General features: G+C 36.2%; 6 protein-coding genes across 9 annotated transcripts; 2 read left to right on the forward strand and 4 right to left on the reverse strand.

The window, feature by feature from the left end:
* Positions 1–6,538: 6,538 nt before the first annotated feature.
* LOC133812923 (isovalerate--CoA ligase CCL2-like) lies at positions 6,539–9,889 on the reverse strand. Of its 2 annotated transcripts, XM_062246763.1 has the most exons (3): positions 9,532–9,889; positions 8,195–8,404; positions 6,539–8,083 (listed from the first exon to the last, which is right to left on the reverse strand). In XM_062246763.1, the coding sequence occupies exons 1-3, from the start codon at positions 9,700–9,702 to the stop codon at positions 6,650–6,652; spliced, it is 1,815 nt and encodes a 604-aa protein (XP_062102747.1). In that variant the 5' UTR covers positions 9,703–9,889; the 3' UTR covers positions 6,539–6,649. The 2 variants fall into 2 exon arrangements, with proteins under 2 accessions (XP_062102747.1, XP_062102748.1); XM_062246764.1 differs by lacking the exon at positions 8,195–8,404 and having other exon boundaries at positions 9,532–9,888.
* Positions 9,890–31,680: 21,791 nt separating this feature from the next.
* LOC133812924 (serine acetyltransferase 4-like) lies at positions 31,681–36,036 on the forward strand. The gene is made up of 10 exons (XM_062246765.1): positions 31,681–32,284; positions 32,594–32,791; positions 32,867–32,926; positions 33,750–33,845; positions 33,933–33,957; positions 34,201–34,295; positions 34,686–34,852; positions 34,949–35,022; positions 35,115–35,179; positions 35,650–36,036. The coding sequence occupies exons 1-9, from the start codon at positions 32,036–32,038 to the stop codon at positions 35,135–35,137; spliced, it is 987 nt and encodes a 328-aa protein (XP_062102749.1). The 5' UTR covers positions 31,681–32,035; the 3' UTR covers positions 35,138–35,179; positions 35,650–36,036.
* Positions 36,037–37,766: 1,730 nt separating this feature from the next.
* On the forward strand, positions 37,767–44,890 carry LOC133812925 (protein GRIP). Of its 2 annotated transcripts, XM_062246766.1 has the most exons (21): positions 37,768–38,283; positions 38,386–38,501; positions 38,720–38,889; positions 39,187–39,280; positions 39,813–39,899; positions 40,017–40,097; positions 40,273–40,398; positions 40,674–40,782; positions 40,865–40,944; positions 41,415–41,543; positions 41,637–41,737; positions 42,034–42,167; positions 42,280–42,377; positions 42,459–42,578; positions 42,676–42,703; positions 42,831–42,886; positions 43,183–43,254; positions 43,322–43,369; positions 43,514–43,619; positions 43,764–43,822; positions 44,147–44,890. In XM_062246766.1, the coding sequence occupies exons 1-21, from the start codon at positions 37,863–37,865 to the stop codon at positions 44,258–44,260; spliced, it is 2,349 nt and encodes a 782-aa protein (XP_062102750.1). In that variant the 5' UTR covers positions 37,768–37,862; the 3' UTR covers positions 44,261–44,890. The 2 variants fall into 2 exon arrangements, 1 of the variants encoding a protein (XP_062102750.1); XR_009884049.1 differs by lacking the exons at positions 42,676–42,703; positions 43,764–43,822; positions 44,147–44,890 and having other exon boundaries at positions 37,767–38,283; positions 43,514–43,559.
* Positions 44,891–45,338: 448 nt separating this feature from the next.
* LOC133812928 (phosphoserine aminotransferase 2, chloroplastic-like) lies at positions 45,339–47,061 on the reverse strand. Its single transcript, XM_062246769.1, has one exon. It carries the CDS (start codon positions 46,936–46,938, stop codon positions 45,652–45,654), a length of 1,287 nt encoding a protein of 428 aa, XP_062102753.1. The 5' UTR covers positions 46,939–47,061; the 3' UTR covers positions 45,339–45,651.
* Positions 47,062–47,469: 408 nt separating this feature from the next.
* Positions 47,470–50,599, reverse strand: LOC133812927 (G2/mitotic-specific cyclin-2). 2 transcript variants are annotated; one of them, XM_062246768.1, is made up of 11 exons: positions 50,345–50,596; positions 50,131–50,248; positions 49,951–50,007; positions 49,753–49,798; positions 49,533–49,664; positions 49,323–49,451; positions 49,136–49,225; positions 48,802–49,023; positions 48,592–48,690; positions 48,335–48,513; positions 47,470–48,031 (listed from the first exon to the last, which is right to left on the reverse strand). In XM_062246768.1, exons 1-11 carry the CDS (start codon positions 50,403–50,405, stop codon positions 47,884–47,886), a joined length of 1,281 nt encoding a protein of 426 aa, XP_062102752.1. In that variant the 5' UTR covers positions 50,406–50,596; the 3' UTR covers positions 47,470–47,883. The 2 variants fall into 2 exon arrangements, with proteins under 2 accessions (XP_062102752.1, XP_062102751.1); XM_062246767.1 differs by having other exon boundaries at positions 48,592–49,023; positions 50,345–50,599.
* Positions 50,600–52,179: 1,580 nt separating this feature from the next.
* LOC133812929 (uncharacterized) lies at positions 52,180–58,292 on the reverse strand. The gene is made up of 15 exons (XM_062246770.1): positions 58,077–58,292; positions 57,900–57,957; positions 57,655–57,768; positions 57,364–57,461; positions 57,161–57,244; positions 56,910–57,046; positions 56,708–56,780; positions 56,566–56,611; positions 56,340–56,449; positions 56,064–56,171; positions 55,906–55,965; positions 55,416–55,477; positions 54,660–54,972; positions 52,479–53,666; positions 52,180–52,397 (listed from the first exon to the last, which is right to left on the reverse strand). Exons 1-14 carry the CDS (start codon positions 58,146–58,148, stop codon positions 52,557–52,559), a joined length of 2,445 nt encoding a protein of 814 aa, XP_062102754.1. The 5' UTR covers positions 58,149–58,292; the 3' UTR covers positions 52,180–52,397; positions 52,479–52,556.
* Between the last annotated feature and the right edge of the window lie 8,238 nt (positions 58,293–66,530).

The raw sequence follows: 66,530 nt of genomic DNA on the forward strand, positions 1-66,530 counted from the left end.
AAAAGTTAATTGTCGGGCTCTTTGTTTTGTTAAATAACAATTCGGACCATGTGTTTTACAAAATGGAACAAAATAGTACCTTATACCCAACTTTGGTAAAAAAAAATTTAAATATAATCTTTCATTCTCAGCTCCTCCACCACTTTTATTGTTTTTCTGAACTCATCGCATTACTAATGACCCGATAATTTATCTTATAATTTAAATTCTTTTGACCAAAATTAGGTATAAGGTACTCTTTTAGTTACTTTTGTAAAATATAGGGTCTGAATTGTAATTTAACAAAACACAGGGGCTGGTCGGTAACTTTTGTAAAATACAGGGTCCAAAATAATATTTATCCTAATTTTAATTATATGAATATGATTTTTATATATTTTTTGAAAAATAAAAGAAGTGAAATTTTTGAAAAATGAAATGATAAATTTTGACTTCTTGAAAGAGTGTCAAATTGAAGAAAAAATTATATTTTTAAGAGAGAAAGTGAATGAATAATTCACTCAAAGTAAATAAAATTAATTATTGTTGTAGAATTTTTGAAGTCTAATTATATATATTATTAATTACTTTTTACATCTAAACAAGCAAAACTAATCCATTGGATAACCATCCAATAATTAAAAAAACATTTTCACCACATATAATCATCTAAAGATTAGAGATGTTTTCATTACATGAGAGATAAAAGACACCATAATATATATAGGACAATTCTTTTATAAGGACTTTACTTTAAGTCTTATCGGTGGAGCTTTCAGTGTTCTCGACCCATCAACATTTTTCGGCACGATTTTTTTTTATGACCGTGTATATTGTAGCTATTTAGAGCATCCTGCAAATTTTCAGAAAATTCCGAATAGTTTATAGTACCGAAAACTAAGTCCAAACATGTTATTGCACGCGTGAATAATTTTTTTATACGAGTGGAAAACAACATTGTTGAACCTAATTTTCGGTATTATAAACTATTCATAATTTTCTGAAAATTTACAGGATGCTCTAAATAGCTACAATATACACGGTCAAAAAATAAAATCATGCCAAAAATTGTTCACAGGTCAAAAAACACTGAAAACCTTACCAATATAGCTTAAAGTGAAGCCCCTATAAAATAATTTTCCTATATTTTAGATATAAAAAAAAATTGGTAAACATCTTACAAAATTACAATATCACAATCAATTAATAAAATGGTGTAAAAATCAACTAAAAAAAGTAGTCACTTGCCATATGCACAAAATTGTACAACTATTCTACTCTACTCTACTATTCACACTAAAACTAAATTAAAATTTATTTAATTTATTAAAACTTCTATTCTTGTTAGTAATTCTAAAACTAATTTAAACTTTTATTTATTCTTAAGAGGGTTGATTAGTCTTTATTTAAGTGTGCACTCTTTGAGTATTGACTAACCATGTAAAACTGTGGTCCATTTGAACCTTTGAATGAAAATTCTTTAACAAAAACCAAAATTTAAACACAAAATACAAATAAAATGAATAATAACATAAACCTAAACACAAACTCAAACAAAAACTAACCTAACACCTAAACTTAAAAAAAAAAAAAAACTAAAACTAAAACCTAATCTACAAATCAAGTAATAGTAGAGGTAGTTGGGAGAGATAGCACTGATGGGTTAGATATATTTCATTCTCTCTTTTTCATATAGATATATTGGAGAAGAACATATCTAGAATCTAAAAGTAATGGGCTGGTTTATGTTGAACAATTGCTTTGGGATTGTGGTTTTGTTTGTGAGATTTGTAGAAATAGGTATTGAAATTTGTTCTAGTTAATGATTTTGAATAGAGATTTGTGGATTGTATTTTTTTTTTATTAATGAAATTTAGGTTGAAATTTTTGTATATTTGGATACAATTTTATACCTAATTCGGTTAATAGTAAATTTAGGTTTACTATTTATTTATTTGATCTATTTTGGATTTATTTATTAGTTTATGTAAAATTTGATTTTTTTTTTTTGTTTTTCTTAATTTTAATATATTTACTTTTTAAATTAGATTTAAATTAATTTTTTATTTTGCTAAAGTTAGAACTCAATTTAGATACGTTGACAGTAGGGGTGAACATTTGACCCGCAAAACTCGCAAACCCGCCTGACCCGCAACCCGAAAACCCGTTTTTTGGGAAAACCCGCCGGATTCGGGTTAAATCCGACCCGAACCCAAAAAAAGTTGGGTCGGGTTCGGGTTCAAACTCGAAATCTGAAATTAAAAAAAATGGTGATTTTTGAAAGAAAAAAAAAGTGTAAAAAATGGTATTTTTGCAAAATTTGGCTTTTCAGCCCAAAACTCAATTGGCCCAGTCCAACCCAAAATCAAAAAAAAAAGTTGGTATTCTTGAAAAAAAAAGTGTAAAAAAAATGGTATTTTTGTAAAATTTGGCTTTTCAGCCCAAAACACAAATGGCCCAGCCCAACCCGAATCAAACCCGAAACCGAATCCAAATGAAACCCGAAAATTTCGAATCGGTTTCGGTACCATTTTTCTCAACCCGAAACCCGAAAATCTGACCCGTGTGCACCCCTAATTGTTAGCACTTAGGTGAGAGTAGTACCTAAAGTTTTTTTTTTTTTTGACAAATAGAGTAGTACCTATGGTTGCAACTATAGATATAGTCAATTAAAATTTGGTAAACATCATATAAACTTAATGTCAATTAAAAAACTAATGTAAAAGTCATCTAATAACAAGATAGTCATCAATGAGTTAGAAATAAATTATCATAATTGTAAATTTGGGCTTAAGTATTTTTTTTTACATCTCTCTCCCTCTCTCTCTAGAGTCTTAATTGTTTATTATGACAAAATAATTTTTCACATTTTAATTCTACGGGGTTAATGGAATATTACTTTAATTTCTAGTCCTCCAATAAATACAACCAAGAGAATTAAAAATGAAAATGACAAAGCCTAACTTCTATCAAATTTTAATAACAACACTCCCTCTCTGCCACCACTTGGCCACGAAGTCACGACCCACACCTTTGCGCCGCCGCCGCCACCACAAAACCTCATTCGCATGGTCACAGTAACACACCACACCACCATGGTCCGCAAACCACATACCACAAATCAGTCTCGGACCCAGGTTTTTGTTTGGTATGAGCTTGGAATAAAAAATAGAGTATTGTTATTTGACACCTTAAGGTGCCCAACACCACATGAGGTGACACCTTATACTTAGTTAGTGATACCTCATAATACTTATTAAATTCAAATGTGTGGGACTCTGTAACGCCCTAGGTAGCCAAGACCGTTACACTGTGTGTTTATAAGGGTGCAAGACTCGCTAATCAAGTCATTTAGTTAGAAACGTGTTGCAGAAACTATGATTGAACTAGGATTAAAAGATTTTGGTCACAAAAGATACATTTCATTTAAATAAACATTTCGTACATGGGATCCCAAAAGAAATAGAGTTTAAAAGACAGGTTACAAAAATTACAGGTTATATATAGCTACTGGCCTCTCTAAGGGCAAAATAGAAATTTAAGGTTCTCTTGTCTTGTACCACTCATCGGTCGTGGCGGCCAATCAGCTGACTATGTACATTCAACCTCAAAGCTCTCCAACTCAAGACTGGTCCACCTTGCCCTTGCCTTTACCTGCACCACGTAGGACTCGTGAGCCGAGGCCCAGCAAGAAAACCATAATACAAAGTATAAACGATAAACAACAGTCAGATATTTCATAAATCATCAATCAGATATACAACAGGTCATATTGCTCACATAAACAGCAATATCAATCTACAAGCCAATAATCAGTTATTCAGATAGCAAACTCGCCACAATCATCAGTTTAAACAACAATAAACATATCACACCAAAATCCAGGGTCGCGCCCTTAGGTCGCCCCCTCTGATTATCCCACCGACTCTGGATCGCTTAGGTCGAGCTCAATGATTATGTACTTAACCTCAGCTACTAGTGGCCGAGCCGCGCCCTGTGCGCAAATATTGATTCTGGCACTCTTAGGTCGTTTATCACATGTCCTCATGGCATAATACCATCTCATGACATCACATACAATATAGGGAACTCTTAGTCCCAACAGAATCACATAACCAGGTGCAGTTTTTTACCTTTGATTCCCAGCGCTTTAGTTAATTGAAACGATCCTCGAGCACGGTCCCGACCGAGCCCTAGTGTACACCTAGTCACAAATGTAACATAGAACCTTCATTAACATTCAATTTTGTAACCTAACCTCGGCACCAATCCCAAGCCCTCGGGAAGTCCTAATTCCACCAAACAGGGTGGTGGAATCAAACCCCAAGCCCCCGGGCAAAAATCCTAAGAAAATACCCAAAAATTCATTTCTGAAGGCAGGGTAGCGTTACAGCGCCACAAGGTGGGTGCTACAGTGTTACAAACAGAAACAAAATCCCCCAGAAAACCCAGGCCTAGCGTTGTAGCACCCTAAAGCTAGCGCTACAACGCTACTAACAGCACCAAAAACTCCCCTGAGTTTTCCTTCGAATTTCCCCAAGCCAAAACTCCCTAAAACCCCTCAAAGCCTCAACCACACCTCAAATTAAGCCTACCATCCCCTACATCTCATCCCACACGGCCCAACAACCATCAAACTTGGCCACATGCATCATTAAACACAGAAAAACAAGAATTAAGTTTGAAACTCAAGAACTCATCAGAAAAACCAGAAACAACCCAGAAACTCAAATTATCAAGCTCATAAATCCTTACATTTAATGGAGAATTTGACCCTAGGTTGCCCTTAGTGCCCTTCCAGCCTTTAGCTCCTCAATTCCCTTAATTTCCATCCAAAGCTCAAGTTCAAAAATAAACTCCAACAAAACTCATCAAAACTTTTAAACTTTACCTTAATTGGGTAGCTAATTCCTGCTAAATCCTCTAGCTTCACCAAGGACCCTAGCCCCAAGCTCCAGCCTAAACTTCCTCTGAGTTACAACTTCAAAAATCCTCAAGGAGAGTGAGAGAGGAAGTGGTCGATAGGGAGAGAAAGATGAGTCTCTGTTTTTCTTCTTTCTTTCTTTTCTTTTCCTTCACCTTCTAACATATTCTACAAATCCCACTAAGTGTAAAAAGCAGAAAACACCCTTATCTCCTTTTAACCAACAAATGACCATTTGGCCCTCCTAAATAAACCTAAGCGTTTAACATTCCAAGGGCGTTTTGGTCATTTGTTCCCAATTCCCGCTAATTCCTCAAGTGTCCCTAATAATTACCGCTTAAATTATGTCACCTAACTAATCACCAATTATTTTTCCCAATGTCAAATAGTCTCCAATATATTTCCCAAATTCCCATAAATACCCCTAGGCTCCCTCGAGCCAGGTACAAATCTCCACCGTGACTTTTCCGCTAAACCGCTCACTAGGATCGCATCGAATCACAAGCTGCAAATATATCCACATAATAATGTGGTCTCAACAATTGATCACAAATAATCATGTTTATACCCTCAACAGACCAAAATTACAAATATGCCCTTATAATCTAAACAGGGCCTACATGCATACTAACACCCATAATCGTGCACGTCGCATATCAATATAATCATATAAGCATGCTTGTCACATAATCATGCATTTAATCATTTAAATCACACATAAACCAATTATGCCCTCCTGACACACTAATCAAGACCCTTAAGCCTTATTAGTAATTTTGGATCATTACGGATTCGATATTGGATTGCACCAATAACAATATGTCACCTCCATATGATGTTGTGCAACAATAGTACCACTCAGCATTTCTCAAAAAAAAATATATATATATATACCAACGGTCATTAATAACTATAAAAATTATAATTATCTATTTCAAACAACACTTATAATTAGTTTTAGTAATTTTGTTTTATTATGTGGGGACTTAATTTTTATAATAAGATACAATATATATTTAACTAAAATAATAATATATATTTTTTCTAAATGTCATTTTTTTCAACGTGTGCTTCAGCCCTTATTGGACCTTGACTGAACTCGTCTCTGCCACACATGTAGCCCATGCCATATGTGGAGTAACTTGTAACAATTTTGGCACAAAATACACCTAAGATAAAATGTTTGTCTTAAGCGTTACTATACTTAACAGTTTGGATTAGTAGTTCAATTTGAAACAAAATATAAATTGTCCTAATAATCTTGATTAAAAAAAAGCACCTATTTTATTTAGCCAGCCTTATTGTTTTGAATTAAATTATTTTGTGTATATATCAATATATATTAATTTAATTCAATATTACATTAATAATATTTCATCCTAACTAAGTATGTATGTATATAAATGATATACAAGTAAGGTGAAAAAAATATTATCTTTCTTAAATAGCAGTAATAATTTTATAAATAATATTTTTCAAGGGCACATAAATTAACACACTATTCCAAATGTACTATATAGAATGAGTATTGCTATTTGACACCTTAAGATGCTCAATACCACATGAGGTGTCACCTCATGATTGGTTAGCGATACTCTATAATATTTATTAAATTCAAATAAGTAGGACCCGATATTAGATTGCACCAATAACAATATGTCACCTACTTGTATTGTTGGGCATGCCCTTTAGTAATTCTCGTATAGAATGCATATCGAATGAGATACAAGTAAACAAGAGTGTATTTTAAGATAGGCTGCCCATGGCCTTTGCTTTTTCCCTCAAAATAAACTTTTGTATCTTACCAGTTGAAGTTTTTGGTAAATCTTCAAACACTACCGTCTTAGGAGCCATGTAATGAGGCAAATGATCCCTACAAAATTTGATTATTTGGTCAGTGCTGACATTATCAAATCCTTCCTTAAGTGTCACAAAAGCACAAGGTGTCTCCCCCCAATGCTTATCAGGGCGCGCCACCACAGCAGCCTCGAGCACTGCTTCGTGGCTATACAACACAGTCTCAACCTCAATTGTACTCACATTCTCCCCTCCTGATATCACCACATCCTTCTTTCGATCCTTAAGTTGAATATAACCATCCTCATGTTTCACACCAAGATTCCCACTACGAAACCAACCTCCCTCGAAAGCCTCCTCGGTCGCCTTCAAGTCTTTAAAGTAGCCACTCATCACAGTGTTTCCTCTGAACATAACCTCACCAATCGTTGCACCATCGGCCCTAACACTTTCCATGGTCACCGGGTCTCTCACGTCCATCTCCTCCATCGCCAGATGGTTTAATCCTTGACGAGCTTTCAAGGCATACCGTTCCTCTGGCTGCAGTGCATCCCATTCAGGTTTGCATACACAATTAGTAGCAGGACCATAAGTTTCCGTGAGGCCATAAATGTGATTCACTCGAAACCCCATCTCTTCCATCCTCGCCATAATTGGTGGCGGTGGCGGTGAACCACCTGTCGTGATCTCCACCTTGTGGGGAAGCGGGAGGAGAAGGTTGCCTTCTGATGAGCTTACAAGCATGTTCAAGACAGTTGGCGCAGCTCCAAGGTGTGTGACCTTATGCAAATGTATGTTATCAAAAATGGCTTTGGGAGAGACTTTTCGTATGCATATGTTGGTGGCGCCCTGAGCTGCAGCCCCCCATGGTAAACACCAGCCGTTGCAATGAAACATGGGCACTGACCAAAGATAAACAGACCTTGTCCCCATCCCGTGAAGCAAAACTGTGGCTATGGAGTTCAGATATGCCCCACGGTGGCTGTAAACGACAGCTTTGGGGCGTGCAGTGGTGCCTGAGGTGTAGTTCATGCTGATGGGATCCCATTCACTGTTAGGCCGCCTTATTTCAAAGTCATCACTTCCGGTGGCTAGCAGATGATCATAATGATAGTGTGAGTTTGAAGTGAAGCTTTCACAATCAGTGAGTAAAACCAAAGTGGGAGGCTTTACATCTTTTTGGGATAGAAGATCAAGTGCACTTCGAGCCGTTTCTTGTAACTGGTGGTCCACAAAGATGACCTTGGCTTCCGAGTGTGCCAGTAGGGTTGACACCATAGTCGAGTCTTGCCGAGCATTGAGCGTGCAGAGAATCCCACCGGCCATTGGGACTGCAAAGTGAAGCTCGTATATTTCTGGTAAGTTGTAAGAGAAGGTAGCCACCTGTTTGGTCAAGAATTAAAGACTTGTAAGTAATTAAAAATATACAAAAAGACCACTATTACTACTCATTTAACAATCTAAGTAAAATTAAGAAAATATATATATATATACCACATCTCCATGGGAAATTCCCAAGTGGGTGAGAGCAGAAGCTAGCTTGAGACAACGTTGATAAGTTTGGACCCAAGTGTATTGGAGAGAGCCATAGATAAGAGAGGTTTGGTCTTTATAAGCCTTAGAAGAACGCTCTAAGAAGCTAATGGGAGACAGAGGAACATGATTTGCAGAGCACTGAACTAAGCCCTCCATTGGTTTCCATGGCTGAGGTTCAAAATTGTTGGCAGAGTGAGAATGATGACGAAATGAAGTAATAAAAATGGAGTAAGAATGATTAAAAGCATAAATTAACTGATAAAAAATGTTTTTTTGTGGGGAATTAGATAATAAATTCGGTGACAGAAAAAACATAGTGGGATTCGATATCACATGAGGTGTGATCCTATGATTGGTTAGAGATACATCATAGTTATTAAATCCAAATAAGTAGAACCCGATATTAGATTGTACCAATAGTTGTATGCCACTTCTTTATCGTGTTGGGCTCTAGTAATGCCCCTTAGCAATTCTCTATCCATGATCATAAATGATCTTCTTTACATAATTTCAATTTAATTTTACTTCACATGGATCATGTGTGCAAAATGTGTTTGATATCACATCTTGAAATCATTTTTATATTTCTTAGTAAGTTTAACTAAACCCTTCTTTGTTTGTCTTGATTTGCTAACAAAATATAAGAAATAGAGCCATCATAACAATAAAATTTAAAACATTGACACAAGAAAAAAATCATATGAATTGTTTAGTACAAACAATATTTAAAAATAATTATGTTATACTTTGTTAGTTAGAAAGTGGTGTGAGGATGTAAGCATCTAGTGTTAATTTCTATGTTTAGTGGATATTTTTTAAATTTTTTTATTATTATTTTTACAAATTCAAAAGTTTTTCTATATTTTTATAACTTCTAAGAGTATTTTTGGTTGAGCAAAGTATTGCATATAATTTAGTTTATATTATTTATATGTTATATATATATGTAATAGTATAATAATATCTATCCCCTCTAATAATAATGCATATATCTAAATTTTACCAAATAAATATCATGGCCTAGTCTTATACTACAAATCATATTAGTGATCATATGCATATATATCAAATAGCTTCAAAACACTATAATAAAGTAATATAATTTTCTCTAAAACCATATTGTTACATATTGTTTTGTTTGATTATATAAATATTAATTTTTAATTATATAACTATTTAGCAGTAAATATATATACACTAAAATATATAATAACACATGTTTATATACAATTCAACATATATATATATATGCAGGGACATGTATAAGTATATAGATAGATAGATTCAAAACTAACTTTGGGTGGCGCAGATGGAAGGGATATATTGCAGAGAAAGAGGAGTCGATGGCTATGGACTTCTCTACTGGTGCCAACTGGAACTCGCCGCCGCCGCCGTGGCCGGGAGAGAAGAAGATTGTGACTGTGAAATAGTGATGAACTAAATGCGCAGAGAGTCATTGCTACCATGGCCAAGGGAGAGAGGAGAGGAAAGGAACGAAGGAATGTTAAAGTCACGACCGACTAATAGTCTAATTCTCAAGACTTGTTCACAATAAAAAATCTAGATATATGTAGTTGTATGAATCATTTTCTAGAAATTGGGCTTAGGCCCAAAATCATACATAAACTAGATTTCTACTGTCATTAAGTAGTATAATTAGGGACCTTGGGTCTTTGGTGGTGTGTGTAAGTTTGTAGCAAAGTGTATTTAAAAGAGTCTTTCTAAGTGAGTATTATATAATAAGTGTGTCTAAAAGGAATGCGAGAGAAGTTATTAAATGAGTGCTCCAAAATAAAATGTGTAAGTGTTTAGAGTGTGTTGTGATAAAATATTGTATTCATATCTTGGTGAAATTACTTTTGTAATAATAAAGTAATTACGTTTTCACGTGTTGTGGTGTTTAACAATTGGTATCAAGAGCTAAGGTTATGAGATCTTTTGAAATTCTGAGTATGCTCTGTGGTTGCAGCTTTGACTGAACTTCCACATCAGAAAAGATTTTTTGAGATTGTTATTGAGAGAGCTTTCTTAGAGTCGTTTGTTAAGTTTATTTGAGAGATCGTGTGTAGTTTAGTACTGCAAAGTTTGTTGTCAAAATCAAGCTAGCTTGGAAAATATAGAATTTTTGCCAAGCCACAATGGGTGACTTTCAAGTGGTCAGTGGAATTAAGAAACTTAACTGTCAAAATTACAACACATGGTCGTTGCATATGGAGGCATATCTCCAAAGTCAAGACTTGTGGGAGATCGTTAAAGGCAACGAGGTCACACAACCAGAGCATGCAACTGCTCTAAAGAAATGGAAGATTAAAGCTGGAAAAGTATTGTTTGCTATTCGGACCACAGTCAAAGATGAAATGTTGGAGCACATCAGGGAATCAAAGACACCGAAGGAAGCATGACATACTTTCGCATCATTATTCACAAAGAAGAATGATGTGATAATCGTCATTGCTACCATGGCCAAGGGAGATCAGAGCAGAGGAGAGGAAACGAAGGAAGGAAGTCATGCAAAATGTGGTTAAGAAGTATATATATCAAGAGAGAGAGAAGTACATTTTTTTGCACTCGTGCACTAAAAAACAAACCGGCACGCGTGTAAAATTTGACTGTTTCAACTTTGTTTTCGGTATCATAAAATATTTTGAATTTCTTAAAACTTTGTGGGAGATTCTAAATAAATGCAATATTCACTGTCATAATGAAAATTTTGATTTATAATTATCTACATGTTGAAGTTAATTTTTGTCAACAACACCAGTGTTGACAACAAAACACTGCGGTTTTTTCCTACATTTATATATACTAGATACAAATAACGTGCAATATGCACGTTTACTTAGTTTTATTCATAGAATTTATAAATTATTTTTATTAAATTTATATTAATGTCATATAAATTTCAAATAAATATTTTATTTTAATTAAATAATTTATTTATTTTTGTTTAAGTTTATGTTTGTTCTAATTTTTAAATTTGAGAGTGATAATAAGAGATTTTATATTATATGTTTTAAAAAAGTAATTTGTTGCTAATTGACATTAGATTATATCATATGTTTAATGTGATATTATTCTAATAAGTGAGTTTCAATTTAATTAAATTTTATTTAAGTTATAAAACATATAATTTTATTATTTTTATATAATTATTATTATAAAATATCTTATTTTAATTTGTTTAATTATTTATTATTTTTAAATAATTATTATTGTAAAATATCTCAAAAATATCATATTTTAATTTGTTTAATTATTTATTTTATTTTATTTAAATTTAAGTATTTACAAATTACAGTTAAATATAAGAATATTCCGTTAAAGTTAACATAAAAAAAAAAAAAAAACCGTTAAAACTAAGAATTTTCGTTACCTACACACTTATTATATAGAAGAAATATATAGAATTACAAAGAGTGTGGTGGATAGAGAGGTTAAGAATAATGAAGAATATAAACAATAGAGAGTATAGTAGTTTTTATCTATGTTGTTTGGTATTATAATTGAAAATATAATGAGGTAGAAGAAATTATTAATTGTTAAAATTATTATATTATCATTTTTTATTATAAATATGTATTATTTATTTAAAGGATAAAAATATAATATTTTATATATCTTTTTGTTGAATTCCTCCAATTGAAATTTATGAGTTCGAACCCTTCAAAACAAGAGATTCAACCAATTCCTCCGCCACTCCATCCACCAACATAATGTAAAAGTCAACTAAAAAGTTAATAATATAAATAATAAGCTAGAATGAATGAAGTTTTAAAGTTGTATTAAAATTGAGGCTGGCCTAACTATAGGCCTAGGTTATCCCAACCCGAAAAAGTAAAGATATATAGCACAATTTAGACTTAGTTTAAGAAATTACCATTTTTGTATAACTAGCCTTGGCCTATAGTTAGGCCAACCTCAATTTTAATACCAATTAATTTAAGAATATATCATTTTTGTATGTACTAAGTGTTATCCCAAAATTTGAAAATGATGATGTGGCAATAAAATTGACATGTGGTATGGATTAGTTGGGTGATCTGGCTTAGCAGTAGCCCAATGCATCAGTAAAGAGTTTGGACTGCTTGAGAGATGTCATAACCAAGCCAAATGCACCCGAGGGGAATACTTGGACTAAGGTGTTCCCGGTCGGACCTTGGTCCAAGGATGGCATTCCAAGTGATTGGCTCGGACCCTAGTCCGAGGAGTGTCCAAGTGATTGGTTCGGACCCTAGTCCGAGGAATGCCCCAAGTGATTGGCTCGGACCCTAGTCCGAGGAGTGTCCAAGTGATTGGCTCGGACCCTAGTCCGAGGAGAGGCCACAAGTGATTGGCTCGGACCTTGATCCGAGGAGGGGCACAAGTGATGTGTTCGGACCCTAGTCCGAGGAGAAGGCACACCAAGAGGTTCGGTCGGACCATGATCCGAGGAGAAGCCCCATGAAGTGTGGCTCGGACCTTGGTCCGAGGAGAGCCAAGGTATGGCTCGGACCTTGGTTCGAGGAGTACCCAAAAGATGTGGCTTGGACCTTAGTCCGAGGAGGGCCAAAAGATGTGGCTCAGACCTTAGTCTGAGGAGAGCCAAGGAAGGTGTGGCTCGGACCTTGATCCGAGGAGAACCAAGGAGGGTGTGGTCGGATCTTGGTCCGAGGAGAGTAAGGGGTATGGTCCATATGCATGTGTCCAGCATGCATATGTCCGATCAGAAGAAGATGTTCATCAAACAAATGGACCAGACTACGTCAAATTCCCAGAAACGGCTTCAGCAAGAATCGGTCTGGGCATCGCGGGAATCTCTCATTCCTCACTCAAATTGAGGAATCTGTTGTATTTTGAATATTTTGTGTAATTTTAATATAATATAAATAATAGAATATCTCGATCCTAGGGGGATATCAGTTTAGGATCCCAAGCCTATAAATAGAGGGTTAATGGGATCAGAAAAGGACTTTTTGGCAATTTGAGATTTGGTCTGAGTTCTAGAGAGAGAAAGTGCGCTTTCCTTGAGAGAGAACCCTTTTTGTATTCCTGAAAATTTACACTGAAGAAACTCAGTTGACACTGGTTCATCTGATCTTGAGTGTAGATAAAGTAATAAAATCTCTAAGTGGATTAGGCTATTACCGACTGAACGGGGCTGAACCACTATAAAATCTTGTGTGTTATTTACGTTTCTTGATTAAACTGTCTGTGTCGTTTAAATTCTCTTGAAAGTTTGTCGTTATTGACGTTCTCACGTCGTTGGCTAAAAACACAGTCAACATTTTGGTGCTTTCATTGAGAGCCTGAAGAGAAGAACAGACGGTCCCTGAAGCAATATGGCGCCTAAGAACACTAATGCAGCCTCCAAGAAGACGAGCACCTTTAAGGAGCATGCTAGATCAGAGGGTCCTAGCGTTCAAGATCGTGAAACTGAGCCTAGAGTTGTGCTCGAGGACGTAGCTCCAGAAGTTGAAGAGCTCCAGGAAGCCATGAGCGCATTCCAGGAGGAGATGGCTCAGTTCAACGCCAGGCAGGAGGCATTCACTGAGGAAATGGCTAGGCAGAATGCCGTTTTCGAGCAGCAGAAACGGGAGATGGACGCTAGGAGTGAGGAGATCCGTCGACAGCAGGAGGAGGCCGACAGGCGACATCGCGAAGCTGCACTCGCTCTGGAGGCAGCTACGCAACTGACCCGAGCCAATGCCCAAGCGGCACCTGGAGTGGCAGCCACCCCAGAGGCAAGGACCACAAAAGCTGGTCGTAAGAAAACTGATAGACCAGGCAGGGGTGGTAATAACCCACCTGGTCATGATGGTCATGAGGAGGATGGAGTCTGGTCGCGTACTGCCTCAACTCAAAGGGGGAACTCCAAAACCCCCTCAAGGAGCCACCGATCAGAGACTTCCAGGTCAGGGAGTCACAAGTCAGGCAGTAAGAAAACACCTTCTGAGCAGGAGCACAATAGAGCTCCTCGTGGCAATGAGACTTCCCACTTCAAAGATGGGCATGGGCGTGATGAAGCTGACAGTCATCACACCAACCGTTCGAAGGAGAAGAATAATAACCAACGAGGAGGAGAGGATCAACCAGCTCAAACAGGAAAGCCACCACGGCATCCCAACCAGCGCAATGGCAAGGAGCACGCTCCACCCAGCAGACCTTCCGAGAAGACTCGGAGTACGGTGTTCGACCGGTTGGGAAAGAACACTGCTCAGAAGGACCTGAGGGACGTCATTGATGGTAGAAGGAGGACCGACCCGGTCGAAGGGCAAGAGCCAATCCGTCCTACCAGTCGAGTAGAAATACTCGATGATGGTTTGCCGGATAGGGGTGCCCGACCAGGCGGTCCCGAAAGTGAGTCCCCAACAGTGGCCCCAGGCATCCAAGCCCAGCTTGATGCTTTGACGGCGGCAGTCCAGAGTTTGTCAAAACAACCAGCTGCGATTGATCCGGTAGACCACAGAAGTGGCAGCCCTTTTTGTGCTCGAATTAGAGCAGCTCAACCACCAAAGAAATACAAAGCACCGGTACTGCCAGTTTATACAGAAAAGGCAGATGATAACTCTACAAAATAGAGTTATTTTACCATATTTTATATGCTAATTGTTGCTTAGTTCTTGAGTTTTTAATTAACTTATTAAATTTTTATGTAATTTTTAATTTATTAGTCTTATTGTAGTTTTCTAGATTTTTATATGTTTTTATAGTTATTTTATTGTGTTATGTTGTAATTGAATTAGTTAAAATTAGTATTGTTAGTTTGAATGTTAAAAATTTGATTTTATTGAAAAGTGAATGTTATGTAAATTAAATTTTAATTAATGTTTTCATGGGAGTTATATGGTATATTTTATTAATGAAAATATTTAATTTTAATTTAGTTTGTAATTTATTTTGTAGGAGAATTATTTCATTTGTGGCATTTTTGTGGAAGAAACAAAGAGATTCTGGCATTGTTGAAATATGTTCAGCCAGCCCAAGCCTGGCCCAAGGCCCAAGCCCACGCTGAAAGCTCCCCTTTCCCACGCCTGGCACCCCCTGAAACTCCATTCAGCCACCTGCCACCACAAATCAACTCCTCCAGCTGAAGACTCTCCACGCCAGCTGTCACCAAACTTGCCCAGCCTCCACACCGAAGCCTTCATCACCCAGCACATCTCCTCATATGCACCAATGCCTCCAGCAAGCACATCCCCAGCCGAGACAACTTGGGCCTGTCCTTTTGCCCAGCCAAACCGGCCCAAGTCCCCAAAGCTCCCAGCCGCCTGTTACTGCTATACATGCCACATTTTGAGCCTAAATTTGCCTAAGTGTACCATTTGTCCCCTATGCTCAAAATGCCACTTTTTACCCATTTTCTATACACTTTTTACCCCAAAATCATCATCACTCCTACAATTTACTCCTATTTACCATATTATTATTAATTTAATCAATTTACTTAATTTAAATTGATTATTTTAATAATCTCATTTTGGCTATAAATAAGGGTTTTGAAAACCATTTTGGGGTGCTTAATGTTTTTGGTTACCATCTTTTTCTCCCAGTTTCTCTCTACCATTCTCTCTTCCATTTGGGTTTTTCAAGAGCATTTTGCAAGTATGTATGTCATTTATTTTGTAATTTCTACTCTAGTTATGTGCTTCTAATCTTTTTCATAAGATTATTAAGATCATGATGAAGCAACTTGTAACTAGGTAATATTTATGTTGTATGTTGATTTCCCTTGTAATGCAACAAAGTCTATGGATTTTTCTTCTTCATATATTTCTTTCATCTTAAATATCTTGTATTTTAGATTGTTAGAACATATTTACACTTTGTTCTTCATTAGTGCATAAACATAATATTCTTTGTGTAAGATGTGTCATTAAATTGTACACATCCATGCTTAGAACAAAAATATTATGTTTTGCCTTATAAATAATGTTCATTGATTTATTTGTTATTTCATTAGATTGATTTACACTAAATGCTTTGAAATTATAATTTTGAAAAGTGAAGAAAAATCCTATCTTTTTATAAGAAATTTGTGTTTAAAATTATAAATCTTTTTGGAAAAGGATAGTTTAAATTATTTTAACTATCACTAAAACTTGGGAATCAATATACTAATAAATATTATTAAACTTACATTTTGTGGATTTTAGTATCTTAATAATCTTTTCTTTTAACACTTATTGTCAAATCATTATTGGTTTATTTTCATTCTCTTAAATAGCTTTATTTTTCAATCTTTTATTTTATGTTCATAATATTAAAACTCATCAATCTTTGGAACTAGGTTAGAATTTATTACTTTTGATTTAAAATAGTTTTCTTTTTTATTTTAGACAACTCCTTTGGGTTCGACCTCGTGCTTACACGAAAACTATTCTATAAATACGATTCATGCGCTTGCGAGTATAAATATTTAAACATACCCGTTTTGGGTCCATCAGCAGACCCGGTAAGACACGTTGGAAAGTTTGAAGATCAGATGGAGCTGCTAGGGGTGAGTGATGACTACCGCTGCAGAGTCTTCCCCACCACATTGTCAGACACTGCCCAGGAATGGTACTGGAAATTCAAACCAGACTCCATCACCTCTTGGGAGAGTTTTAGGAAGGATTTTTGTAGGCAGCTTAGTACTGCCCGAACCCCTCCTATTTATGCCAATCACTTGGTGGACATTAGGCAAGGGAAAGATGAGTCTCTCAAGAACTACATTCAAAGGTTCATGAGAGAATCTAACCGAGCTACTGCGGTTGGAGATGAGGGGAAGATGGTGGCAATCTCTTCCGGTATTATCTATCGAAGTCCTTTGTGGGACAGCATCCATCGACATCCAATTTCAACTTTACAACAGTTTTTAGACCAGGCGGACAAGTACATGAAGTTGGATGATGCTATTGAGAAGGGAGAGAATGGGTTGAACAAACCGAGTGAATCGGGTGATACCCCCAAAGATGGCAGAAATGATCAAGGTGGTGGTAAAAAACGTAGAAATAACGGGTCTGACCACCGCAATGAGAAAAAGGCTAAGTCAGGATCAAACGACAAGCCAACGAAGTATGAACCCCGATTCACCAACTACACCACCCTTTCGGCGAGTCGGGCGGAGATCTATTTGGCTAGTCATCAAGAGGTCCCTTACCGGAAACCCCCACCAATCAAGAAGGAGATGAGTAAAAGAGATATGAACAAATTCTGTCGCTTCCATGGAGACTATGGTCATGACACGAATGAGTGTAATCATCTCAAAGATGAGATAGAGTTCTTCCTCCGGTCGGGGAAGCTAAAAAAGTACCGAGCAGAGAGGACCCAAGGAGAGGGGAGCAACAATAATCCTGGGTTCAAGCGGCAACGGTCCCCACCTTTGCAACCCGAACCTGTGGACTTCACACTAGATACTATATGTGGAGGACCACATCTTGCTGGAGACAGCAACAAGGCGAGGGAGAGGTATGCTCGCACCCTTCGTCATGAGTTGGGCGCGGCATCCACCTCCGAAGTTATGACGGTGGAGGAGCGACCACCAAAGAACCCAAGATATGAAAGTGAGTCCCTCACTTTCACTGAAGAAGATGCTAAACACGTGAGGTATCCTCACAATGACCCTCTTGTTGTGACAGTCCAAATTGCTAATATGAAGGTGAGAGATGTCTGGTCGATACAGGGAGCTCTGTAAACATTATTTATAAGTCCTCCTTCGAGAAAATGAAGCTATTTGTCAATGACTTGAAGCCGTGCTCTCAAGTCATTTATAGTTTTACTGGAGAAGGATTGTCACCAGCTGGGACAATCAAGTTACCAGTTACGACGGGGGAAGCTCCCAAGCATGAAACCTTAATGACTGAGTTTTTGATTGTTGACTGCCCGTCCGCCTACAATGTGGTTATTGGTCGACCACTACTCACCAACTTGCATGCGGTAGTTTCAATCTGGCACCTTTCCATGAAATTCCCAACCAGTGCCGGCATAGGCTGTGTCCAAGGAGACCAAAGGGAGGCTAGGGAGTGCTATAATGCCTCGGTAGCTAAGGCGAAGAAAGGGGCCAAGGAGAACAACATGATTGTTTGCGTTGAGAGAGAGGAGGTGGACGAGATGGATGTCGACCAGAGTCTTGCAGTTGTAACCGATGAAGAGATGTTAGAGGAGTTTGGCCAGGAGAGCACTCTTGGTTTGGAAGAGCAGAAGACCCCATCCGGTGATGAAGTCACCAAATAGGGCGTTGCCCAAAGCGAGGGAAGGGACTTTGATCCTCGCTTTGAGGATTATGAAAGTGATGTAGGACCGTCCGAGGAGTTAGAGGAGGTCCTTATAGATGAGAATGACCCGACGAGAGGGGTCAAAATTGGGAAAAAGTTGAAAGCAGAGGTGAGAGCACAGCTGATAGAATTTTTGCGAAGAAATCAAGATGTCTTCGCCGGGTCTCACAAGGATATGGTGGGTATCTCACCAACTGTGATCAGCCACGTGCTCAACGTGGATGAAAGCTATCCAGCAGTGCAGCAGAAGAGGAGATTGCTTGACAAGGATCGAGCAAAGGCTCTTAAGGAGGAGGTAGAGCGGTTGAAGGAGAATGGGTTTATCAGAGAGGCATACTACCCTGCTTGGGTTTCAAACCCAGTGTTGGTGCCCAAACCCAATGGAAAGTGGAGGACTTGTGTAGATTTTACTGATCTAAACAAAGCATGCCCGAAGGATTGCTTTCCTTTACCGAGAATAGACCAGTTGGTAGATGCAACCTCTGGTCATGAAACATTGTCCTTCATGGATGCATATTCGGGGTACAACCAGATCAGCATGCATCCTCCTGATGAAGAGCATACCAGCTTCTGAACAGATATAGGGCTATATTGCTATAGGGTCATGCCCTTCGGATTGAAGAATGCAGGAGCTACCTATCAGCACTTGGTGAATGGTATGTTTCGTGACTTAATCGACAAGAGCATGGAGGTGTACGTAGACGATATGCTGGTGAAGTCAAAGGAAGCTGAAGGGCACGTGCGAGACTTAGAGGAGTGCTTTGCAATACTGAGGAAGTATAACATGAAGTTAAACCCCCTCAAGTGTTCATTTGGAGTGGGTTCTGGAAAATTTCTTGGGTTTATTGTGAACTCCCGAGGAATAGAGGCAAACCTAGAGAAGATCAAGGCCCTCGTTGACATGAAGTCTCCAGCTAGAATAAAGGATGTGCAAAGCTTGACTGGGCGGATTGCAGCTCTAAGCAGGTTCGTTTCGAAATCAACGGACAAATGCATCCCGTTTTTTAACCTGCTTAAAGGAGGCAAGAAGTTTGAGTGGACTGCAGAATGTGAACAAGCTTTCCAGGCCATTAAGGAACATTTGGCCCAACCTCCTGTTCTTTCTAAGCCAGTTGATGGAGAAGACCTATTTCTGTACCTAGCAGTCACGGAGCATGCTGTTAGTGTTGCCTTAGTACGAGAGGAAGATAGAGTGCAGCACCCGGTGTATTATGTTAGCAAGCGATTGATAGGAGCGGAGTCCCGGTATCCCGTGATCGAGAAATTGGCTTACTGCTTGGTACTTGCATCACGAAAATTACGGCCATACTTCCAAGCACACCCCATCAAGGTCCTTACTGACCAGCCTCTACGCCAAGTCTTACAAAAGCCAGAGTCGTCGGGTCAGCTACTTAAATGGGCAGTTGAGTTAGGCCAATTTGAAATCAAGTACCAGCCGAGGACTGCTATTAAAGGTCAAGCATTGGCAGATTTCATCGCTGAATGTACCGGAATCGCTGATGTTCCCGACCTGCAAGAGAGTGTAACTGGACAGAAAGAAGAGATTCCTACTTGGCAACTTTTTGTTGATGGGTCGTTGAATGAGCATCATTCAGGAGCTGGAATTATATTAGTCACACCAGAGAAGCACTGAATTCATTGTGCACTGAGATTCAGATTTAATGCTTCTAACAATGAGGCGGAATATGAGGCCCTCCTAGCAGGCTTGCGAATGGCTAGAGATGTACGTGCCCGGTCGGTGGAAGTAAATAGCGATTCCCAATTGGTGGTCTACCAAGTATTGGGGGAATACCAGGCAAGGGGCCTACGCATGGTGGCATACTTAAACAAGACCAAAGATCTGCTAGCACAGTTCGAGGAGTATACCATCAAGCTAGTACCACTAGAGCAGAACTCTAATGCAGATGCTCTAGCAAAGCTTGCTAGTGCAAAAGATGTCGAAACTCTGAATATAGTACCGGTAGAATACTTGGCGGAGCCAAGCATTGATAAACAAGAGGCCATGCCAATCACGATAGCCGACACCTGGATGACTCCCATCATTGCTTATCTTGAGCAAGGGACCCTCCCAGTGGAACGTAATGAAGCAAGGAAGATTATGAGGCAAGCTGCTAGGTACACCATGATGGATGGGGTGTTGTATAGGAGAGGTTATTCCTTACCTCTACTCAGGTGTATAACACCTGACCAGTCAAAGAATTTATTAGCTGAGGTGCATGAAGGGTTTTGTGGAGATCATGCTGGGGGGCAGAGTCTATCTAAAAAGATCTTGAGGCAAGGTTTTTTCTGGCCTACCATGAACAAGGACTCTATGGAATATGTGAAGAGGTGTGATAAATGCCAAAGATTTTCTAAAGTGCCCAGAGTGCCCCCAAATGTCTTGAAGCAAATGCAAAGTCCATGGCCTTTTGCAGTGTGGGGGATTGATCTGATCGGGAAGTTGCCCAAAGGAAAAGGAGGAGTACAATTTGCTGTAGTTGCAGTAGATTATTTCACTAAGTGGACTGAGGCCGAACCATTAGCCACGATCACTTCGAAGAAAGTATTGGACTTTGTGGTTAAGAACATAATATGTCGCTATGGTCTGCCTAAGAAGATAGTGTCTGATAACGGCACCCAATTTGATAGTGACATATTTACCGATTTTTGCACTCGGCATGGCATCACAAAAATTTTCTCCTCGGTAGCCCATCCACAAGCAAATGGGCAAGTTGAAGCAGTAAACAAGACATTGAAGGACACTCTGAAAAAGCGCCTGGAGCGAGCTAAGGGTGCTTGGGCGGAAGAATTACCAGAAGTCCTTTGGTCGTACAGGACTACTGCTCGGATAGCAACTGGGCATACCCTATTTTCTTTGGCATATGGGTATGAGACCATGATACCTGTGGAGATAGACCCCCCATCGCATAGAAGGACCATGTACAACCAAGAGGAGAATCATCAGTTGCTAGCAGAATCCTTGGACTTCCTCGAGGAGAGAAGAGAGGAGGCAAACCTGAGAGTTGCTGCTCATCAGCAAAAAGTGGCGCGCTACTTCAATTCCAAAGTGCGAGATCGAAAGTTCCAGGTCGGAGATTTGGTCCTCAGAAAAGTGTTTGTCAGAGACCCAGCAGCTGGTGTGCTAGGACCAAACTGGGAAGGACCGTATCAAATTGAGCAAGTCTTGCCACCCGGCACCTACAAGCTTGCTCGGTTAAATGGAGAGCTGATCAGGAACTACTGGAATGGCGAGCACTTGAGGAAATATTATCAATAAATACTGCTTGCAGAGTAGTAGCTTTGTATCAAGTGCTTAACTTGTTATTTAAGTTTTTTGTTTGTGAACTGGTTATTTGCTACCCAGTCACATTATTTTGAACAATGTTATTTTGTTTGGAACTCGTTGTTAGACACGTTTTTTCATTTATTATTACGAGTAATAAAAGAGATCACGCACAGCGTGGTCGAATCTTGCTACAAATTTTGCATATGTGTTGATTATTATTGCTTGGCAGTGTTCAACTGTCATTATGATTTAAACTAAACAGGTCTTCTAAAAACTAAGTGTAAATATATACCGAACAGTGTTCAACTGGTCGGTATCATGAGATGAATGACCAACGTTTAAATAATGGTTTTGTAGTGGTCAACTACTGAAATATGTTTGTATATTTTATGTGTTTCACGAGTAGTAACTGCTCGGACAAATTCGGTCAAGTAGCAAGTGATCAAGGATTTTTCAACCCTCAATCACTTGGGGGGCACATAAGGTATACTGGTTTGTACTTCAACACAGGCAATAAGAGCACGAGCAAAGATATCTATTTTTGGGCTGACTTGTAAATTTGGAAGTCTAAAAAGGTCATTAAGCTAACTTGTTTGACAAAGCTTAAATAACTTAGAATTTTAAAAAAATTTAAGTTAGAAATAGATATTCGTGTAATAATATAAGTTATGCTCATAAAAAGTTAGAGCAATAAGAGCATGAGGAAGTATATTTGGTATGGACTTATGAAATGTTTAGAATTTCTAAGTTAGAAAACTAAATACTCATGTGAAATTTAAGGCATATAGGAATTTTACTATTCACAATAAAGACTTAAAAGTTTATAGCTAGTCAGAAAAAAAAGAAAAGTAAAATGCAAGTGTCAAATTGCTCATTCTCACGAGCAAAAGTATACAAAATAAAACAAACTATGATAAAAACTAGTAAGACTACAACTAGTCATGCAGGTGTGCTCTAGCGGGATGAGAAGTCACTGGCGTGCTTCTCTGGTGGGTTGATCAACCCCCTCCTCGGCCTCAGCTGCTCCTCTTGCTCGGAATGATAATGTAGAGGAGGCTGGTGTAGGGCCAGGAGGATTGGCAGCTTCCTCAACAGCCCTTGCTTCACATCTAGCAAGCTCCTCTGCCTGAACCTCCTCGGTGAAAAAATCGAGCTTGAGAGGTTTATTCAGTTTCTAGACCTGATAAAAGCAGTCGAAGCTAGCTTCCTCGTAGCGAGTTAAATCAGACTCCTTCTCTTGTTTCAACTCTTCATTCTCGCTGATTAGTCCCTCATTCTCACGAGCTAACTCCTTATTCTCAAGGGTCAGTTTCTCCAGTTGAGCGGTCAAGGACTGGTTGGTTTGAACTTGCTGCTGATTCTCATCAGATAATCTCCTAAGAGACTCATCCCGTTCAGCCACGGTCTTCTCTGCCTGCTCCAACTTGGATTTGGAGTCTTTTTCCGAGGCAGTTAGAGTCTCTACTTTAGCTTGGGCCTCCACCAGTTGATCATTTAGTACCTTGATCAACTCCTTGTAATCAACTGACCGCTGCTGGGCGTGACAAAAGGTCATAAGCGTCTGCATGAAAAACAAAAAGTCACTACAAAGCATTAACGTAAGTAACAATCTATCTTATGGTGGAGTACTTACGTGTGTCAGCTGAGCAATCCCTCTATCTAGGACAGCATCGACACTAAGCCGAGGAAGAGATTCAAAGCTTTGAATCGTTGATGCATCGCGGAGGGTCTGATCAGCTGACCCCCTGAGCTTGGTATCAACAGCTTGAAGGGCCTCGCTCGGGCTTGACGAGCCTGGGGGAGTTAGGCTCGCTGATGGAGGAAGTGACGAAGGAGTTAATGGTGGGAGTGTAGTCGACCCCTCGGGTTGTCTCCCTCGGCTGGGCAGCACTGCCTTCGGAATCTTCCTCGGGGGCGTGGAGCCACTTCCATCGCCAGCTTTCCTCTTTGGAGCAGAAGCAATGCACTGCCTGAACATATCTGGATCTGCAATAGAGGAAAACACAAAGTTGTTAGAGATATAAACATAATAAAATGTAGATGAGTATATTACTACTACAATTTTTTTAGTCTCGAATCACAAGTTATTAAATGTATTCCTATGGTTACTAGACCTGAGTTAAGAATCTGGTCAATGAACTCGTCCTCGTCGTCCGAAGATGAGCTGAGTTCTCTCTCAATCTGGATGGCCTTTCCTTTCCCAGACTAAGAGGGAATAGCAGATCTACGCTGAGGCTGAGGCTGAGGCTCCCTAATGACAAGGTCACCGGGCCTATGAGAAAGCGGAGAGGGTCCAGGAGAAAACTGGTCAGTCACTATCTCCGTGCCCGCATTGGACTGATCAGTTATATTGCTCTCCCCGGTGGTACTTTCCACCGCCATATCTTGGTCACACGGAATCAGGCCCACCATCTGTAGGTAGTCTATAGTGACCAATTTTTTCACATCTTTCTCCTCAGGACTCATGCTAGCCAACTTCTCTGCTCGATCAAACATCCCTTCAGTAGGCAAAGGTCGCTGGAATGGACCCGCATGTGTAAAGGCCAAGTTGTTGGCCTTAATGTCCGATGTAAGGAAATATTCTTTGTAATACTTCCCGGGGTTCGATTTGTGAGAGATACCACTAAGGTATGTAGTCCCCCTTTGCCTGTGGTAGAGGTGGAAGAAGCCCGTGTTGTTGTGGGTGGGATTGGTCCTGAAGTCAAATAAGTAATGCACCTCGTGAGGGGTAGGCTCGTCCTAACCATGCAGGAAGTAGAGAATGTATAATGCAGACAATGCCTGGATCCCATTCGGTGCAATCTGGAATGGGGAGACATTGAAATAGTCCGCTATAGATCGGAAGTAGGGATGTAATGGAAGTGTCGCTCCGGCGTGGACATGATGCCTAGACCAGGCGCAGTATGCTCCACCAGGCCTATTGGCTCTCTGGTGAGAGCCCGGGCATATCACGTTCGCCCCGCTCAAACCCAAAGCCTCGATGTGTTTATGGAACGACGTGGGATTAAGCTTTGAAGCTTCGGCAATGAACCAGGAAGGTTCTTCTCCTCCCCCCTTCCGTGGCTTTTGAACGGCCAAGTTCTGAATCACGGTGGCAAACTTCTGAGAGGGTTCTCCTGAAGGAGTTGCAGTGCGGGCGTGACTGCGCTCCACCACCTTCTGCACCGCTCTGCGGGCAACTTGTGGATCTTGGTCCTGGGGAAGTCTGTTACATTTCTTCACCCTCATCATCGAATGGGAAGCTTGTTGAAGAAACTGTTCCTCGTGGAGAAGGTACAAGGCTGAGCGGGGAAGGATCCGCTTGAAGCAACGAAGGCGATCCTCAGGATTGCAACTGGTGGAAGAGTGTGATGAGGAACCGCTGTTTAGAGGAGTCTCGATTGACTGCGGGATAGAAGTGTCGGAGTCTGTATGGTTGTCACCTCCCCTATAATCAGAGCGATTCATCTACAAAAATAAATAAAAAATGAGGAGGTGAGTAACCATACAGAAAAAATTCAACAAGAACAAAATTTATTTTTACACTTAGAAAAATTTATCTAAGTGGTAAAAATATAGCACACATGGAAAAAATAATCTTAGTGCCTAAAGGTGCCTAAAAAGTACTTGAAGTATCTAAGGTCACTAAAATCAGCATGAATGGAAAATTTTGGGGTTATCCGAAGAGGCTAGCACCCATGTGTGCATGTGTGCATGCCGAGGAGCTGTGTGTGTCCAAGTGGACACTTAGGTCCGAGGAGCAAGGTTCGTCTGAGGAGATGAAGAAGGCCGAGGGGTTTAAATGTGGTCCGATCGGACCACATGCTTGATCCGAGGAGGGGTTGTGCCTGGTGCATCCACTCGGATGCCTAAACACCCAAGAAGACGCGTCCGAGGGAATGTCCATCTGAGCAGCTGCCACTTGGGTCCGAAGAGCCTAGCCCCGTGCGAGTCCGAGCCGTGCACCTCCGAGGAGCCCAGCACCAAGCAGCCCATGATGTTCGATCGGACATGGGCGTCCGAGGAGTATAAATGTGGTCCGATTGGACCACATGTTTGCTCAGAATTTTTCAACTGAGTTGCCCAGATGAACACATGCTTGATCCGAGGAGGGGCTGTGCCTGGTGCATCCGCTCGGATGCATAAACACCCAAGAAGACGCGTCCGAGGGAATGTCCATCTGAGCAGTTGCCTCTTGGGTGCGAAGAGCCTAGCCCCATGCGAGTCCGAGCCATGCACCTCCGAGGAGCTCAGCACCAAGCAGCCCATGATGTTCGATCGGACACGGGCGTCCGAGGAGTATAAATGTGGTCCGATCGGACCACATGTTTTCCCAGAATTTTAAGTGGCCGATCGGCCACTTCCTTACCTTACCTATTTTTCATACCCCAACTCTAACCATAAAACCCAAACCATAAGAGTAAAGCCCTAGATTCCCTAGCATAAACACATTTCTTCATCCATACATACAAAAACTGGATCAAAACATGGAAGTGGAAAAGTTTTTTCATGTTCTTGAAAACCCTCTATCCTATCAAAAACCCCAAAACCCATAATCATGATTCATATCAAATTAACCTATTTTTCTTGAAATTCCTGTGAAATTAAAGGTGATGTTGGGTTACCCATAGCACAAACATCCTCAAAACCCAACAAACCAACACATTATACAAGTATTCATATGAGATTCATGAACAAACCCAACAAAAAAGCTATCAATGGGTTTCGGCCATGGCATGGGTTTTCATGAATTTTTTTGAAAAATAACCACAATGTAAAGACATGGAGAAGAAGACTTACTCAAGGTTGGAGAACCTTTGACTTGCTTGGAAATTGCTTGAAGAGATGGAGAGCTTCCCTTGAAGTCCTTGAAGATTCGGCCAAAGAGAAGAGAAACCTTGGAGTTTCGGCCAAGAGAGAAGAAAGAAGAAGAGAGGTTTTTAAAAAATGTGACTTGCTTGTGTGAAGAAAAATGTGTAAAAGTGGGGTTATTTAAAGGGAAAAAAGTGGGGCTTATTGTTTATTTTTGGATCCCTGGTATTCCGGGGCTATTTTTTCTCCCCACGATCATGGACAGTTTTTTGCAGTAATCGTGGCTTATAAGTTGTAGTCTCCTGCATGGGGGAAGATGAACAATTATTTTTTATATAATGCCGTCAACTGTGGAGAAAAAGTTTATTATGTGAATATCATATAATAAACTTGGGGGGCAAATGTTATCCCAAAATTTGAAAATGACGATGTGGCAATAAAATTGACATGTGGCATGGATTAGTTGGGTGATCTGGCTTAGCAGTAGCCCAATGCATCAGTAAAGAGTTTGGACTGCTTGAGAGATGTCATAACCAAGCTAAATGCACCCGAGAGGAATACTTGGGCTAAGGTGTTCCCGGTCGGACCTTGGTCCAAGGATGGCATTCCAAGTGATTGGCTCGGACCCTAGTCCGAGGAGTGTCCAAGTGATTGGTTCGGACCCTAGTCCGAGGAATGCCCCAAGTGATTGGCTCGAACCCTAGTCCGAGGAGTGTCCAAGTGATTGGCTTGGACCCTAGTCCGAGGAGAAGCCACAAGTGATTGGCTCGGACCCTAGTCCGAGGAGAGGCCACAAGTGATTGGCTCGGACCTTGATCCGAGGAGGGGCACAAGTGATGTGTTCGGACCCTAGTCCGAGGAGAAGGCACACCAAGTGGTCCGGTCGGACCATGATCTGAGGAGAAGCCCCATGAAGTGTGGCTCGGACCTTGGTCCGAGGAGAGCCAAGGTGTGGCTCGGACCTTGGTCCGAGGAGTACCCAAAAGATGTGGCTCGGACCTTAGTCCGAGGAGGGTCAAAAGATGTGGCTCGGACCTTAATCCGAGGAGAGCCAAGGAAAGTGTGGCTCGAACCTTGATCCGAGGAGAACCAAGGAGGGTGTGGTCGGATCTTGGTCCGAGGAGAGTAAGGGGTATGGTCCATATGCATGTGTCCAGCATGCATATGTCCGATCAGAAGAAGATGTTCATCAAACAAATGGACCAGACTACGTCAAATTCCCAGAAACGGCTTCAGCAAGAATCGGTCTGGGCATCGCGGGAATCTCTCATTCCTCACTCAAATTGAGGAATCTGTTGTATTTTGAATATTTTGTGTAATTTTAATATAATATAAATAATAGAATACCCCGATCCTATGGGGATATCAGTTTAGGATCCCAAGCCTGTAAATAGAGGGTTAATGGGATCAGAAAATGACTTTTTGGCAATTTGAGATTTGGTCTGAGTTCTAGAGAGAGAAAGTGCGTTTTCCTTGAGAGAGAACCCTTTTTGTATTCATGAAAATTTACACTGAAGAAACTCAGTTGACACTGGTTCATCTGATCTTGAGTGTAGATAAAGTAATAAAATCTCTAAGTGGATTAGGCTATTACCGACTGAACGGAGCTGAACCACTATAAAATCTTGTGTGTTATTTACGTTTCTTGATTAAACTGTCTGTGTCGTTTAAATTCTCTTGAAGGTTTGTCGTTATTGACGTTCTCACGTCGTTGGCTAAAAACACAGTCAACACTAAGATATAAAATTTATGGACAATTCTTTTATAAGAGCTTCACTTTAAGTTTTATCGGTAGGGCTCTTAGTGTTTCTCGACTCGTGAATAATTTTCGGCGCAACTTTTTTTTATGACCGTGTATATTGTAGCTATTTAGAGCATCCTGTAAATTTTCAGAAAATTTCGAATAATTTACAGTACCGAAAACTAGGTTCAAACATGTTGTTTTTTATGCGCATAAAAAAAATTAGTCATGTGTGCAACAACATGTTTGAACCTAGTTTTCGGTACTGTAAACTATTCGGAATTTTCTGAAAATTTGCAGAATGCTCTAAATAGCTACAATATACACGGTCATAAAAAAACGTGCTGAAAAACTGTTCACGCGTTGTAAATACTGAGAGTCCTACCAATAGGACTTAAAATGAAACTCCTATAGGAGAATTCCCCTCAAATTTATTTGCATGGGAGAACCTTATAATTTTACTTTTGCTTGAGCTTCTAATTTCTGACGGTTGGCCTACGAGTCTTGGAGTGTATTTTTTTTTAGGGATCTTTTTAAAAATATGAGATTTTAATAGCTAATGTATAAAAATATAGCATTCCTACATGTCTACTTTTACATGAATTAATTTGAAGATGACAATTAAGTTTTAGAAAAAATCATATTCTCACAAGTGCTGCAAGAAATATTAAATCTGAATAGTTATATAAATTAAATATGCATTTAAATATATAATCTCTTCAATATAAAAATGTGTAGATAAGATTTTTTTGTTAACTTTAACAGAATATTCTTATATTTAACTGTAGATTGTAAACATGACTTAAACTTAAATAAAATTAAATAAATAAACAAATTAAAATATGATATTTTTGAATATTTTACAATAATAATTATTTAAAAATAATAAAACCATATATTTTATAACTTAAATAAAATGTAATTAAACTTAAACTTAATATTATATTAAACATATAATATATAATATTTTACTGTCAGTGCCAATTCAAAAACTAGAACAAATATAAACTTAAACAAAAAAAAAAAATTAATTAAAATAGAATACTTTAAAGATATTTTATGATAATTTAAATAATTAAATCATATTTATTTAAAAATAATATATGCATACATATTATTTTTTTATCTTGTAAATTTGTGTGATAGTTTATTTTTTTATTAAGAGATTGAAGCTCTTTTTATTTATCAAATTTAACAAAGGACATTGTGAGATACATCAGAAACTAAAAATAGTTTATGCATGTATACTACTGTCTACATTATGATATTTTCTATTCTTATTTTATTTCTATTATTAATTTCTTTTTAAATATTATTATATTTTATATATATGTCATATAGTCATGTAAATATATATCTATGTCAACGTTGTGTTTAGATGTCATATATGTAAAGATTATTGATATAAATATTTATATATACTATAAAACTATAATACATTCTATTATATATATATATTTTAAAACATTTAACTTATTTTTATTAAAATTATAAATAATATTTACAACTTTAAAACTAAACAAACGTGCTACTTTTACTATTATATATATATAATATCTAGAAATGAATAACTTTTTTGTTGAGTATAGTAACGAATAACTTTGAAAAAATGAGAAAAAAGAGTTTTATTAAAAGAAAAAATTGTCAATTTAAAATAAAAAAAAATGAACGTACGTTTAAAAATGCTTTAAAAGCGTTTGCGGATATTTTTAAACCAAAAGAAATATGTATTAAATTAAAACATTAAAATTAAAATTACTAAGCTAATAAAACTTAACTATGGAGAAAAATTATAGCTTATTTGTTCGCTTATACATTTGTATGAGAATCTAAAATCATATATTTGATTTTTTTTTATAAAGAAAGTCGAAACATTAACCAAGTAAAATTCGAATATAAATAATTAAATGACAAAAAAAAATTATATAGATTGTAATTTCCTCTTTTTTTTAGTTTGGTTTGGAAGATCTCATCAATGGCTTTGGATTCCCATTAAAGTAATTTTGTACATGCACATAATTTTATATACAATTATGTAATTATAGATATATAATTATATCTATTAAAAAATTATTTAACAAAAAATAAGCATATGGGATTTTTGGTAATTATGAAAAGATTTGTGTTTTTACATGTTCCATTGCATATAGTAGCATTTTTCAAAACACAAAAACATTTAGCCTACTTAACATCATAACATCATAATATCTTGGTTTTTTTCTTTCTTTCTTTCTTTTTGTGTCAAAATTGTAAATGTTGTTGATTCTGTCTTTCTTTGTTTAGTAGTTCAAAATAGCCAAAGCAAAACAAAAAAAAAAGTGAGTCAGAGCAGAGAAGACATCAATATTATCATTCCCACTTCTCTTACTATTTTATATTATTACTCATTTCAATAACTCAAAAATTATACAAATACTTTTTGTTTGGGGGGAATCAATAATGATTGGAAGCATATGGTTCCCAAATATTATTGAGAATGTTTCTAGTCGTCTACTTGGACCACATTCATCTCTCTCTCTCTCTGATATAGTACCACTTTCACACATGCCATATGCAGCCAACTACACAAAATAAAATTAAAAAAAAAAAAAAAAACACTTTTGTACTCTATTACTATCCCTTTTTACCACTTTTATTAACTCAATTCTAAATGAATGTTTAATAGATTAAGTTGTTAGTTTCATAGAGTAAAATCTAATTAAAGATGTGTTTGTTAAGATGTGGTGCATATCATTGCTTTGTGGCAACTTGAAAACTACTTAACACAAGCTTAAGCTAAAGCTAAACACGTTCACTTAACTTTTTTTTTTTGGTGAAGAAAGTTTTTAGGGATGCAACACGCAGATTTCTCAGGAAGTTACTTCTTAGTACTATTCTCGTTCAAACACGCTTAATTGCAGAGTTCTGATGAGATTCGGTGAATTAATGCTGGTATGATCGCACCTTAGCTGTTTCATTACACTATTGACCATAATAGAATTATCATTATCTCGTGACATCTTTTTAAGGAAGAAAAAAAAAGAGATTAGTGGTATTCTCACGTCTACCAACTAGTGTAAATCTCAAAGAATAAAATATTATACTAACTGACGTAATCGAATTTATTTCAAGTAGTATCTACCGTGCCGTTTGATCGTTTCATTATTCAAATCTAAAAAAGTTACCAAAAAAACCATAAAAGTTTATTTTTTTTGTGGACATTCAAAGAATCTATTAACATCAAAAACACCTAACTAATAAAAATCGACGAATCGATTTTCGACAGCTAATCATATTAGAGTCATGTCTTGGGTTTTTTGTATCACCATCATTGGAATTGTTTACGAGACTTGGAATGGACCACCACCCCCACACACAACAAGTACAAGTAGTGGTACAAGTGAGTTAGTAAGTAACCTCATTTACCACCTTCTTCAACTTCGATCAACCGCATAATTTTAGAATTATGGTTTTTTTTCTTTGTTTATTTTGAAAAGAGCAGAAAGAAAGCATTTTTATCTTGAATGCCACTTTTTACATAATAAACTTTCTCATTCACACACACACACACATGTTATCTTGATTTTAGCAAAAGCATGCAACTGCAGAGTTTTCAACTGTACAAAAACACACAAAACTCAGAAACCAAAACCAAAACCAAAACCTTTGTTATATAAAGACTTGGTCCTCTTATAACAAAGGTTATTACTACTACTCTTACACCTGACCTGACCAGACCTGACCAGAGCCCTGAGCCATTGATATTAAGGTCTCCTCGTGCTCACTCACTCATGGCCTGTCTCAGCGAAGAGAGCTGCTGGGTGGTCTCTCTCTCCAAAATGCTCTCCGAAGATGACAAACAAAACTTTATGGACTCCACTACCAAGTCATCTACCGCCAAAATATTAGACAAGGTTTTCCCCGTTTATGCATTGGGGATTTCCAACCCTACTGGCTCGGAGGTGGAACCACTCTTACAGCTATCCAACTCGGCTGACGACCCCATTTGGGACGCCATCAGAGAAGAGGCAAAGCTAGTGGTATGTACTGCTTTAATTCTCACATGGGTCATCCATTTTTCCTCTCAAAACACTTTCTTTTCAAGTGTGTGTCTTTGTCAAAATCATTGCTTTTCACTTCAAATTTTCTGGGAATTCTATGAGAATATGTAAAGTCTACCCTTTTGAGATTAGAGGCCAAGCTATGTATTGCTTTAATTGTGACCACAGCAAATACAAGTCTTTGTAAAAATCTCTTATTTATTTATTTTTTAACTTCAAATTTTCTGGGAATTTTACGAAAATATGTAAAGTCGAGGCTTTTGAGAGATCCAGACAATGTTTTTGCAGGCAGAAAGTGAGCCAATTTTGAGTAGTTTCTTGTATGCGAGCATACTGTCCCATGATTGTTTAGAGCAAGCACTAGGCTTTGTTCTTGCAAATCGACTCCAAAATCCAACTCTTTTGGCAACTCAGCTTATGGACATATTCTATGATGTGATGACACATGATAAGACCATTCAACGCTCCATTCGCCTTGATGTGCAGGTAAAACTTTGATGGGATTACAATTACAAAGTTACTAAGTTTTCTTGTGTTGATAGTTTTAATCTTCTGCCTTAGGCATTTCTGGACCGGGATCCTGCTTGTTTGTCATATTGTTCAGCTCTGTTGTATCTCAAGGTACTATTCTTCTGTTCTATGCCACTTGATTTACTGGTTATGGCAAATCATATTCCTATGAGGATATGTTGATTTGCTACTTTTGTGTTTACCAAGTTTTAGTAATAAGATTCATTTTTTTTTAGTGTTGATAACTCATGAACAATAGTAAAAACAATTCAAGAAAAATCTACCACCATTTTTACTCTCAACCTACTCTGGTAGAAGCAAATTCACTGAGACCAAGTAAATGTCAATTACAAGAAAAACCAAACTAAAAACTCCCTTCTAATATTTTGTTTTTCTATGTGTCACTTTCTTCATTAAAGATCTTCAGTCTTGCTTCCCACTCAAACTTCTCTATTGAGCTCCTCTCAAGATGTATCTTGAAATTCCTTCTAGAAGCCATGTAGCATCCGATTACCGAACCTAAGAGCAATCTCCCGATTCTGTATGTAAAGTATTCAATAGACTCTCATCAAACAATACCTTACTGTGAAAAATATCAACACCAAGGAAAAACACAAGGACTTTACATAAATAGTGTTCACTCCATCAAGTAACAGAATAAAAAGATCTTGAGAATTGACACACAACTTTCATAATGAGCCAATCGGACACTTCAACTTTAATGTCTATTTGAGCTATTTGGATTGGTAATATGGTGGCTAATAACTAATGTTTAAGATTCTTCAATTAGTAATTTTTATCGATGGATTTTCATGTTTCTAGTGTTATCAATTTTCTTTGTTGTTGTTGTTCTTGATTCCTGATTTGCTTTAGGCTGGCTTATAAATGTGCTTGAGTTTTAACTTGTTGTTAATCATTTTACAAATGAATACAGGGATACCATTCTTTGCAAGTACATCGAGTGGCTCATGCCTTGTGGAGTCAAGGACGGAAAGTATTGGCGTTGGCACTGCAAAGTAGAATAAGTGAGGTAATTTGCTTTTATGAGCTAAGTTATCTGTTTTAGGGGTTTGTGAGTTTCTTCTTCTGTTTCTAATTGTCAAGTTATTTGTGTCAGGTTTTTGGAGTTGACATACACCCAGGTAACTTCATTTGTATTTTGCATTATTCGGTAACATCCTGTAACAGAAGTGGAATGTTTTAATCACAATGCAATGCTTAATTTATTAAAGGGTTCAAAGAAGCTTATATGAGGCTTTCTGATTCCTTTGCGGATGCGGTTAATGGCTGCAGTAAAATTTAGATGTATGTGGGAAAGGAAATTCCTTTGGCAATTATGTATTACTAACCTTTATCAATTTCCCCCCCTTTTGTGATATCTATAGCTGCACAAATTGGTGAGGGAATACTGTTGGATCATGGGACCGGAGTTGTTATCGGTGAAACTGCTGTTGTTGGGAATAGGGTGTCCATGATGCATGTAAGTCAATTTCTGCCTTGCTCTTTTTTCCAGTATTGGTTTTAAATTATTTTTATGGTCAATGCATTGGCCTTTTCCCTTTTTGGAAATGAGACTGATAGAAGTTAAAGTGACCTTTTTACCTTTCACTTGATAGCAATGTCCCTGTTTGATGCCATGTTAAAACATATGTTGAACTGATTAGTCCTCATTTTCAGTCAAAACTGAACCTTTATTATGAAGTTTGAGGCTTTAAATTTAAGCAACAAAAAAAAAGAAAAGATAAGTGGAAACTGATTTGTAGACTTATTGCAATAGTATTTATGGCTTATCTGAAGAACTTTTTGGTTTCTTTTTCTCTTTTTCATTCTGTGGCACTTGCATGTTCACGAACCTTTCGATATTTCACAGGCTGTAACGCTTGGGGGAACGGGGAAAGAAGTTGGAGATCGGCATCCAAAAGTTGGGGAGGGAGCCCTTATTGGAGCAAGTGTGACAATTCTTGGCAACATAAAGATAGGTCATGGTGCTATGATAGCAGCTGGCTCCCTAGTGTTGAAGGATGTTCCTCCACACAGGTATAGAGCAATAGCCGAGAATGGCGTTTTCAATGTGTTTATTTGTTTTGTTTTTAAATCATTATGAAAGTAATCTTTGATTTCTGGCTCCCCAAGTATTGTGGCAGGGATACCAGCAAAGGTGATTGGATATGTAGATGAGCAAGACCCTTGTTTAAGTATGAAGCATGGTATGTAATGTGAAGAGAAATTAATGAATGAATGAATGGTTTAGTTTTGTATCTGATTCAAATATAATACTGGTTTTATGTGACAAGTGCAGATGTTACCAAAGATTTCATTTGAACATGTAGCTGTTAACTTCAGTCAGGGATTCAAAATGTTCAGGTTTGAAAATCTAATGGTTTTGTGAGTATATATGGGTTTATACATTTTTAGACCATGTGTTTTGACTCATTATCTATTTGGACTCTGTGTTTTGACAAATTATTTTTTTGGACCTTGTGTTTAGTAAAATGGTTCAAATAGGTCCCTAAACCTGATTTTGATGAACAAAAAATTGAATATAACAACACAATTATTAGGCAGAATGACTGTATTTTTGTTTTGAGTTGTTAGTTTGATGAATTATTTGTGATTTTAGTTAAAAAAAATTGATCAAAATCGGGTTAGGGGTCTATTTGAACTATTTTGGAAAACACAAGGTCCAAAAAATAATTTGTCAAAACACAAGATCCAAACAGGTAATGAAGCAAAACACAAAGTCTAAAAAGACATTAACCCTATATTCTAATGTGAAGAAGTTTTAAGTGTATAAATACATGCATTGATAACCTTTTTTTTTTTTTTTTTTTCAGGAGCATAAAATTCAGAAACATGAATCATGAAATGGTGGATTATTGTTGGGTTGTTCTTAAGATTTATTTTTATATATTTATAGTGGTTGTTGTCATTAAATCATATGGGCTACACTTTGTTATTTATGTATGTGTAAAACAAAGTATAGCATTGAGTGAGTGAGTGAGAGTGGAAAGTGAGGGCATGTTAAGCAAGATACCATGTTTTTTTGAGTCTCTTGCTTACTTAGAGAGAAATTATGAGTCCATGGCTCATATTTCATTCCATCTTTCAAGCCCTAATCTTATATTTAATTATTACCTTTCTTTCCAAGTAACCACATTGTGTGAGATTTTACTTTGGCAATGCAATTACATCATAGTGAAGATGATGGGGACATTCACAAATCATATACAATATATATTTATAGGACAATTCTTCTATAAGAGCCAATGAGACTCTTCACTGTTTTCGACTCGTGAACAGTTTTCGGCGCGATTTTCATTTATGACTGTGTATATTGTAGTTGTTTAGAGCATTCTGCAAATTTTCAAAAAATTTCGAATAGTTTACAGTACCAAAAACTAAATTCAAACATGTGTTTCCACCTGCATAAAAAAAATTAGTCACACATGCAACAATATGTTTAAACATAATTTTTGGTACTATAAACTATTCAGAATTTTCTAAAAATCGTACTGATATTCTAAATAGCTACAATATATACGGTCATAAAAAAAATCGCGTTGAAAACACTGATAGCCCCACCGGTAGAGTTTAAAATGAAGCCCACCGATAGAGCTTAAAATGAAGCCCTTATAAGAGAATTGTCCTATATATATACATAATAATGTGTATTTTAGTTAACCACATGAAAATGTTAATAAATTTAAATTGATCATATATTATGTGTGACTTGTGAGGTGCTCCTAATATATTTGTATAATATTAGATATAAGGAATGTGCAATATGCATGTTTGCTTAATGTTATTTCTAGAATTTATTAATTATTTTTAGTAAATTTATATTAACGTTATATAAATTTTGAAATAAATATCTTATTTTAATTAAATAATTTATTTATTTTTGTTTATGGTTGTTCTAGTTTTTTTAATTTGGGAGTAACAACAAGAAATTATATATTATATGTTTATTGTAATATTAAATATTATACGTGGATTTTAAATTTAAGTTTCTTGCTAATTTAAAAAAAAAAATTGTTGCTAATTGACAGTAGATTATATTATATGTTTAATATGATATTATTCTAATAACTGAGTTTAAGTTTAATTAAATTTTATTTAAGTTATAAAACATATGATTTTATTATTTTTAAATAATTATCATTGTAAAATATCTCAAAAATATTATATTTTAATTTATTTAATTATTTATTATTTTAAAATAATTATCATTGTAAAATATCTGAAAAATATCTTATTTTAATTTATTTAATTATTTATTATTTTTAAATAATTATCATTGTAAAATATATCAAAAATATCATATTTTAATTTTTTTAATTATTTATTTTATTCTATTTAAGTTGAAGTGTTTACAAACTACCGTTAAATATAAAAAATATTGTGTTAAATATAAGAATATTTTGTTAAAGTTATCAATAAAAGAATAAAAAACCGTTAAAACTAAAAATTTCCTTTATCTACACATTTATTATATAAAAGAGATATCCTATATGTATTACTACACATAATTTAATTTTAAAAATAATTTTCATACAAATGTTGATGAGGTTGAAGAGAGGGATGAGAGAATTCCCACTATTATTTCTTATTTGTTTAATTAAAGAAATAATTAGAAAATAAAACAATTACAAAAAAAAATAACTAAGAATCCCAATTACCATTTATTTTTTAATGTGTTAATGTATTTTACTTAATAATTTTATAATATAGGTAAGTAGTTAAAGATTTTGGGAATGATAATATTATTTTATAATTGTTTCATTTACTTTAATTTTTTTTATTGAGTTACTATCATCGTTTATCAATGAAAAGCTAGAAAAGAACGACAAAGAATCGATTGTCGTTTCCATGGCATCTATTAGTACTATTTGTAATAACGGTGTCGTTTTAGCTTTCGCCTTATCGTTTTGAGAGGCGAGTGAGATCCATTTGAAACAGAGATCTCAGCAGACTAAAACAGATCTTCTTCAGCTCACAAATTGATTCCAAAGACTTTCGTCGGAGAGAAGTTGAATTGGATCGATCAATGGAGTCGGAAGAAGAAGAAGAAAGTTCGGTGGCCATGGCTGAACCATTCGACCTTACCACTCTTAAAAGACCAACCTTGCCCAATGGCACTGGAAATGGACTCTCCGAGTCTGATTCCACTGCTCACGATCACCTTGTACAGACCGTCTTTGAACTAGGCTTTCAGAATGAATATCTCAAGTCCCAGTTCCAAGGCTTTGCAGATTCTCAATCTACTCCCCAAAAGGACGAACCCGGAGACCACCACCTTCATCGTCAAGCTCTCGTACAGCTCCAGGAAACCATCGAATCCTTGAATGCGCAGCTTTCTGAAGAGAGACTGACTCGTGTGGCCGCGGAAGAGGCTCTGAAGCATCTTCAAGGGGCACACTCGGAGGCAGATGCTAAAGCCCTAGACCTCTCTCTGAAGCTCACTCAAGGTCTGGTTTTCTTTCTTTGATGCTACATTTGCACGAATTCAATCGAATGTACTCTTGTGCCTTTCCTTGTCTGAATCTTTAGCAATCTTTTCAATCTCATAGCTCAACAGAAGTTTGATCAAGAAATGAAAGAACGTGAGGGGAAATACGCTGATCTTGACTCCAAATTTAACCGTCTTCACAAAAGAGCCAAACAGCGTATTCAAGATGTTCAAAAGGTAAATCATTGCTCCAAAGCTCAAACTTTTTTCCATTAGTTCATGACTATGATACTGAAGCAGAAAATTTGTATATTGTGTGATAGCAAGTAGAGATCAGAAATTTAAACCTCACAACTTTAATCGCACTTGTTAAATTACAATTCCATTATGGTGTAGAGTATTTTTATATTATGCAGAAGTTAAATTTGAATGTCTTTGGGGATTGTAATTTTCAGGAAAAGGATGATCTTGAGGCTCGATTTCGGGATGCAAATGAATCAGCTGAGCGAGCATTGTCACAACAATCGGCATTGCAGCATGAGCTGGAGCGTACGAGACAACAAGCAAATGAAGCATTGAAAGCAATGGATGCAGAGAGGCAACAATTAAGAAGCGCAAACAATAAGTAAATATCTAGTTAACTTCTTTTCGTTTATATATGCATAAACACACCCATAAAGAATTAGAACAAGGAGAAACTGTGTGCATATGCTGGGGAATCTGCCGTTCACTTCCCTTCACTGGATTATTTAGATTAGAGCATAAGAATCAGTATTTCTAATATTTACCTCTTGGGAGACTTAGTGATCGAACAATTTCTAACCTGACTTATTTAGAGAGATAAGAGCATAAAATCTAGAAAGTTTCTTCATAGTGTATGTGTCTCTTATCTTTCAACTATAACGATGCTGTTGACATCCAGACTCCGGGACAATATTGAAGAATTACGACATTCGTTACAACCTAAAGAGAGTGCTATTGAGGCATTGCAGCAGTCACTTCTAGAGAAGGATCAGGTATGAAACTGAACTTCTGAAAGATTTGTCATAGATCTAAAGACACCTTGCTTGATTTGGTGTATCTATAGTGGTGATAAACATATATGTATTTCTTCTTGTCTCTGGATTGATCTTTGCCTATTCTTTGTTTAAATTCCATCTTGCCTACCACATTATGAATGTTCCAGGTGTTTTCTCATCCTTCTATCACTTTGAACTCTAAACTCTTAAAAGACCTTCTTATTCAGATTTTGTTAGTTATAATCTTTATTTTCCTGATCACTATGTGTGAAATTTGGCCAGTTTGTCTAAGTCATAAAAATTAGCACATCAGCATGATAAAGTTTTATATTCTCAACTTGATTTTTCTTGGCACTTTTTTTTAACCATCTGATAGGCACCAATAGAGGCCTAACACCATCCTAGAGCTGTGAATTTCTTGTTAGTTCAAAGCGTTTTACCCTTTGTGTCTTTGCCCTTTTGCTCGTGTGGCAGTATGATGATCATTTAAGCTTAATGTTTTGTACATATCAACCTTCATTCATCTCAGATGTTGGAAGACATGCAAGGATCACTGCAGGCTGCCGAAGAAAAACGGCAAGCTTCAATAGCTGAACTCTCTGCTAAGCATCAGAAGGTTCACTTCAGCTAAAATTTTAAAAAATACTTTCTAAATTATTAAATTCAATGCATCTTTTTATTCCTTTTTAATTTGTATCAGCAATAATAGTGACATTTTTTTTTTAAACTTAAGAACTTGGAAAGTTTGGAAGCCCAACTTGCTGATGCAATTTCAGACAGAAGTAAGGCAACTGAAACTATTTCTTCTCTTCAGGTGAGAAATGAAATAATGTCCATTTCATTTTAAGTTATACAAGGAGTTTAATTTTATATTTTTAGAATTAGAACATCAGTTACAAGGGTGGAGTACTGGTTAATTGTTTTATAACTTTTAAAACTTATACAATAAGTGGATCATATTTAAGACTAGTGAAACTCTTTTCCTTCAGATGCTGGTTGCAGAGAAGGAATCAAAGATTGCAGAAATGGATGCAGCATCAACAGGTGAAGCAGCCCGACTTAGAGCTTCTGTGGAAACTATCAAAGGAGAAATTGCTCACTTGAAACATGAGCATGTAAGAGTTCAACTTTTAGCAAAATGAATTTATCATTTAAATGTATTGGGCACTCAAGGATGTGAGTTTTTTTTTCCTTTTTTTTCTCACTCTTGTGTTCATTGCTGAACTGGCATTGGATTCCTAATATGCTACTTTTACTCTTAGTAAATTTGTGTTTTATTGTTTAAGGGTTACTTGCCTTTTGAACTAACTTTAGTGGCATTCTTGCATCACAATGAAGTCATTTTACCTTTTAAGGAGTGAGTTTGTGCTAAAGCATATTTTTTTTTCAGGATAAAGAAAGGGAGAGCTGGGAAGCTACATCTCAGGCACTCAAAACAAGACTGGAAAATGCTGAGAATAACTGTATACGTGCTGAAGTTGAAGTAGCTAAAATGAGAAGTATATATTTATCCCTTCTATAGATTTCATCTACTGACATAAATAAATGTATAATAGTATCCATGATTTTTTGATGGGGCAGGCCAACTGGAATCGGATTTATCATCACAAACTCAAGTGCTTAATGCAAAAGATGCTGAACTAGTAGCTGCCAAAAATGAGGTATCTAGAAATGACTTCAAGTGCTTAACACCACTGCTTGCAGAAGCAACTTCAGTGTTTACTTGAGATGTTTATGCGAGCATCAAGAAAATAATATTAAAAGATGAGCTGCTGACTAATAACATTTACTGTAGCAAAGATATCAGGATGCTCTAGCAATATTAGGAGATTGATTCTTTCCTAGTTAGCTTTATATTGTTCACGGGTTCTGTCGCCATGAGAAGGTTTCTAATTGTTGGAGAAATTGAAATGTACATGATTTGGTTGCCCTGACAAAGAAGGATTTGCTATTGTTCATATATTTGGCGTGCTAATAATTTTTCTTGTCTTGATTATTTGACCTTCACTTTCTCAAAACCCAGAACCTTTTTTAATATGCCACTTGCTTACTCACATCACAAATAAATTTATACTTTTTTTCCATATTATCCCCTGATTCCATGTTCTTTTTCTTTGTTTATACCTTGCAGATCAAACGCCTTGAAGCTGACTTTTCCTCTTATAAAATTCGTGCTCATACACTTTTGCAAAAGAAAGATGCAGAGCTAGCTGCCGGTAAAGATTCCGAGCAAGTCAAAGCTCTTGAGGAAGCACTCAAAGTACATTCTTGCACTATTTTCAATTTCTGTATTTTAGTTTTTAATAAGAAATTTGCATTTATGGCTAATAATCACATCTGTGTCATTCTTTAGGAGGCTGAAAAGGACGTTTCATTGGTTTGTGCTGAAAGAGACAGAGCCCTTCAAGATCTTCAGGAAGCTCTGGCTAATCATGATACGGAACTTGCAGAAAGGTAGAATTGTTGCTGAGAAGTTGCATATTTACTTTTCATTTAATCTGAGTAACCTACTTTAATGAGTTTCTTCAAGAAAGCTTTTGCTATCTTTCATGTTATAAGACTTGGGGATATCATGCATATGGATATGAATTAAATATATTAGTGTATATTTTTATCAAAAGAGCTTACTAGTCTATGAATAGTCTTCAGCTCTTCATAACTTCCATCACATTCCTAAAGATGTATTAACATTATCCTGTGAATTATTTAGCTATCATTTAAAAAATTTCAATTTCATTTCTTTGTCTCAGAGAGTCAGCTCTTATTGATGTCAAGCAGCAAATTAAGAGCTTAGAGTTAAAGCTTGATTCTGCTAATGCACGCAATCAATCAGATAGAGAGACATGGGAAAGGAATCTCCGTAACTTGGAAGAAATGTGGCAATGTAAATATATCCATTCTAGTCCAAATATTTTTTTTAGGGAATGGGGGTGGTGGTGTAAATTGGATGTAGCTCAATATTGACCAAAAATTATACCTGATAAATAACTTTGCAGCAAGATACGATGCATTGAAAGTTCAAAATGAAGCATCTTCTGGAGAAGATATAGAGAAGGAATTAGGAGATCTCAAGCTACGGTATAAAAAATTAAAGGTACTTCGCAATCTTTTGTGTATGGCTTTTACATCACTAATTACATTTTGTTCTCTGATTAACTATTTTCTTAATCTGTAGGAAGAGCACCATTCATTGCGTGATCTTGCTGATAGGATGATTGAGGAAAAGGATAATGAGATCTCCAGACTCTTAGATGATAACAAGAATCTTCAGCGATCTTTGGAATCAAGACCAAAAGTAGGCCTCCTCTATAAATTATAGATTTTTCCTTTTTTTTTTCTCTCTTTTAATATCTTTAACCTTCTCATTGTATACTGGGGCAAACAAATCTCAGGCTGATATGAATGACAATTACAACACAGGTAGGAGGACAGTATCAGTTGTATTTATCTTTTTTTCATTTACTAGTCTTGTAGGAAATCCTATACATTGAATAACTGGATGTAGGTTGTGGCTTCTAATTTGTATAATATGAAATCATATTGTCAGGCTTGCAGAAAGATGACGCATCTATAAGTACCTCTGCAGCAGAACAGCAGATTCTGGTATGAATATATTTTCTTATGTTTTTGCACATATGAATATGTAATTGGCCAGATCTGAAATATCTACTTAGACAAATATTAGTATTGAACTAGACATAAAAATTGTGTCAGGCTTGGAATGGGATACTCCCTTTGTTGTGCTCCCTCTGCAACTTGCAAATTTAAGATTCTTTAGGGGACTATAAATTCAGTACCTATTATTTTCTTTGGGACTTTTGTTATCTTTATATCCTTCTTAAGATTCGGCTCCCAAATCATTAATTGTGTTCAATGACATTTTTTTTAAAAAAATTCAGATTTTGGCGAGGCAACAAGCCCAGAGAGAAGAAGAGCTTGCACAGTCACAGAGACACATCCTGGCACTTCAAGTATGTACCTTAATCCACACACATGTACTTTTTTTGCAGTGCAGTTCTGATGTATGTTATAACTCAGGAAGAAATTGAAGAGCTGGAACGTGAGAATCGCCTCCATAGTCAACAGGTATGTATAACTTATCTGCAAGCCTGGATTGTTGCAGATTTCCCCGTTTTGGATTGGCTTGTACTTTCTTTAGTTATTCCCCTTGTTTTTCAGCCTCTTTATTTATTTTAATTTACTTTTCTTATTTTATACATGCAACTATAGGAAGCCATGTTGAAGGCTGAGCTTCGCAAGATGGACCGAACACAGAAGAGGGAAGGGGTGGATTTGACATATTTGAAAAATGTCATCCTAAAGCTTCTTGAAACAGGTATTTGGGTGAAAGATTGATGTATGAATTGCAAAATTAACCTTTTCTTTTTACCCTCTAATTTTCTTTATCCTGCCAGTGTGCTCAACTAATAAGAACTTTTTTAGATTGAAAAGGCTTATAGTCTCTTTTGTTGAAACACAGGTGAAGTGGAGGCTCTTCTACCTGTGATTGGAATGCTTCTTCAATTTAGTCCTGAAGAGGTGATACCTAATAACCTACACTTATTGCATTGGTAACTAGTCATAACATGAAATTTTAATGCACACTTAGTATGCAGAAGTAACAATTGAGTTTTTCTTATCTGGAACATCTGTAAACCACAGGGGATTTAGTGGTGAGGTTGTTCTTTCTAGAAAATGAAACTTATAATGATTCATTTGAACTGTAAAATATCATATGGGAAAGGACAAGCTTATCCAGCAATGAGATGAGGCAAATTTTCGGCTGAAATAGCTGCCTACAATAAGGTTTTAGAGACCGATATTATCCATGTCCTGAATTGCTGTGTTCATTTGCTAATGCAGATACAAAAGTGTCAACAAGCCTATCGAGCATCTGCAGATGCTGTTCCAAGCCCATCGGGTGATGCTTCTTCGGGATCTTCTCGCTCTCTTTTCTCTAGATTCGCATTTGCATAATTGCAAAAAGGATGCACATAATTCTTTCATTGCTTGCCTCCTATTGCAATCCAGTGCAGCAAAGTTAGCTGCTTGTTGCCTTGGAGGCAGAGCAGAGCAGTGCATGCTTGCCTCGTTATCAACATCAGAGTGGAGGTCCTGTCTGTCTCCGTAAAGTGTTTTACGAAACCACAGGAAAGTGTAAAGAGAGATTGGCATGCATACATCAAATTTTAGAGGGAGTGAGGAGGAACATTTCGACAGTACTTGTTCGTAACTGTCATTAAAGCTGATTCATTGATTTTTGACGATTATTTTTTAGTACAGGGAAAATGCGTATAGATTTTGACAGAGTATTGTTGGAAAATAAGACCAATATAGAATGAAGGGTACTCAGAAGAAAATACACCAATTAAGCCAAGGATAGAACCCAAGCAATTTGGACTTGAGGAGTGGCCTATGGCCGTAAAAGAATCGATTATAGTTTTCAGTGTGTTCATAATGTATAATATAATCTGTCTTATGTTTGACTTTCTTTTTAATTAATATTTCGAAGCAAGTGTACTACTTGTTCTTTGTGAACTTCTTTTATTATTATTATTATTATGATGTTGCAAGTTCTTTTTGAACTTGAATTTCACTTTGTGACAATCATGTTGTAGAACTAGAATGTTAGTCAATTTACTTGGGATACGCACATGATGTAGGACCCATAATATCTATAAATATGTAAGTGCTAGAATTGTTTAGAATTGTTGACAATGATGCAAGTTGTTGTACAATCCATCGATATTGCTCGAATTCTTCCTCTAGATCAAAATGCCAATCGACTTGTCGGCCACAATTTATAATTTAAGAACATTTTTAGTCATGTTTTTTGACCAAACGGTGTAATAAACCAAATTCTAATTTGTAATTTACAAAAAACAATCTATGTTTTTTTAGTAATATAACAATAGCAATAATAAATAGATATTTTCAGATACCCAATGAAAAGTATATTCCTTTCGAACTTTTTCTTTTGTCCTTTTTCCACCTAACAAAAAAAGCAATTCTTACTTTCATCTTTGCAAACCACAAAGAGAAATGGAATGGAGTATACGAAAATAACGAAATCATACTTTAATAGAATATGATTGCCTTCAAATACAAAAAGAGTACACTTTGTTTGCAAATTGAATATGATTTCCCTTAATGAGCTAGCTAACAGAAGTGCAAAGAGATTGATTCATCCCTTACTAAATATAATTAGGAACTAAAGCTTTGTTGATTATTATTGCTCTCAACAAAAAAAAACCATGGCCACCCAAAGAAAAAGGAGCAAACCGAAGAAGAAGAAGATGAAGAAACAAATGCTTCAAACTCTAGTACTAGTAGAATATGAAAAAGGGTGTTCTTCAATTCAACTCAAATCAAGCATGCTTAGCCTGGAAATCTTTCATGAAAGCAACCAACTTTTCAACCCCAGCCAAAGGCATAGCATTGTATATGGAAGCACGCATACCTCCCAATGACCTGTGCCCTTTGAGCTGAACCATCTTCTCCTTAGCAGCCTCCTTAACAAACTCAGCTTCCAACTCTGACTTCTCCAGCGTGAATGGCACATTCATCAGTGACCTCACAGACTTCTCCACTGGACACCTGAAGAACCCATTGCTCTCATCAATGGCCTTGTAAAGAATCTCAGCCTTCTTCTGGTTCTTCTTCTCCACCTCCTTCAAACCACCCTGTTCCAACAAGTCCTCAAACACCAAACCACACATGTAGATACCATAGCAAGGAGGAGTGTTGTAGAGCGAGTTGTTCTCAGCATGAATCTTGTAGTCCAGCATCACAGGGGTCTGTTCTTGAGCATTACCAATGAGATCTTTTCTTATGATTACAATGGTGACTCCAGATGGCCCAACGTTCTTCTGTGCTCCAGCATAGATCACACCAAACTTAGACACATCGACTGGCTTTGAACAGAAATTTGAAGACATGTCTGCAACTAAAATGCCTGTGGCGTTTTGGGGAGTTGGGTAGCTCTTGAACTCAACACCATGAATGGTCTCATTGGCGCATATATGCAAGTACTTGGCATCTGGGTTTTGTTCCAAACCCTCGAAAGCTGGGATCTTTGTGTACTTTTCAGATTTTCCGGACCAGATCAGATTAGGCTTGCAGTACTTCTTGGCCTCCTTAATGGCCTTGTCACCCCACGACCCAGTAACGAGAAAATCAACCGGGTCACTGGGTGCACAGAGATTCAAAGGGATGGCTGCGAATTGAGTGGTGGCGCCGCCCTGGAGAAAGAGGACGGCGTATTCATCTGGGATTTCGAGGAGGGCTCGGAGATCGGATTCGGCCTTTTGGATAATGGAAAGGAATTCTTTTCCTCTGTGGCTCATTTCCATGACACTCATGCCAGATCCACGGTAGTTGTAGAGCTCTGACTGGGCCTTTAAGAGAACATTCTCCGGCAAGATGGCCGGGCCGGCGGCGAAGTTAAAGAGTCTTTCCTGGGAGTGAGCTGGTGCCGGGGGGCGATCTTGGATTTGGGTTGAGGTGGCGCAAGTAATGGAGATGCTGCGCTTGGGGGTGATTCTAGAGGAAGTGAGAGGGAAAGCGTTGAAGGGTTTAGCGATGGAGCTTTTGGGAAGCTGATGGTGAGTTGGGTTTTGGAGGAGAAGAGAGTGTGGTGTGGTTGCCATTGCCATGGTGACGGCTCAGATTCGAAAAAGCAGAGAGAAGAAGAGAGTGTGAGGGGTTTTGGTTTGGTGGCAAAGATCCAAGTCTCTTTGAGTATATATTTATACAAAAAAATAATAAGTAAACAAATTAAAATTAATATAAAAATTAGATCTTGGAAGTAGTGATAGTGCCAAGGACTCAGGGCAAGGCAAGTACTATATCACTGTCGATCATGGTTGGTTTGGTAGGTAAGAAGGTTGACTAGGCAAGGGAAATGATGTCGTTTGTGACAAAATGATGTCGTTTATGACAAAATAGTGTCGTTTATTCGTTAGGTGTTTCTTCCTTACACTCCAATTCATGCCTTTGGTCATAAAAGAAAAGACCTTTTTTTCCACTACTACACACCACTAACTTCTTCCCAATGGGCTTTTTTTAGTATTTCTAGTCTCTGTCAGGTTCTGTTGGCTTAAATTTGTCTGAGAGTGAGTTCAAAACAGACTAAATTTGCCAATGTTTTTTTATTATTAATCTGACTGAAAACTAGGGAAAAAAGATATTTGAAGTTTCGTATTTTATTGCTCACATTATTGTTCAAAGGGAACAATAAAAAGTACAAAGTCCAAAGTGAAAAAAAAATGAAAAGTTATAATAATAATAATAAACAATAGAAAGAAGGAAAGAGATGGATAGTCTCTTCATGTGGTATGCTCAATTGGAACATAGAAAATTAAGAATGGCTGTAAAGCAATGAACAACCAACCAACCCGGCTGCAAATTTAGAATACCAAATTCCCAGAGGCAACCTTGGTTGCTGCTGCTGCTGAATTATTATGTGCACATAGAGTTGAGTAGAGTAGAGTAGAGTAGAGTAGAATAGAGTAGTCCAGTCATGAGTCGTGTGTCATGTTGTTGTTATAGTTAGAGTCGCTGCTGCTTCTGCTATATAATACATGCACTGTCCTCTGCTGCTATAGCTGTTGATTCTGCAAGAGAAAGTTTGCTGGTTCACATTTTGATGTGTAGGCAAACTTAGATGTGCAGTACTTCCTATGGACCCCTGTTAGTTTTCCTGTTGCTGCCTTTTGGTGGAAACCAACCATCAATCTTGAGCACTCTCTGTTTGGGGGAAAAAGAAAAGAAGGATTATTTAGTACTATGTTTAAATATTTTATATGGAATATAGCATAATCACTTGGAATATGTCATAATGGCACTCACTCACTCTCCAAGTTTTTTTCTGCCAAGCTCACTGGGCCAAAACAGTTAGCTCTCTTCTCTTATTTTGGTACTCAATATGTGTGTTTTCAAGTTTCTTTTAATGGGCATTATAATATCTATGTTTTGGATCTTGATGAAGCTCATATTGTTCCAATTTAAGTCATCAGAGTAGAGTAGAATGATGAAAGAAAGAACACTCACAGGAGCTGATCTTCTGAGTAACTTGTATGCCACTCACAGGTCTTACTCCACTGCTTGAACCCATAAAGAGTACATTGAGCAGTGTAGACTGCAGCTGCAGCTAACAAGGATGGTGAATATTTAAGCATCTCGTACTCCACCAGCGACAGCTCGATCATGAAGAAGGATAGCAATTCAAGCTGTTTTCAGATCGTAGAGATTATTAGACCATTGGACATATTCAAATTTATAATAGGGTAACACAAGAAATTAATTACCTTCTTGTCAGATTGAGCAGCCTTGAGGAACCTTTTTATGAAGACATAAGGTGTGGGGGCTGACATGTTGAACTGCAATGTGTTGAGCATCAGTTTCTCCTGCAAAATGGAAAAGACCATTGTATAAGTCAATGACATAAGTTTCCAGGTTGAAAAATGATGTAATAATGGATTCAAACCTAAGCCCAGTTGTGGGATATAACAAATTACCATTTCCAGAACTTCATCCCTTGTGTAAGCCTTATCTGATATAAGAATCAAATCACCCACAACAGGAACAGAAACTTCCTCATATTTGCATGCCAAAAGCATGGCAACCAGTCCAACCAACTGAAGCTTCTTTCTTGCAACTGTTTGCTTAGATAAAAACCTATCTATGAGATTAATTGTGAGAAACAATGTCTCTTTCAAGAGTTCAAACTTGTCATGGACCTGTTAATTGGAGGGAGAAGCAGATTAGTAATGATGGTTGGTTCATAAATTGGTTTCTGACATTGATAAGCACATATGGGCCCTAAGTAGGAGAAGACACATAGTTTAGTACCTCAATAAGCCAATCAATCAGTATAGATCTCATCTTCTCATTAATGTCACATTGTTGTCCTAAGTAGTCGGATGAGACACAGCTAAACCCCTGCATTGGTCAATAAAACATAGTCAAATGACAGTCTTTTTCAACAATTTATTTAAAGTCTCAAGGTTCAAATTTAGACAAGAATATTGTGATTTACCTCCATTTTTCTATAAAAAGCATAGATATCTTCAACATAATCTACAACTGCAAGTGGGTTCTTTAGATCACAGCTATCAATATCTGCAATTGGGTCTTCTTCCACTATATCTTCCATTTCAACCTCCTCCTAAAAAAAATCAAGCAAGTTAACTTCTAGAGAGTCCAAATATATCAAATGCAATCAAATAAAAGAGAGAAAGAGACATACCATAAGATCACTTTGATCAGGTACTGCTTCTGCTTGTTCCAAGAACATAGGCACTGGCTGGTCTGCAGGAGATTTGCATTCTTCATCAATGAATATGGTTTCTCCAAACCCATTTGTTGTCTTCTTAGTTTCCTGGATTTTTAAGGCCATTTACCCATTTAACAATTTTGACAAATTTCCATACTACTTAAACCAATCAGATACAGCACAAACAAAGTACCTCAAGGCATGATTGTTTGGTGCTTGCAATTTGTGCAGCAAACCTCCTACATCAAATGAATTCAAAATTTAAACAACCCAAGTATGTCTCAAGTTGGTTCATGTTCATTAAGTAAAGAACTTCAGCTTTTTTGTTTCTTTTTGTAGCCTAGACAAACTACATTTGAAAATAATTGTGGTCACTGGTCAGATCTCTAACCTGGTAATTGGTCTATGGGCTAGATCTGCCTGCTTCTTTTCACAAATTTCCTGTTTACTGAAGAAAATTCAAAAATAGTATATTAATTTCAAAAAAGGAAAGAAATAAGATTTCAAAAATAAAAGTCAAAGAAGTTAGGGATTAGAAAAAGAGAGAGAGAGAGAGAGAGAGAGAATTTACTCTGATAAGCCTCTCTTGTTAACCACAACACATGGGTATGATTGACCTCTCACTAAATTGTGATTAATGACTCCTAAAGCTCTCCTGTTGTGCCTGCTACCCATTTCTACACCACCACCTACACACACATAATTTCAACGACAAAAAAATGAACATTTTGGCTTTGAACACACACCAAATCTTCTTTTCAAAATCTCAAGTTTAAAAATTCCACCTTGAAAGTTGCTTGTGGGTCTGATCAGATTAGAGTTGTTGTTATTATCGGAAAGAACCATTTTTTACAACGTGAATCTCTAGCCTGATGCCTTTAAAAGAAGAATGAGTGGAAATCAGACCAAACCCAGAAGAGAGAAAAGCTAAAAATGAAGCATGAGGAGGTAGTGAGGGAGTGGGAGAGAGAGAGAGAGAGAGAGCCCACTGAAAGTGCAGAAACAGGTAGTAGAAATAATGGGAGCTTAGAAAGAGAATGAAGGAGGAAACAGTGGGTATATGTCTGAAGAGAGAGAGAGAGAGAGAATTTTTCAAATGCAACGGCTAGTGAAATATGACCGTTGGATTATGATAGTGAAGAATGAGTGAGTGAGAGACTATGAGCTTGTATGAATGTCCTAACAACGGTCACTAAAACTAGGAATTGGGATGTCATGGCTAGACATGTGCTTTCAAAATTATTTTGTTATTTTAATTACTTAATTAAATAATTAATTTAATAATCCAATGATTGGTTGTGTAAGATTTCCCGTTACTCTGGCTGGCTTACTTTTTTTAAGGGTACCCTTTAAACTTAAATCTCATATTCATATATATATATATATGCGCTCCAGTAACTACACCTCATTTTCGCTGTATAATACAAATTTATAATCTTTTTTTATTTAGTTAAATATTCACTTTTAACATTATTTTCATTACATGAATAAATACCATTTTTTTTAATTCTTAAACTAATGATGAGTAAAATTTACGCTATATTATTTAGCATAATTTTTAACCACCTATTTTTTTAAAAATGAATAGTGGGAACCCATGATTTTTTTTAAATGATTAAATTGAATATACATAATGGGTTTATAAAAAAAAGTAAATGTGAGACTGTTAATAAATAAATAAAAATTGCATGTAAAATTATATGAACTAAATTAGTAGGAATATAATAGTAAAAATTTATTTGAAATTTTAATTGTTTTTTAAAAAAACCAAAATTTAAGGGGGCTGCTGTCCTTAGTTTTTCATTGGGTCCACCAATATATATATGCAATTTTTTTATATAAATTTTGTATATCCCTATCCTCATTTTTTTTTTTTAAAATGCCACCTTTGCATAAAATTTATTGTTAATAGTTGAAATTTTTTGCACTTGTGAAGGCTATTCCATCTAGAAGTTTGGCACACATACTATTGTGGAGGCCAAATCTAATACCACAATCTTGGCTTGCATTTGGTGTAAAAATGTTGATGGATTTAAAAATTAGCCAAGTGAAATGAATTGGTGAAATGTGAGAAAAAAAAAAAGGAAATGTTTGAACTTTATTTCCTTATTTTGTAACCTTTTCAAGGCAGTGCAAACCATCTTTTTCCTTTTTCTTTTTTGGGAATTTTTTGGCAAACTCTTTAAACAAATTTAGAGGCAATATTGAATATCCCTTGAACACCAAAAAAAAAAAGGCAATATCAAAGTATTTAATATGCTACCCAACTAAGCATAACAAGTAATATTTCAAAACAAACTTTTTTTTTCCTTTCTATAGGAGCACAAGAAGATACTAATCATTTAAGGCAAAAAAATAAATCATAATAGCAAAAGATATCAACTTTAACCAATCCTTTTAAAGAAATTGTCAATTTAAAGAGCAAGAATCTTTTTTTTTTTAAAAGTAAAAAGCTAAAAATTGGTCATTCAATTAAATACTCAACTGTTTTGTCATTTCAAACATTGACAACAAAATTTTTCCCAACAAGAAGGACAACAAAATAAATTGAAACAGTAGATATTTAAAATTAAGACTAAAATTATTGAAGAAATAACTAAGGTGAGGTGATGGATGATGATGCTTATCATGGCCAATCAACATATCTATACTTTAAATTAAATTCAAGGCTTAAAAATAAGACTTTCTTTTTTCTGTTACACAAACAACAAAACTATTTATCTACCTATCAACTTAAATGCTTTTTTTAAAAATGCTAAGAGGGACAAAACTATTGAAAGCAAGGGAAATTTGAAGCATATTACCCCCCACCCAACTTCAAAGATTTTAACAAAATACCTGCATAGCAGAAAATAAGGATTATTTAGTCATCATACCAAGATGGAAGACAACAAAAGAAAAAGAGGTACATCAACTTACCTATCAGTTGTCACTTGTCAGTTTTATGGTAACTTAGTCCAGACAAAGGTTGGCTCACTTCAAACTGAGAATATAATTTTACTTAAATAGATCAGAAAGCAATCGATGATTTCCTGTTTCTTTGCCTGCTTGCTTGAATTTGGCCTCTGTCTTGGTTCTCACCACACCCTGCTGCTCAGCCACTGTATCATCTTGTGTTACATGGTGCTTCTTCTCCATCACCGATGAAGGCCTCTCACTCTTATGTGTGTGCTTCTTCTTCTTAACCTCGTTTTTCTTTTTCTCAATTGCCTTCTCATCTGGTTTTTGACATCTCTTGTCTGATATGTTTTTGACATCGTTTTTCACCTCGTTTTTCTTTTTCTCAATTGCCTTATCATCTTTTTTTTGACATCTCTTGTCTGATATGTTTTTGACATCGTTTTTCACCTTGTTTTTCTTTTTCTCAATTGCCTTCTCATCTGGTTTTTGACATCTCTTGTCTAATATGTTTCCTTGGACTGCACCCTGCTGCTCAGCCACTTCATCTTCTTGTGTTACATGGTGCTTCTTCTCCATCACCATTGAATGCCCCTCACTCTTGTGCTTGTGCTTCTTCTTCTTGGCCTCACTTTTCTTTTTCTCCGTAGCGTTCTCATCTGGTTTTTCACATCTATTGTCTGACATGTTTCCAAGTACTGAAATCAACTCTTCCCTTGGTAATTCATCTACTTCATAGATTTTTTTATGCTTCTTAGCTCGCTCTTGGCATATCTCTCTCTCATCAACTACCCCTTGTGTCCCTTGAGTTCCGAACTGCTCGGAAATACTGCATTTACTGGGAACAAAATTGCGTTTCTTGGCTGGCGGCTGCTCAATTTCAGGATAACTTGGTGAAACACTATGTTTTTGTCCCTTCTTCACTTGCAGTTGCTCCTTTACCACATCAGAAAGTCGAGTGTCGCCAAAGCTCTCTGTATGCATGCAATTGTTCTCCTCTGAAACGTTATCTCCTCTTCTTTGCCAACAGCCTATTGTCTCCAGGATGACTTTGCCAAGAACAAATCTCGTCTCCCACATATATCCTTGCCCAAGCAAGGAATAGTCAATATCAAAACACTTTCTTCTTTGCTCATATGATCCTTTCATTTTTACCAGCAACTGAAAAAGTTCAGCTACATCTTTGCTCGTCTTCTTTGGTATAAATACCTGAAACATGGAGTTGTTATAGACCAGACATATTTCAATCATGTACAAGTACTCTAAAAGGCAATGTCATTGCAAATGTGCCTATGCATACAACATTGTCAGTATAAAACCACAAAAGCAATTACACTTAATATCATACCTATATTTTGTGCTGGCATAAGATATCAGTGAAGAAATAGACCACTCAAAATAAGTACACAAGGGGGAATGAACCATGCTACCATTAAAGTAGGGCTGTGTAGAAATTTTTACAACCCGCCCAACCCGAATAATCCGCCCAAACCAACCCGAAAAAACCGCCAAAAAACGCAACCCGAATAAACCGATCAAAATTTAAACCGCCCAATATAACCCAACCCGCCCAATTAAGAATTTATTATTTTTAATATATTCAAATAAATATATAAATTAATTAAGTTTTGTTTTAATTTTTTTACTATAAATTTAAAATATTGTTTTAAGCTTAAAAAGATAAACTTCACATTATTAGTACTAGTATTTAAAAGAAAAAAATTACAAAAATGTAAAAAAAAAAAAATACCACGTTTGTTTGGGCGGGTTGACCCGACCAACCCGCCCAAAAAAAATACAATTTCGGTTTGGGCGGGTTAACCCGACCAACCCGCCTAAATATTGGACGGGTTAAAAAAAAAAAATTTCTTAATTGGGCAAGTTACGGGACACTTTTGCTAACCCGATTATGACATTGGACGGGTAAAAATATCTTGTAACCCGACCAATGCTCAGCCCTACATTAAAGAAATAATCAAACTAATTGATTTTGCTGAGTATTATAGAAGAGAAAGGCGAGGCAAGTGATGTAAAGATAATTCGTGTGTAAGCTAAAGAGGATATTATTGTACTATGCGGTTAACCGTAAGTGCCACAAACCACCAACCACCGTACAAATAAGGGACATGAAGCAGCACATAGATACATCTATATAAACTAACAAACCACAGTCTACTTGATATAATTACTAGGCATACTTACCAAACCAGAGCATGGGGAAGTTGGGTGTCTGGACACTGATTCAAGATGACTCTTGGTCTCAGTTAAAACATCTAAAGAGTCTTGCACAAGAGTAGCTAATTGAGAAACTTTTTTTACAAGTTCTTCATCTGATTTAGAAGCGAAGGAACTTGAGAGCTCGGGCACAAAATTAACCTGAACTTCAGATTTTTCTCTTGCAAATCTAATGCCTTCTTTCCACTCTCCATGGTACAAGATAGAAGCAAAAGTCAAAACGACAAGAGCATCTTGAGGATTATTGACTAATGCAAGATGAAATGCTAAAAGTCCAACCCTACCAAAATAGAAAAATTAATTAGTGCTAACATGTTAAACAACCTTGATGGCAAATATGCAGAAACATGCAACTCCAGTTATTTTTCCTATATTCTAAGTTATTTAAGTTTCTGAATTGGGTTAAAAGAAACAGTAAAAAAAAAGTCACGTGCTCCCTAGAATTTTAAGGGTAAGATTTACAAATATGGTGTTAATTATACTATTTTTTTAATAAAAATATCACAACTAAACAAACATATTAAAATTACTCAATAAATACACACATAAACATGTAGATTTTCTGCCAATTTTTTTTATTAAGCTGACAAGCATTTAGCATAAAATTGTTCTTCCAACCATATATTTGGCCAAATATGATATCTAGCCAGAATTTCAAATTTTTAACAGAATTGATGAAATACAAACGTAGTGTATTTCACAAAAGATCATTTATTTTCTTACCACAGCCTGCAGTCAGACGGATGATCACAGCTGGCCACCTTATCCATATTGAAGAATAATTTCTGCCAAAGAGAAAAATGAGTCAAAATAGAGTGCTTACTCAAACATGATTTAACCTTGTGTAACTTGGAACAAGCAAGGCTTGACAGACAATGTGAAAGTAGCACAAATGCAATTAGGAAAGGAACACTGCATTTGCATTACTCATAAGGAAACATCGGTACTTGAATGCAATTTAACTAATGCCTTAAATGATGGCATACTACTTATTTATATATTTGGCAGGGTCAGGGCCTTTCTCGCTGGGCGAGATAACAAATTCGAAGTGACTATCAAGGTTCTCAGAAGTATAGATGACCCAAACTTTGTAAAAAGTAATAACTTTTAACCTTTTAAAGCATATGACTCTTCCATACTCAGTAATTTCTTCTTAAACGAACCCCAACAATTTGCATAAGTTCCCTCAATAAGCTTTCATTGGTTTACTTACCATCAACATTGTAGAATTCTGATCAGATTTGGTGCTAGCCTGCTGCTCAAGATATGCTGCCTGCAATCCAAACAGGACATTAAGCTTCAAACTCAAATAGCAAGTAAAACCCTGTGAATGATATTAAAACTTAGCAAAGGGAGAGGGGTGGAACACACATGAAAGGGAAGAAAAAAGCTCAGCAGATTGAACCTCTGAAGCAAACAGAGTGAAGGCTCAGCAGCTCCATATGAGAGCATATAGTTGAACTCCATCATTATTCTGGACTGAATAATCAAAGAATGTCATTGAAGTTGAAATATATATACACCAAAGATTACTGGAGTAGTATAACCTTTTTTTCCCCTTCCATGATAAGAACAGGTCAACAAAATCCAGGACAACAAAAGACCGTAATAATAAAATCAGACAGCACTTTACTCTTACAAGTGTACCTTAGACAATGTCAATAAGGATGAAGAAAAATTACGAATTGCAGTTGCAGTGTCCCTTGAAAATGAAAAACCTAGACGAGCAGCAAGTCTTAAACCACGCAAGATTCTTGCTGCATTAGAATTTGGAATGGATAAAGTTTTAGTTTTGTGAAACAAAACTTAACTCCTAGTAAAAAATGTAATGGTGCCTGTATTCTAAGCATTATAATGGGCAAAGAAAACCTACCACAATCTTCCTTGAATGAAACATCGGCAGGGATTAACGTTCGTAACTAATTCACATACCCAACAGTAACAATTCTTAGTACATTAAGTTGAAACAGATACTACATTTATATATTAAAAAAAAAAAAGAGATGAACACTCACTTTTAAGGACCTTAAGTCAGCCATTCCATTGGCAAAATCATAGATCGTGTTCGAGAAAGGGTCAAAGAATAAACTGTTTCAACAATTCCACAGAAAATTCCTCAAGTTAGAAAGAAATCTAACTAAAGTAGAAGAGTTCACATCTTAAGGGAAGAGTTTCATAGTTGCTCTCATATTCTGAAACTAGAAGAGAGGAATGAACCTGTTTATTGTAAAGTCTCGCTTCAAGGAGTTTCTCCAGAGAATAATGTCTTTCTTCCCACAGCCATGTGGTGCTTGAGAGAAATGAAGTTCTGCTTTTTTCGCAGCATGTTTAGCCACTGTTTCAAAACTGGACACCTGTTTCATGAATCAGATGTGTGGATACCAAGTTTGAAATGAAGCAGAAGTGCGAGAACACAAAAAAAAAATCAAAATAATTGAGTATGCAGTATACAGCAACAACCAACCAACCTCAATGATAGAACCTCGAACATGCACCATGCATATTGGGAACCGTTGTCCAACAATGTGTGCTTTGTGAAATCGACTTCGAATCTATAATAAGACATCAGTAATGAACAAGAAGTTTTGAACCTATAAACATATGATGCAGTTGAAAAGCACGACATTATAGAAGTGGGGGAATAACAAATCTCAAAACAGTGCAGAATTACCTGCTTAAGATTAGCAGTGGTGATAACATCAAAATCTTTAGGAGTTCTTTTAAGGATTAAATCTCTCACACATCCACCCACTAAGTAGGCATCAAATCCTGTTATACAATAAACCAAAGCACCAAAGAGTCACATAAGTGCACATATGAAATATAATATTGTCCGGTGGAAAAATCAAAATACCAAAAGAGAAATTAACATAGCTGAGGAAGATACAACTGGACCATGATGGTGGTGTGATACAATACAAATGAAGAATATGAAGATCCAATTTTGGGACAGAATGTGTACCTCCATTCCTCAAAATTCTCAATACAGTCAATGAAGCTGGAGGTATGACCCCATGGTGTATCCCAAAGGTCCTGGAATCCACCTTGTTCAATTTTTTGGTATCCATGTGCCCCACTGAATAATCATCATCATAATAACGATACTAATTATAATATTGAATGTGTCTCGGATTATAAAACAAAACAATAAATGAAAGATACGATTTTTATTCCTATTGTAATAATAGTATAAAGTAAAGTGTAAACCTTGGGTTGAGGTTATTTCAGGTTTAATTCTTCCCTGGGCAACGGCGTGGCAGAACCTCTTGCCAAAATCAAGTCATGTCCGTAGACAGCAGGAAATCATTGCAAAAAGCGTATAAGGTGTTTGTGAAAATGACTGAGAGAACTAAAGAAAAAGAGAACAAAGAGATGATTACGGACCTGTTGCCTGGAAGTAATAAGAAGACGAAGACAAGAGAAGAAGTCCTTGTTACGTTGTCTGGGTATCGCCATACCATTGCCGTCGGGTTGAGCTGAGTTCAGGCCATCACCAATGACTGTGTCATCTCATGGCGCCATTTTGAGGGGGATGCCCTTACAAAGTTCGGTTGTCCGGTCCAACAAGACGGTAAATGGCCCTGTCGACCTAAATATGTACTAACCAATACGCTATATTGTTCATAGGTTGGTTTGTTCGTATTACTTTCATTTTTTTTAATTATGGCTTTTATAAATGTGTAAAAATGTGGGATTTATATATTTTTGTTTTACTTTGTACGGAAAAATTTATTAAAGAAAAAGTTAAAGTACAGAAAATATAATTAGTAGTTAATTAAAATATAGAAATACCAAAATTTTTTATCATAATTATGTTTTATTTGATTTTGAAAATTATTTTATTCTTTTTTTTTTCCTTTACTTTTTATTTTATTTTTTCCTTTTTTTTTTCTATCAATTTTTTCCTTCATCTTTTTTTTTTCTTTCCATTTTTCTATTCTTCTCAATTTTTTATTTTTATTCATTTATCTATTTTTTTTCTTTCATTTGTATTGTTTTTTTCTTTTTCATATTTTTTCAGTTTTTTTTTTCATTCTATTTTTTCTTCATTTTTGTATTTATTATTTTCTCCTTTCATTTTTTTTCTTCTTCCATTTTTTCATTTTTTTTCTACCAATTTTTTCGTTCATATTTTTTTTTCTTTTCATTTTTCCATTATTTTTCTTCTTCTTCTTTTTATTTTTACTTATTCATCTGTCTTTTCCTTCATCATTTCTTCTTTTTTTTTTCATATTTTTATCATTTTTGTACTTATTCTTTTCTCATTCCATTTTTTTTCATTTTTTTCACACATATATTTTAACATTACTTAATTATTTTACTATTTTTTTTATAGTTTTTTCCACTATATGTAAAAAAATTCAAATCAATTTTTTCAGCATTTTCTTTTTATTGTAACACTTATAGTAATACCAAAATTTGGAAAGAAAACTAATAAAAATATGAAAACGTGAATGGATAATTTGTTACCTTCACGTTCTTTGTGTGTATATTTCTAGGGGTAACTGGTTACCTTTACGTTCTGGTGTGTGTATATTTATGGGTTCTTTATGGTAACTAGTTACCTATGTTACTAAAGTCATAGTTACTTATTCTTCCTTTTTTTAATGAAATGTTCTTTCTCTTTTTCCTTCAAATTTGATGTTTCTTTTCATATTTAATATGAGTAACTGGTCACCCCTCTTAGGTAACTGGTTACCCCTCTTATGGCATAAAGTTACTCATTTCAGGATAACTGGTTACCCATCTTGGTACATGTTATTTAAACTAGCTCTAGGATTTTTTTTTTACATAATTGTCAAAGATCAATCAAGTAACTGGTTACCATACACAGAATTTGAAAAAATAAACATACAGTCTAAAAAAAAGAAAAAAAAATGTTTATAATAAATAAAGAATAATTTTAAAAACAATTCATATTACAAAAAAAATATTTGCAAAACAACCAAAGAAAAATTTAATATAAAATTAGTAATATAAAAACAATATAAAAAAACAAATAAGCTAAAACAATAATAATTAAATTACAAATATACCCTTCCAAATTAATAACACTTAATTAAGAGTAAAATTATGGCATAAACTAACTTTTATATAAAAATATGTGAAAATAAACCCAAAAAAGTAAAAATTCTTAAAAAAAGCCATAGATTAACTTTTTTTTTTGAAAAAAAAAAGTCATATTTTTGCACACTTTATTAAAAATCTCATATAAAATGTAATTTCCTCTATTGTAAAACCTGCTCAAATTAATATTAAGATTTTCTTTTTTTAATATTCAAATAATTAGATTTAACAAACTAAAAGTATATAGACATATTATTCTAAATTGACACTTTAAAATATTATTCTAACTTTATTGTTAAAATTTTTAAAATAATATTTAATATTACATATAATATATATATACTAGGTAAAAGTAACGTGTAATGCACGTTTGCTTAACTTTGTCTATAATTTTAATAAAAACTGGTTCACTCTATAATAGAATGAATTATAATTATATAGTATATATAAATATTTATATCAATAATTTCTACATATATGACATCTAAACACAACGTTGACATAAATATATACTTACATGACTACATAACATATATATAAAATATAATAATATATTTTAAAAGAAATTAATAATAGAAATAAAATAATAATAGAAAAAGTCATAGTGTAGACAGTAGTATTTATGCATCAACTATTTTTAGTTTCTAATATATCTCACGATGTCCTTTGGTAAATTTAATGAAGAAAAAGAACTTTAATCACTTGATAAAAAAGAAACTATCACACAAATTTATAAGATAAAAAAAATGATATGTATGCGTTTATTAATTTTAAATAAATATGATTTAATTATTTAAATTATCATAAAATATCTAAAAAATATCTTATTTTAATTAAATAATTAATTAATTTTGTTAAGTTTATGTTTGTTCTAGTTTTTTTTAATTTGGCAGTGACAACAAAAAATTATATATTATATGTTTAATTTAATATTAAGTTTGATTAAATTTTATTTAAGTTATAAAATGTATGGTTTTATTATTTTTAAATAATTATCATTGTAAAATATCTAAAAAAATATCATATTTTAATTTGTTTAATTATTTATTTATTTAATTTTAATTAAGTTTAAGTCATGTTTGCAATCTACAATTAAATATAAGAATATTATGTTAAATATAATAATGTTCCGTTAAAGTTAACTGAAAAAAATAAAAAATCGTTAAAATCAAAGATTTATGTTATCTACGTACTTTTTATATAGAAGAGATGTATAAATGAAAAAAAAAACTATTAATCAATTTATTCAGGTTATATTGGGCGAGTTGTTATAATTCTCAAACGACTTCATATAATAATTGGACGGTTTGAATTTTCGTCGCATTATTCTGGTTGTAATTTTCGTCGATTTTTTCGGTTTGGTTTGGGTTGTTTGCAAAAACTTTTGCACAACCATACTCACCAATTAAAGTTATATTAGTAAAAATTATATAATTATAGGGAAATTTTATAGTAGGGATGCGAGTTTAGCCTCTACTGGTAGGAGTATAAACCAATTTTTTTATATGACGTTTACATTGTAGTTATAGTAGGCTTCCCACTAATTTTTGAGAAATTCTGAATAATTTACGATGCCCAAAACATGGTTCAAACAGTCAATTGCACTCGTGCAACTAACCATTTTGAACTCTAATTTTCGGCATTGTTAAGTATTTATAATTTTTTTAAACTGGTGGGCTGACTACTATAACTACAATATACATCTTCATATAAAAAAATTGGGTTATAATTTTTATACATAATGAACAACAAAAATGCCCCTACTGGTAGAAGCTAAACTGGCACCTCTTGTAATGCCCTGAAATCTCCGATGTGGTCTCATATTTAATTCCTTCTGAGTGAAGAAATACTTGAGACTTTTATGATCGGTATATATTTCGCACTTCTCACCATACAGATAATGTCTCCAAATCTTTAGTGCGAAAACAACTGCTGCCAACTCCAGATCATGTGTTGGATACTTCTGTTCATAGTCCTTCAATTGTCTAGAAGCATAAGCTATGACTTTGCCATTCTGCATCAACACACACCCTAAACCTTGCTTTGAAGCGTCACTATAAATCACAAGTCCTCCTGATCCAGATGGGATAGTAAGTATTGGAGCAGAAACCAATCTTTGCTTCAACTCTTAAAAGCTTTTCTCACAAGCTTCAGTCCATTCAAACTTATGATTCTTCCTCGTTAGTTGTGTCAATGGCATTGTTATCTTGGAAAATTCTTCAACAAATCTTCAGTAATAACCTGCTAATTCCAGAAAACTCCTTACTTTTGAAACATTTTTTGGTCTATTCCATTTACTAACAGTTTCAATCTTTGATGGATCCACCGAAATACCATCTTTTGAGACTATATGGCCCAAAAATGCCACCTTCTCTAGCCAAAATTCACATTTCTTAAATTTGGCATAGAGTTGTTTTTCTTTTAATTTCTCCAACGTCAACCTCAAATGTTCCTCATGTTCTTCTTTGGATCGAGAATACACCAAAATATCATCAATAAACACTATTACAAACTTATCAAGGTAGTCCTTAAACACCATGTTCATCAAGTCCATGAATGCAATTGTAGCATTAGTTAATCCAAATGGCATCACAAGGAACTCATAATGGCCATACCGAGTTCGAAATGCGGTTTTTGGTACATCCTATTCTCTAATATTTAATTGATGATACCCAGATCTCAAATCAATCTTTGAAAACACTCCTCTTCCTTGTAATTGATAAAAAAGATCATCAATTCTAGGAAGTGGATACTTATTCTTGACTGTCAACTTGTTCAGTTCTCTATAATCAATACACATCCGCATTGTCCCATCCTTTTTCTTGACAAATAGCACTGGAGCTCCCCATGATGAAAAACTAGGCCTGATAAACTTTTTATCCAGGAGTTTGTATCTTTAATTCCTTTAGTTCTGCTAGTGTCATTCTATAAGGTGCCTTGGACACAGGGGCTGTACCAGGAAGTAGCTCGATCACAAATTCAATTTCTCTGTCTGGAGCCAATCCTGGTAAATCTTCTGGAAACACTTCTAAGAAATCTCTAACTACCGGTACATCTTCCGGTTTTAACTTTTGCTCCTTATAAGTGTCAACCACACTGGCAAGATAACCCATACATCCATTTTCCAACAGTTGTTTGGCCTTCATAACAGAAATTAAAGGAATGCAACTTTTTGATGTCGTTCCAGTAAACATAAACTCATCTTCCTTCGAAGGCTTAAATATCATTGTTCTCTTTCTACAATCAATAGTGGCATTATACTTTGAAAGCCAATCCATACCCAAAATCACCTCATAATCGGCCATCTCTAACATTATTAGATCAGCATATAATTCCCTAACATCAATGCAAATAGGAACCCTCTTCAACCAATGAGTAGAATACAAAATCTCTCCAGATGGTAACATTGTACTAAAAACTTCTGACAATTTTTCACACGATCTACCCAACCTTTTTACATATGTCAAGGATGCAAATGAATGCGTGTCATCTGAATCTATTAATGCATGAGTGAGAATACCAGATGCAAAAATATCACCTGACACCACAGAGTTGTTGGTATTAGCATCAGCCTGAGTAATCGTGAACACCCTAGCATTTGTCCTTTGAGGTTCATCCTTCATTTGTTGGTTCTTCATCAATGGACAATCTTTGATCAAATGATCCCCCTTACCACATTTGAAGCAACTCTTAATTAGAAGCCTGCACTCCCCGAAATGATTTTTTCCACAAGTTTGACATTGTGGTTGTTGTTGGAATCCAGATTGCCTATTTTGCTGACCTCCTTTATATTTCTTATTCTGTCCTTATCTAAATTGGAAATTCTGGGCCCCTCTTTTGTTGTCATTGTGAAAGCGGCTCTGTTCTTTATTGAATGGAGTGTCTCTACGAGGCATGCTAGTAGCAGCTTTAGCTTTTGTTATCTTTTCTTCTCTGTGTTCAGCTCTCAAAGCTTTCTCCACAGCCTGAGCATAAGAAAGAGGCCTTGTACGTCCCATATCCACATCTCTAGCCACTTCTGGTTGCAGACCCTCCAGGTAGCGATTCACTCTACTAGTTTCAGTGTTAACCAAGTGTGGTGCAAACTTGGCTAACCGGTCAAATGTCCTTGCGTACTCAGCCACTGAAAGATTCCCTTGTTGTAATCTAGTGAACTCACTTACTTTAGCAGTCAACACAGCTTCATTATAAAACTTTTCATTGAAGACCAGTTCAAATTTTTCCCAAGTCATCTGATTCACTTCTCTAGTCTGCTTAAGCACTTCCCACCAGATCTTAGCATCATTTTTCAGTGTATGTGCAGCACAAGAAACCTTTTCCCTGTCACTTAGTTGCATGAACTCAAAGATGTCTTCTAAAGAACTCTTCCAGTCTTGTGTGTCAAGTGGGTCAGTGCTACCTTCAAATACTGGTGGGTGTTGTTTTCGGAAACGTTCATATAGTGGTTTCATGGGGTGCACTGCAGGTGGGGCTTGTGGAGGAGGAGCTTGTGGAGGTGTTGGAGTTTCAGTAGGTGGTGATGGTGGGTGTCTTTGTCGTTGTTCTGCTAACAACTTCTCAATTTGTTCAGCTTGTCTATTCACTATCGCTTGAAGTTGAGCCATTTCTTGTTCATATTTATTACTGCAAGAGCCTTTAGTATCCCCCATTGCATGTTCACGATCCATCTGTGTTATTATATATATCTTAAGACAAAATGGCCATAACTTATGTCATTTAGCCAATAGTGCACATGAGGCATGCAACCAGCACATAATAAATGCATACATAAAACTTACAGGTGAACTGAGCACTATCCTTTCCTAAGCAGCCACATATGTACACATCACCACCTAAGCTCTCCACTCAAGGTTGAGTGAGCTTTTCTTTCCCTTTACATGCACCACATAGCACCCGTGAGCCAAGGCTAAGCAAGAAAGCTCATTGTTGCGCGTATACAATATCAATTGATGATTATCATAATCATACTAGGCTTGTAGCCCTAATCATATAATATCAAGATTCTAATAACCATGTTGGGGCTTGTAGCCCTAATCAGATAAGTGACTGATGAGTAAGTCACGAACTTAAACCAGATAAGTGACTATGGAGTCACGAATTTGAATCAGATAAGTGACTAATGATCGAGTCACGAACTTGAATCACATAAGTGATTATGGAGTCACGAACTTGGGCTCTGCTCCCTAAGCCATGTGACGATGCAGTCACCTGGGCCTTCTGGCCCTGGCTCTAAGTAACTAGGTTTTAGACTAGACAAGCGCTTTTAGTTTTCATCGAACGTAAGGTCGGTCAAGCATTCCATACTTATGACGATAATGCTTATGTCGATTAAATCTAATCTTTTTGGCTTGCGTTAAACACTCTAATACCGTTCTTGACTCATAAGCTAATACCATACGACCAGTGCTCAGGACTACTGTCAAACTTGACTAATAAGTCACAGCTTCACAGTCAATACTAACCCCATTGTCGATTATGACTAATAAGTCAATACCATTCACAAGTAAGCAAGATTTGCTAAGCATTTGATATGTAATCCATGTCCACATTTAAAGCACTCAACATGCCTCAATAATAACCATGCATGTCACATATTGGGTGCAGATTTTTTACATCTGATTTGAGCGTGAAACAAGTTAAAAACGACCCTTGAGAACGATTGATCCATTGATCCCTTAGCGGTCACCTAGTTATAACCAAATATGGAATCCCATCAATAAAATCAACAATAAAAGGTTCATGATCTAAACCTCACTCCCAGGACCTCGAATCCTACTAACACGGTTAATAAATTCGATCCTGGGCCTTAAGAATTGAAACCCCGAGCCAAAAACCCTCAAAGTGCCCAAAATAGTACCCTGGAAAAACAGGGTAGCGCTGCCCCCCAGGTGCTATGGCGCTACAACCAGAGCTGCCATGCCCTGGACAGCACTGTAGCACCCACCCTTAGGTTTTGTAGTGCTAGAACCAGGGTATTTCAGCCTTGGTTTTTCCTCCTTCGTGTTCTCCAATTCCAAGCTTCAAAACTTGATACCAAACCTACAAGTCCTAGGCATCAAAACTCAATCAATCTTTGCCAAAAACTTCATTGATTTTCTACCTTCGAATTTTCTTGATTCTGATCCACTTTTGTTTTTTCCTTTCCATTCACTCGTATCTCTTCCGTTTCATCGATTTTGTCCGGATCCTCATTTTCTTCCGAAAAAAGGGAAGGAGAAGGATCTTCTTCGGTGGATCCCCCTTGTTCTTGTTTAGTCCTCTTTGTTTCTGAAGTTGTTTCTATTTCTACATCTGTTTCTTCCGTTTCTAAGGTTTCTTTCAGACTATCCCCTCCAAAATTCCAGCTGAAAATAAAATGAAAAACAGTGTATAACCAGAGTTTCCATGGCCAAAATCTTACCTCAAGCTCAAGATTAAACCCTCTTCAATGGTATAATACAATCCTAGCTCTCAAATCAAAGGAAAAAGAAGAAGAAAAAGTGATCGGGAGGAAGGAGAGAAATGTGACGCCCCACGTCACTATGGCTGCTTTCTGGAATGACGACTGGCCCTACAAACCAACACGAGTCTTTCCAGCGTGCTTTGTCCTCACTCACACGCTTCCTAGGAAAACTTCCCAGGAGGTCACCCATCCCTAGATTATCTCAGGTCAAGCACGCTTAACTTTGGAGTTCTCAAGTGATGGGCTACCGAAAAGAAGATGCTTCTTGTTGATATAGGTAGTACCCATCAATCCATTTAAGCCATCTTCAACTGTGTAGTCCCATACCT

This window comes from Humulus lupulus, chromosome 1, assembly GCF_963169125.1.
Source record: "Humulus lupulus chromosome 1, drHumLupu1.1, whole genome shotgun sequence".
Taxonomy (NCBI): Eukaryota; Viridiplantae; Streptophyta; class Magnoliopsida; order Rosales; family Cannabaceae; genus Humulus; species Humulus lupulus.

Coding starts and splice junctions, on each gene's coding strand:
- LOC133812923 (XM_062246763.1), bottom strand. CDS start 9,702: ATGGTAGCAATGACTCTCTGCGCATTTAGTTCATCACTATTTCACAGT. Junction 8,405..9,531: donor TTCCATCTGCGCCACCCAAA/GTTAGTTTTGAA, acceptor TTTGAACCTCAG/CCATGGAAACCAATGGAGGG. Junction 8,084..8,194: donor GAATTTCCCATGGAGATGTG/GTATATATATAT, acceptor TTGACCAAACAG/GTGGCTACCTTCTCTTACAA.
- LOC133812924 (XM_062246765.1), top strand. CDS start 32,036: ATGGCCTGTCTCAGCGAAGAGAGCTGCTGGGTGGTCTCTCTCTCCAAA. Junction 33,958..34,200: donor TGGAGTTGACATACACCCAG/GTAACTTCATTT, acceptor TGATATCTATAG/CTGCACAAATTGGTGAGGGA. Junction 35,023..35,114: donor TTGTTTAAGTATGAAGCATG/GTATGTAATGTG, acceptor TGACAAGTGCAG/ATGTTACCAAAGATTTCATT.
- LOC133812925 (XM_062246766.1), top strand. CDS start 37,863: ATGGAGTCGGAAGAAGAAGAAGAAAGTTCGGTGGCCATGGCTGAACCA. Junction 42,704..42,830: donor GAATGACAATTACAACACAG/GTAGGAGGACAG, acceptor TCATATTGTCAG/GCTTGCAGAAAGATGACGCA. Junction 43,620..43,763: donor CCTAAAGCTTCTTGAAACAG/GTATTTGGGTGA, acceptor GTTGAAACACAG/GTGAAGTGGAGGCTCTTCTA.
- LOC133812928 (XM_062246769.1), bottom strand. CDS start 46,938: ATGGCAATGGCAACCACACCACACTCTCTTCTCCTCCAAAACCCAACT.
- LOC133812927 (XM_062246767.1), bottom strand. CDS start 50,405: ATGGTTCTTTCCGATAATAACAACAACTCTAATCTGATCAGACCCACA. Junction 49,799..49,950: donor GCCCATAGACCAATTACCAG/GTTAGAGATCTG, acceptor CATTTGATGTAG/GAGGTTTGCTGCACAAATTG. Junction 49,024..49,135: donor TGATTGATTGGCTTATTGAG/GTACTAAACTAT, acceptor TCCAATTAACAG/GTCCATGACAAGTTTGAACT.
- LOC133812929 (XM_062246770.1), bottom strand. CDS start 58,148: ATGGCGATACCCAGACAACGTAACAAGGACTTCTTCTCTTGTCTTCGT. Junction 57,245..57,363: donor CCACTGCTAATCTTAAGCAG/GTAATTCTGCAC, acceptor GTCTTATTATAG/ATTCGAAGTCGATTTCACAA. Junction 56,612..56,707: donor CTGACTTAAGGTCCTTAAAA/GTGAGTGTTCAT, acceptor TATGTGAATTAG/TTACGAACGTTAATCCCTGC.